The sequence below is a fragment of the Diachasma alloeum genome, unplaced genomic scaffold (assembly GCF_001412515.2).
Source record: "Diachasma alloeum isolate Michigan unplaced genomic scaffold, Dall2.0 Dall_scaffold_00880, whole genome shotgun sequence".
NCBI classification, from domain to species: domain Eukaryota; kingdom Metazoa; phylum Arthropoda; class Insecta; order Hymenoptera; family Braconidae; genus Diachasma; species Diachasma alloeum.
In genome coordinates, this window is record NW_021681001.1 from 859 (window position 1) to 72,947 (window position 72,089).

Sequence of the window (72,089 nt, forward strand, 5' to 3'; positions counted from 1 at the left end):
TGTGTATTTATATTAAATCAGACAATTAGGATTTATATGGGTGAATCGGGAAACTATGCTCATCCCAAGCTGAGCGTCGGTTATGTGAACCGACTTGTTTTTTTCAAAATATTCGTTTCATGATATATGTACTGCCTATGCAGAGTTTAGAGATATTGCCGTTTATTCGTTTTTCCAGTGAATGCCTTGGACGCACGATAACTCGATGAAAAAAAGAGATATCGACTTGAAGTACGCTGCTAGCATTTGTGATAGAGAGGGTATTTCAGATAGGGCCAATCGGCCAAACCGTTCGCGAGATATTTGACTTTTAGTGAAAATTTATTTTGCCAAATATCTCGGTAACGACTAGACGGATTTCAATTTTTCTTTTTTCAAAATACTCTTCTCAACGAGTACTATCAAGATCAATCATTATATGGATACCCATTGGTAGAAAGTTTTTGAGATATTGACGTTTTTCTGTTTTTTCGTTTTCCTCCTCCTTTTGGGACTGATAACTTGTTTTTCATGATAGTATCGTTTTTTCCATCTCGATGGATTGACACGATTCTGTACGGGATCCTTTTCTATCCATATTTCACTAACAATCAACACTTCGCTTGAAAGTTCAAAATAGACTAACGGCTTAGTTAAGAAAATCCACCTAAGACAAATTTTTGGGGAAACAGGTATGAAATTGTGTCAAAATAAGCCTGCCCTCGCCCCCGAGTTCGGGGATTTATCGGCCCCATCGGAGGGATCCTATTGTTGAGTGGTGCAACGCTGTGTCACCTGCATACCTGTGCGCACTCGGCTTCAAACCCCCATATCTTGAGTATTTTTGTAAATTCCACGAAAATTCTTTTTGTAATACATTTTTAAAAGCTTAGGGAAAAATAAAATGTAAGAAAAATAATCGATGTTTGAACCGTTTAAGGCGAATAGCCCCTTAAAATAGCTGACTCAGTGAGCCTCTATGTGAATCAATCATAATATACAGACTCTTTAATACACAGTTTCTAGATATTGCCGTTTTTTCGTTTTTCATGAAAAGCCTTGTAGGCATCATAACTTGAGAAAAAAAGAACCAGCAAGTTGAAATTTGGTATGATGCTATCTCTTATAATAATGAAAGTTTTTATTTTAGATAAGCTCAATCGGCCCAGCGGTTACTGAAATATGCAACCTTTTTGTGTAAATATATTTTGTTAAATACCTTGTAAACTACCCAACGGCATTGATATTTTCATTTTTCAAAATACTCGTTTTGACGGCTTCTATCTGGAACAATCAAAATATCTATACTCATTCATACAAAATTTTCGAGACATTGCCATTTGTGCTTCCGAATGGAAGCTTTGTAATTGTCCGATTTTCACATTCTCTAATTTTCCTTGGAAATGATGTAGAATGGTCTGAAACTTAAAAATACGAAGTTTTTACGACCATGTCTGTATGTGAATATGTCCACCGCCACCTTCCCGATGGTCAATTTTTAGAAAATTGAGTAATAAAGTGGCTAAAATAATTCAAAAAAAGTTGAAATTCTGTCAGATTATAGGACTTAATGAGGAGTAACTCTGTGCATAATTTCAACCCGATCAGTGAAGTAATTTTTGAGATAAAGCGATTCATTTTTAAATGGATTTTCACAAATATCTTTAAAATTATTGGACCGATTTAGATTTTTTTATCGTTCAAAATATTCATCTCGATATTCCCTACCTAGATCAACAAAAACATATATACCCGTCCATACAAAGTTTTTGAGATATTTCCTCTTTTCTGTTTTTCTATTAAAATCCTTTTTCGCGCGCTAACGTGTGCAAAAATCGAGATATCGACTTGAAATTTGGAGAGAATCTTGATTCTGTGATAACAAAGATTCGTATTGCGGATGGGCTCAATCCCGCGAGTAGTTTCGGAGATATTCAACTTTTTCTGAAAATGTATTATGTTGAATATCTTTAAAGCTTCGCAAACGATTACACTTTTTTTCCAAACATTCGTCTTGATGTTTACTACTGAGATTAATTAAAACATCTATACCTGTTCATACAAAGTGTTCGAGATATTCCGCTTTTTCTGTTTTTTCATCAAAATCCTTATACGCTCGCTGACGTGTGCAAAAATCGAGCTATCCATTTGTTTTTCAAAATACACGTCTCGATGTCATCTATTTATGTCAATCAAAATATATGTACCCGTTTATACAAAGTTTTGGAGATTCATTTCAATTAATCAACTTCATATAAGCGATTTTACATTTTTGGTGTTCCCTACAACAACATGAGGAAAAATTGGGCTAGGAATGTAATGTGAGACAATAGTTTCTCCTGTAAATTGAAAAAGGAAGTTGCTTTTGATCCATTCGGAAGCTTACTACCAATGGAATTGGTAGAAATAAAAAAATAAAATACAAATAACACAAAGTAACAGTCACATGCCTTTTGCAATAAATGAGCGGTCAACTGCTTGTTTTCTGTTTTTCGTAATAGAGAATTGAGTTGTTGATAACCGCTTCGTACACTTTGCTCAACGAAGGTGTCATGCTGATTGGTCGACTACTAATTGGTTCATTGAGATTCTTCCCTTTTTTATGGATAGGAATTACAATGACAGTTTTCCATTGTTCAAGAAAATAATTGTTGTTCAATGCATTATTGATTATTTTAGTTAGATAATTTATCATAATTTCTGGGACATGTTTGCTAATAATCGGGGGGATTTTATCAATTCCGCTGGAAACTTTGTTTGGCAAATATTTTAGAATTAATCTCACTGAAATTGGTGAAGTAAAATAATTTTCAAAGTTATCGATTGATTTTGCGTTTGTTGCTAAGTTTTCAGAGCTAAAGACGGTAACTATATTGTTATTTGTAATATCTATGTTCATTTCGCTAATGAAATTGTTTATTTTGTTATCAATTATTTCTTTCAATCTAGTGTTTTCATTCACGTGTTTTGGGGCGTTCACCCTTTGATAGCGAGCTCCAATAATATTAGAAATATCCAATTCATCATTAACAATGTATTCATTGATGTTGATTGGGATTTTAGTTGTCACAATGGACCTCATTGAGCAATGTGTTGTTATTGCAGTTAATTCTCGATTCCTTAATTAATGGGTTCTTTTTGGTCGAAATATGTTTTTTATACTAGGCATGAATTTTTCTGTTTCTTTATAATTAATTTTTTTAAAGATGTTTCTCCGGTATTTTTCAACTGCTACTTTGAATTCATTGTCTAACTTACTTTTGTATTTATTTATGGGTGATTTTACTAATTGAGTTTGGGGGTTTCTTTTGTTTGAGTCAGTTCTAAGACACTTATGGTAAATTGTCAGAAGATTCGATTTAGTTTTATTTAATTTTTCAATTTTTTTATTTATGTATTTCGTAATATTCCCGGATTGTTTTCCTCTAGGGATTAGTAATTCTATTGACTGGATGATATTGGGTGTATGACGTAATTTTTACCGATTTTGGAGCAAATTTATTTAATAGAAAAATATAGAGAACAACGAATTTAAACTTGGAATATTGTCCATCGTTTTCTATGACCTTTCGCTATCTCTTAGTTAACATACAAATGCCGTCGCGAAAGAAACTTGCAGGATTCTAGGCGATAAAGTCATCGACGAATTTACGCACATCGTCCCGCGTTTTGAACTGTTTATCCACTAAGGCGTGCTGCATTGACTGGAACAAGTGATAGTCGGATGGAGCCAAGTCTGGTCATTATGCCGCGTGCGGGAGAACTTCCCATCCCAAGTTCAGGAGGGTCTTCTGAGGCGCGAGCAACGTGAGGTCGAGCATTGTCATGCAGCCGTATGAGTTGCCTGATTCCTTGCCCAGTAAATGGCCTCTTCCGATTCAGTTCTTCGCTGATTGTCCAATTGTCGGCTGTAGGGTTCCGCAGTCACCCTCTGCCCAGTTTCTAGTAGTACGTAATAAAGCATACCCTTCATGTCCCACCAGATACACAGGAAAATCGTCTTTAAGTGGATGTTCTGTTTCGGCGTCGTTGTACTGGATTGCCCGGGATCACCCGTTATAATTTTCCATGAGAAGTGCTTTTTTTTTGTTGCCGGGCAGGCAGTAAAAGGCACGTGTTCATATGTTGACCTAGGTTGTGTTTGGTCAACACATGTGGGACCCAACTTCCAAGTTTGTGGATTTTTTTCATTTGGTACAAACGCTTGGAAATAGCTGTTTGGGTGACTCCTAACTGAGCTGCAAGCTCTTGTTGCGTTTGCATTAAATCTTCATCCAGTAGAGCTTGTAATTCCGCATCTTCAAACTTTCGAGACTGTCCGAGGCGCAGCTGGTTACTAATATTGAAATCACCAGTTCTAAAACGTTTGTACAACTAATTACAGGTTTCATAAGACGCAACGTCGGCACCAAGAATACTACATATTGATGTCCGTGCTTTAGAAGCATTGTTTCCTTGTTGGAATTCGTATAAAATGCAGTGCCGAATGTGCTGTTTATCAGTTGCCATGGTAAACTCTGCTATTGTGAGAGGTCATGTAACTCACGTAGACTTGTCCTTTGGTGTTCTGAAACCTTTTGTCCGGTCATTTCAAAACTACAAAAGACCGCGAAAATATTTCTATTTTAAATATAATTGTTGGATTGTGGGTGTGGACACGATAAATAGTACACGGGTTTTATTGTTAGAACACTGGTTAATTGGCTACAACACATCTCTCGTCTCGCGTCTCGCAGTAGAGTGAACTCTCACAACTTACAACCTGATGGAGAGGAGGTCCGCGCATGTGCAAGATCTAGTCTCCCCATGACGAATATATATGTCATACGCAAGGGCCTAAGCCCAGTGGGACCGGGAGCTGGCGCCACCTTTCCGACACTTCCTCCCGACTGCTTTCGCGTCCTCTCGCCATAACTGACCTCGGTCTCGCTTCAATTTAAATTCCNAGCTGGCGCCACCTTTCCGACACTTCCTCCCGACTGCTTTCGCGTCCTCTCGCCATAACTGACCTCGGTCTCGCTTCAATTTAAATTCCCTTCTTTCCTAAACAGACAACAAAACAATTATTAAATATTTACATTCATTATTTTGTCAACTTGGCGTTTGTGTAGTTCAAACGCCAGAGGTTTGGTGAATACGTCAGCCAATTGATCCCTGGAACTTATCCAGTTTACATTGATCAGATTGAGCTTGACACATTCCTTGATATGATGAGCTTTGATATCAATTATATATCTTAATTTATTTCCCCCACTCGTCTCAGCACTATACGTTACTGCCTTATCATCGCACCACAAGGTCATTGGCAACGGGGGTAGAAAAATCAATTCCAAGGAGTTGTACATCGACAACATCTCTTGACTCGCCTCACTCATCGCAACATACTCGGCTTGACACGTAGAGAGAGCCACAAAGGATCGTTTGTGCGTTCTCCAGATAATCCCATCACCAAACAGTTCAATCACATATCTACACGTGGTCAATGAGCCTTTGCAATCTGCAAAGCTAGCTTCTGAGTATGCCTGAATCTCACCTGTCTCACCTGTATATCTCAACCCTAAGTCAGTGGTTCCTCTCAAGTACCTCAGTACTCTTTTCACCATTTTCCAATCCTCATCTATTGGACTCACCTGATGTCTGCTCAGAATATTGACAGCGTAAGAAATATCAGGTCTAGTAGTCCCTGTTAGGTACAACAAGCTACCCACTACTTCTCTATAAGGACAATTCAATTTCTCATCGGCCATATTATAAAACTCACCATTAGTGTCCGACTCTCTAATTTTTTGCTCGTGGTTAGAGGCCTGTGTAGTGAGCATTGGAGTTCTTTGAGGATGTGAGTTCTCGAAACCGTATTTTGTTAGTATCTTTTTAATATATTTTTCCTGACGTATTTTTAATATACGATTCTCTCTATATCGTCTTATTGAAATGTTCAGAAACTCTTTTGGCTCACCCATTAGTGTCGTTTCAAACTCAGAACTCAGTTTAATTTTAACCTCATCTAATTTATCTTTATCGTTACTCGCCATAATTACATCATCTCCGTATAATAGTAGAATTAGAATTTTTTCCTCACTGCTCCAAGTAAACAGACACGGCTCGAGTTCACGAGGCCCACACCCAGTGCCACTTTAGTGAATTTCTCATTCCACCGTTTTAGACTTATTCGAAGTCCATAGAGAGATTTCTCTAATTTGCACACCTTGGTCTCTCGCTTCTGATCTGAGTGATGAGTCCTCTCTGGGATCTCCATGTAGATTTCCTCATCTATCTCACCATTGAGGAATGCCGTTTTCACGTCTAATTGGCAGGTGTCTCAGTTGTATTTGTTAATGGTAGCAAATACGGCCCTAAATAAGTGGATTCGCGATACCGGGGCATATGATTCTCTCAACTCGTAAACATTTCGATCTTTAAAGCCCCGTATAACCAGTCTCGCCTTGTATCGCATCTCACCGTTCGCTTCTATCTTGCGTTTAAATACCCAACTAGAGACAATTATGTTAGCCTTCTGTCCATTTTGATTACTAATCGGTCGTTCTACAGTTTTCCACACTTTATTTTTACTCATCGATTTAAGCTCTTCGTCTACTGCCAGTGTCCAACTGCTCTGATCTTTTCTTTGCATCGCGTCTTTATAGTTAATGGGATCTGAATTAATACTGGCAAGAAGAGCATCGTAGACCTCATCAGTAGACTCGTCCAGATTCAGTCCATTCTCATCTTGTGACAAACAAGCCAGAAATACTCCGGCTTTCAAGCTCGCATCGATTGGCAAATCTTCAAAGCTTGAATCCTGCACTCACTCCTCTGCAGGTTTACATACCTTAAGACTTGGGGTTTCCTTCCTTGGTCTGCCCCTCTTTTTCTTCGTCTCTCCCTCCGATTTGGACGTTTCATTCAAATCGTTAACGTGTTTTTCAAATTCTACAAACCATTTGTCATTGTTTGTCACTTCTTGAACTTCTGGGACGTTCTTAATGTCACCTTTCTTGTACCTATTACCTGTAAGGATATTTTCCCGGGTTGTTCACCCAGGAAAAATCCAAACTACTCTTTATACTGTCTCTATTGCTCAATAATCGTGCGCCAGCCGAACCTTCACGGGGGTTCGACGAAAACCGGCCTCTGAAGTAAACTCGTCCACTCAGAGGACTTTTTGGCTGGACAATGGGTTGCCTAGCTAACATCAGCGTGATACGGTAGAGTGAGCGAGGTCCACCAGGAGTATTACCACCACATCCTCACGAGCCTTTGCAAGCCGTGTATTATACCTTATGGCATAACTTTCCCCAATGAATTAAATTCATGACCTTCTGGAGAGTCTTTCGACTCTGCCAGTGTTCATTCTCCTTCCGAGTATTTCGACTCGGGGGAGTTTTCAGAGTCAAATGGAAATCAGCCGGGACTCCTCAGAGCTTGGGACGCCGAGAGGCTGATCCGACCAAAGTAGAACACCGTTACCCACTTCACAACCACCCACACTCTCGGCCACCAGTTACCGCTTCGGTCATCGCTCGTCACCGTCTCCGGGTACTCGAATGTCGGCACATGGTCGGGTCGACAGGAGGACGATCTCTGCTCCAGACCCACGGGCCCATGCTCTCGGCATTTGTTTCGCCGAGCCAGATAACGCCGGAAACAACAAAGTCATCACTTCGTGTGCCGAAATAACTCCTTTTTACAAGTGGGGGATGCAGGGGCATCCCCCTACGCTCGCCGCCAACGGTTATTCACTNGGTCGGGTCGACAGGAGGACGATCTCTGCTCCAGACCCACGGGCCCATGCTCTCGGCATTTGTTTCGCCGAGCCAGATAACGCCGGAAACAACAAAGTCATCACTTCGTGTGCCGAAATAACTCCTTTTTACAAGTGGGGGATGCAGGGGCATCCCCCTACGCTCGCCGCCAACGGTTATTCACTGAGGCGACGTGGAGTCCGAAACTCCTTATCCTGGCTTCTTCAGCCATTCCACCATCCAGCACACCGAGAGATTATTTCAACCTCTCGGTTCAAGCGCTCACATTCGACTAACTCGGAATCTTACTAAGGCCTTGCCTCCTAGTATGGATATCTCGGCGACGATAGGTTATTCCGTTACCCTATCCCCACCAATCAACCCGACGGGATCACGGAGGTACCAGTCCTATCACCTGCCCGTTGGTCCCTAGTCTACTCCGACCTAGTATATAGAAACGCCCAGTTAGACAGCCTGTACGTCGGCCCCTTTTCCCCTTGCATATGCTGGGCGAATTCTAAAGTAGCGATAGTCTAGTAACGTCTTCTAGACTTCCAGGGGTCGCGGTTCCACCCAAAACCGCTATGCCTCCAGCCTGTCATCGGTCTGTGGCTCTTCTCATCGAGTCGCGGCTCTTTCAGCCACCTTTAGATGTCGCTTCTGTCTCTCTTTAACAATTTCAGATTTCACATCTCTTTTTAAGGGGATTTCAACCCGTAACGAGAAAATCTCGTTACACACCATAGACCTGTTTTTCGTTACATCTTACGTGTCTAATTTCGTAGAACTTTCCTTCTTCTGGTTTCAGTAGTATATATCCTGTTGGAGTGTATCCAACCAGAATACCTCTCGCACTTTCTGTCCTGAATTTCGGTCCTACCTTTCTCTGTACTTTCATGTACGCGAGGCTTTCGAATCTCTTAATCTGATTCACATCAAAGTTATGTCCCGGCACAAACTCTTTCAGTGGAGTTCTCATCTCATTAGATTTATGAGGAGTTTGATTGAATGTATATGCAGCGGCAAACAGAGCCAGATCCCACATATTCTCCGGCAATTTCGCGTCGAACATGTAAGCACGCATGTTTTTCTGGATTGTCTGGTTGTATTGTTCAGCGACTCCATTGTGTTCTGGTGTATCAGGACTTGCTAGTTGTAGTTCCACGCCTAACTTTCTCAATACCTCAACTGTATGTAAGCCAATAAATTACGTACCTTGATGTGACCTAAGGTAGCATACCTTCCCATCGTAACCTAACAGATTTCTGTCACTTCTAACAAACATTTCAATGCAGTGCCCCGTTTCACTTTTAGCCTTCATCGGGTATGCCATTGCAAATGTCGATTTATCGTCTATGAACACAGATATGTACCTGTATCTCTTTGGATATGAACTCGGAGATATTGGTTCCATTATATCAGAGTGTATTATCTGCAACGGCTCTGTTGCTCGACTTCTCACCTTAGGAAATGGCAGTCTGTTAAATTTAGAAGCTAAATACACTTCACACTACATTAATGACTCATCGAAAATCACGCCTTTTAACTCTTTATTGTCCGGGAATTTAGCTAGCATAGTTTTGAGATATGCTATAGATAAATGACCGAACCTAGCATACCACAGCATGCCTTGACTATTACCCTGAATTTTATTTTTCACGACTCCAAACAGATCAAAAACCTCACCGCTCTCATCTATTTGTGCCTCGTCTACCTTACCAATCTTTCTATCCCAAATAGAATAATCAAAATTGGATTGTTCGAATTGATTTTGAATCGGCTTAAGGGTTTCTTTACTATCCGGTTTTTCATCTCGCCCGACTTCGGATTGCTCATTATTTCTCACCTCTGTAGACCCTTCTTCAATCCGTTCGTTACTCTCAGTTGGAGTTTCCATCGCCGAAACTTCATTCTGTTTGGCTGCGACATTTCGCGTCATGTGCCTTTTCACCTTTATTTCACTACCTACCATATTGTCTATAACTCGTCTAGTTGTACTTTTCTCTACTTTTCTATTGGCTGGACTGTAATTGTTTACTTCCAAATCTACTATCCAATATGGTTTCCTATACACGCTTGAGATAAATGACTCATTTGATTCTGGATTGAAGATATCTATTTTCTGGTCATCTAGATATATCGTAAGACCCATCTCTGCGAATCAAATATTACCTCACCTACTTCAAATTTCTCACCGTTTAACAATTCGATTTCTGCCTGATCTACTCCTTCCGTACTTAAATCCGCTTGTTTATTTTTATTCGCGCATTTGGTCACGCCTTTACTTTATTCGTCGAGGGACTTGAAAATTAGTTTCGAATTAGTTAAGTACTCCGTAGCACCAGAATCTTCTAGGAATTAGATAACAAATTTGTCTTTGTCGAAACAAACACCTACGTATAATGCCTGACTTTCACAAAGCTCATCATCCACTTCCATGCACTCTCCTGTCTCATTCGAATCTAACTCACCCTTCTCTTTGTAGTCTCCTCCTGAGGTTTTGCTTGATCCCTCCTTATTAGACTTTGTACTGGTCTTGGGCTTCTAGTACTTATTGTCTCCTTTGCCCTTCAGGTTATAGTATTTCCCCCTTTTAGCCTCTTTTGGATCATTAGCACCTAAACCCTCTGACCTTCTCTTCAATGACTCACCACCATTCCCAAATCCACATGTTAACTTTTGGCTTGTTGTTTGTCTCATCTGAGTTTGGGCAATCTTTAATTATGTGTCCGTAGCCTTTCCAACTGTAACATAGTTTGCCCTTACCATTGCCGGGGCACTTTCGGCCGAGGTGCTCATAGTCCCCGCACTCAAAACATCTCTCCTTAAATCCGGTGAGTTTCGCAGCTCTCACCTCAATGCTCCCCTTCCCTGACTGTTTCCTTGATGCTTCTTCCTGCATAACAACAAGTTTTAATTGCTCATAAGTTGGGGGCTGCACACCTCTAAGTTTAGCTGAGGACTGTAGGTACTGTACCATCGGTACAGACCCTATGATGGCATTATTAAACGCGTCCCTCTTTTCCTCATCGGATAAAGGGGTGGCGTCTGCTCAATTTTCGTAAGTTCGAATCGCCTCCTCGAACTTCTCACAAAACTCGACTGCTGTCATTTTTCCAATCACATACTGCATATTGGAGATTTCTTTTCTTACCGTAAATGAAGATATATTAGTTTCGTATCTTTTTATCTATTTGAGTTTATTTAGAATGACTACTGGATCTTCTAGTAATACTACTTTAGAGTGATAGTTTTTATCGATGTGATTGATCAATATGTCTCTCACCTGAAATATATGGTCATCCAAAGTCTTTTGATCTCCACTGAATTTTATGTTACTATCGAAGACATGCAGGAGTTTGTGAGATCTCACTTCTGACTTCAAATAGTGATAGAAGTGTTCAAATCTAGTGTTACTATCTAATTTGTAGTCTCTTTTAACTGATGGTCCTCTGTTAAGCATCTCCAGTTTTATGGATTCAGCAACTTCTTTAGCAGTGCTATTTTCAGTGCTTCCACCACTTTGACTCTTTTCTTCGGGCCTTAGATTTTCCCATTGTCTTTTGATAAGATTCTCAATTCTCGCTTCCAATTTTTCATCCTCATTTAAATCATGGCCATTATCTGGTCAATCTGACCCATTTCTCACCTTTTTACCAGGGTCGTCAGTTTCAGCCCTCAGCGGTCTCTCGGTCCCGTCATCCACATGGGAGAGCCTGTCGTCCCGGCAGTTCCTCATCTCGCTCATCTCTTTTATCCTTTCCTTGATGCTGCCGNCTGGAAAGAAGAAACATTTTTTTCTGGAAACCACAATTCCCATAGAAATTTTGCAAAAAATAAACAAATAAAAATCAAAGCCAAGTCAAGAAATGTCCAATGGATCATGGAATGTGCTATCAGATTATTATGGGGAGGATAACTCTGAATAGAAGGATTTTCAAAAAAATCTTCATAAAATAAAAAATTGAGTAGAGAGAGGATTCAAAGTTCTTGGCGCGGAGTTTCCCAACTCATTGTCTCGTATCAATCTGTATCTTCCGATCTGTATCTACTGAATTTTTTATTTTATGAAGATTTTTTTGAAAATCCTTCTATTCAGAGTTATCCTCCGCATAATAATCTGATATCACATTCCATGATCCATTGGACATTTCTTGACTTGGTTTTGATTTTTATTTGCTTATTTTCTGCAAAATTTCTATGGGAATTGTGGTTTCAAGAAAAAAATGTTTCTTCTTTCCAGAAACGACCCCACGAAACTTTTTCTTGGCGCAGTTTTTTTGCAAAAACATTTGTTTTTGTTTTTTTTGGGAGATTTCAGTCATTTTTCCAAAACGAGCACACGATCATTTTCGTATGAATCGAATTTATTTTTTTCTGCGCAACAGAAATTATTTTCAATCACTTCTGCTCTAAGAAAAAAAGGTATTTCTTTCCTACATTTATTTATAATTTGTGCTCTCATTCGATTTGAGAATTTCATGAGAAAATCGAACGTGCAAATTACCCGCGTAAAATAACCGCAGAAATAAACTCGCCCATATGTTATTCACGGACTGAGTTGAAAATCTAAATTAATCGAGGATAGGGGAAAATTTTTTATGCAATATACAGACCTTGTTCATCAATTTTTCATTAATTTTTACAATAAGTCGATGATGAGTCTAAAAAATGCAAATCAGTAGAATTCAAGAAGGGGAGAGAAAGAGTAATGCGCTATTCAAATTTCCCTCCTCTGCGCGTGAGTTTGGAGCGCACTGCTACGAACTTCGAAAACGAAAACTCGCACTGCTCAGAGATAATGTAAAATGCGAGAATGTGGATATGATCCCGTTGCAATGCGCGTAATTTCCTTAATATTAAGTCGAAAAAGAAAATAGTGATATCAATTGAAAGCTCGTGGCCGATTTATGTGATGTAACTAAAGCTATTTTTTTCGTAGGGTATCACGTTTTCATTTTATTCAAGAAATGTGTTTCGGTGGTAGTGGAGAGGGTAGTTGCTTCGTGTATAGATACGCGGTGCGTTCGGCCTGATGTTTTGCTCAGTCGGTCAAAACTTTTCTTGGCCGATACGCTATCTCGTATCTCGATTAGTTTGCTTATTTGGGCTTGTTTTTATTTTTGTGCATTCTCGCCTTATTTGTATTTCATATCAATTTCAAATTTGGATTTAGTTTTGCCGCCGGCCGCAGTTGCGATCCGCGCGCGCTGGCAGAGAGCCGCGTACCCCTTTTCTTTTCTACATCTCGCCATCTCATCATTCGCTCGAGCTTTGCATGTGCTGCTTAACTATAGCCACTTCTGGTCACTACCCCTACCAATGCTGCGCGCGCACCCACCACGTTAACCGACTCTATACTGTTCGCGTCCCTCACCGATTCTCCATACTTGGACGCTTCTCTCACCGATTCTCTATGTATTGGACGCGTCCCTCACCATGTTACAACTCTCCCAACTCATCCCTCAACACATGTTATTTCGACCTATTTCAATCTATTTTTATTTTAATTTTCTTCGGGATTTTCAATTTCCTAACTGCATATTTTATTTTTCTCCCGGATTTTCGTTTGATGGTTTGGCCAACGTTTGTTGTCCACCATCTTGTCTTCCAGCATCCACGTTATTCCCGCCAATCTCCCCGTGATGACGCAAACCCTGTTCATTGTCCGGGAGATACTTACCACCAGTATAGCACATTCAACTGTACTTACGCCTCTCTCCTTCTGGCTTTTCCATCTTTCCAGCCTTCCCTCGCCTTTCCTTGCCACCTCAGACCACCAGACCCTTGGCACTATGTTCCTGAGGGACACTTGACACTATGTTCGTGAGGGTATTTTTCACTATCACTTTTATTACTCGTTTCTCACTTGAGTTTTTATTTGCGCAGTGGAAGCGTGCTGCGCACATAACCTGTTAGATTGCGGGAGTGGACACAATAATTAGTACACGGGTTCTATTGTTAGAACACTGGTTTATTGGCTACAACACATCTCTCGTCTCGCGTCTCGCAGTAGAGTGAACTCTCACAAGTTACAACCTAATGGAGAGGAGATCCGCGCATCCGCAAAATCTAGTCTCCCCATAACAAATATACCGGGAGCTGGCGCCGCCTTTCCCAAAAATAATAAGTAGCTGGCGCCACCTTTCCAACAATAATTTTAAGCTCGAAGAATAAATCTGTAAAAATTAAGTCATACACCTAGAATACACCTAGGATCTGAAACAGATTCGTCGTTTTCTGGGAATGGCATGCTGGTATAGGCGATTCATACGAGAGTTTGCAACCATAGCTCAACCGCTGATACTTCTGATCAAGCAGAATCAGCCGTGGTTGTGGAATGAGGAATAGTAAGAGGCCTTCGAAGCGCTGAAACGGCACTTCGGAAACGCTGGCTTCGACTCTTGCATGTTGCGATTTCTCACTGCTGTTTACCCTACAAACGGATGCCAGCGATGTAGAACTCGATGCTATATTCACACAAGTACAGGATTCACAAGAGCAAGTGATAGCTTACGCTAGTCGCTCATTAGCAGACCCTGAAACAAGGTACACAGTGACTGAGCTGGAATGTTTAGCCGTTGTGTGGGTAACTATGAAGTTCCGCTGTTACTTGGAGGACTATCCCTTCACAGTGATAACAGACCACAGGGCCTTAAGGTGGCTTCTTAATATGAAAGACCCGGCCGGAAGCATAGGGAGATGGAACCTACGTTTGCTAGAGTATGATTATAAAATCATACACCGGAACAGCGCCCTTCCTCAGGTGCCTGACGCACTGTCATGTACACAGGAAGGAGCGAAAGAGCTACTCACAATGGCCATGGATACCGAAGACAAGTGGTATCTACGACATTGTCGAGATGTAGAGAGGATCCCAGAGAAGTACTCGATGCGGAAAATCTCTGAAGGATTCTTGTACCAGCTCAGGCAGAAAATAATTGCCTCAGTGGACAACCAGGATCTAAACGTGTCGAAATTAGTTCTCCCTCGAAAAATGAGACGTGGCGCTATACGAGAGTGCCATGATCTACCGCAGGCGGGACACCTAGGTGTTGATAGCGCCTGCTTGGCGAATCAATTTTATTGTGCCACAATATTTGAAGACGTGATGACGTACGTAAGTTCGTGCCACGAATGTCAGCGCTGCAAAGTGCAACAACAGCCTCCGGCAGGCCAGATAGGGCTTCGAGCAATGGAGAAACCATGGTCGAGAATATCAGCAGATATTATGGGTCTATTTACGCGCACTGAAGCAGAACACCAATATATTTTAGTTGTCCAAGATTTATTCACGAATACGCAACGATACGGAAAGCATTGGAAGAAATCGTCATCTACCGATGGGGAGCTCCAAGAGAATTGCTGACCGATAATTGAACCGAGTTCACAAACAAAGACTTGAAGGATTTGGCTGCTTCAACCAACATGAAGCACCGACCAACGCCGCCGTATCACCTGCAAGCGAACCTCACTGAGAGAGTGAATCGTTCGCTAAAAGTTATGATACGAGCGTACGTAGAACAGGATCACCGTGATTGGGGCCGTCACTTGGATGCATTTCGATTTGCATACCATACAGCCCAACACAGTTTACGGAAAGCTATACCGGCTTTCGTAAATCTCGGGCGAGAGGAAAGGTGAATTCGAAGTCGGTGAACTAGTTCTAGTTCGCAACCGCGAACTGTCGAATGCTGCGAAGCATCGTTCAGCGTCCTTGAACAAATCGTTCAATGGACCTTTTGTGGTGACCAAGAAACACTCCAGACACTTTTACCAGGTTTCTGACATGACATTTCGTAATACCAAAGACACCGCTATACATGAAGCCCTATAGGGAGGCTTTGGGGGACACCCCCGACTGAAGAGTCGGAAGGTGAAGATTAGTTACTCCTGGAGAGTATTGACTTGAAACGTATAGGTTTTGGATCGAAACCTCTCTTAAAAAGGGAGGTGTGTAATGAGATTTTCTCGTTACGAGTGATTATCCCCTCAAATAGAGATTTGCACTCTTAAATTTATGATTAGAGACACAGAATGAGACATCTAGCGGCGGCTGAAAGAGCCACGACTAGATGAGAAGAGCCACAGGCCGATGAAGGGCTGAAGGCATAGCGGTTTTGGGTGGAACCGCGACCCTTGGAAGTCTGGCGGACGTTACTACAATTTCGCTAATTTAGAATTCGCCCAGCTTTTATGAGGGAAAAAGGGGCCGACGTGCAGGCTGCCCAATTGGACGATTCTAAAGGCTATGTCGGGGTAGACCAGGGAGCAACGGCCAGGTGAGCGGACTGGTGACCCCGTGATCCCGTCGGGTTGATTGGTGGAGATAGGGTAACGGAATGACCTATCGTCGCCGAGATATCCAGACTAGGGGGAGAAGGCCCTAATAAAATCCCGAATGAGGGGAACGCGGACACTCAAGCGGAGGGATCGAAAGGATTTCTCCGGAGTAATTTGTGGTGTTGGCTTGAAATATGGCCAGGGACATAACTGATGGTAGCGAACGTAGGGGAATGCTCCTGCATTCCCCACAATTGGGAAAAAGGAATTATTTCGACACTCGAAGTGACAACTTTGTTGTTTCCAGCGTTATGATGTCTCGGCGTTTTCCTCTTGTCGGCCCGACCATACGTCGACGATCTAGTACTACTCAGAGACAGTGACTCGCGATGACTGAAGCAGTAACTAGTGGTCAAGAGTGTGGGTGGTCGTAAGGTGGGTAACGTAGTTCCACTTTGGTCGGATCAGCCTCTCGACGTCCCAGGCTCTGAGGAATCCCGGCTGATTCACAAATAACTCTGAAACTCTCCCGAGTAGAAATACTCGGGAGGAAAAACCATGCTGTATGAATCGAAGGATCCTCCGGAACGGGTGTGAATAAAATTGAATAAGAAAAGTAGGCCGCAAAGCTTAATACACGGCCTGAAATAGAGGCTCGTGACGATGGGATGGAAATGCTCCTGGTGGACTTCGCCCACTCTACCATGTCACGCTGATGTTAGCTGGGAAAATCATTGTCCAGCCACCAAAGTCCTTTGAGTAGACGACTCTGCCTCAGAGGCCGGTTTTCGTCGAACCTTCCGTAAAGGTTTGGCTGGCGCCCAACATACGAGCGATAGAGAAAGCAAAAAAGTAGTTTGGATCTTTCCTGGGTGAATAACCGAGGAAAATATCCTTACACCCTAAATCTCTCTATATAATAAAAAAATAAGCCCAAAAATTCAGGCGACGCTCAAAATTCAGGCGACGCTTGATCCGGCCATATATGGGGGGGGGGTGCCCATATGTAGGGGGTGCCCATATGTGGGGGGTACTTATATATATGGGATTGCCCACATAGGGGGATGCCTATATATGGTGGTCCCCATTTATGGGGGGTGCCCATATATGGGGGGGAATTATACGTATGTGGCCTCTTATGGTAAAGTATTTATAGAGCTATCGGAAAAACGCTCCCGGTCACACCCATTCGGTCACACCGGGAGCCGGGAACGAGCGCAGCTAGCGGGGTCTTCAGGGCTTCAGAGGACGTCCCCATCCCTGGAGGGTCTCAAGGGTCATAGGAGCCCTAAGGGTCATAGGGGTCATAGAGGGGCTAAGAGTTATGAGGGCCACTAGGGTCACAAATGTACTAAGGCTCTTAAGGGTCACGAAGGTCATAGCGGTGCTAAGGCTCATGAGGGTCATAGAGGGGCTAAGGGTCATAAGAGTCACGAGGGTCTCAAAGGTCACAGGGGTCATAGGGGTTCTAAATGTCATGGAGGTTGTAAGGATCACGAGGGTCATAGGAGTGCTAAGGATCACGAGGGTCATAGGAGTGCTAAGGGTCACGACGGTCATAGGAGTGCTAAGGGTCACGAGGGGCATAGAGTTAATAAGGGTCATAAGGGTCATGGGGGTTCTAAGGGGACTGCCCATATATGGGTGGATGCCTATATATAGAGGGGCACCCGTATATGGGGGGTACCCATATATAGGGGGAGTGTCCCTATATGGAGGGTGCCCATATATGGGGGGCATATATGGGATATGCCCATATAAGGGGGTGTTCATATATGGAGGGTACCTATATATATGGGCGGTGCCCATATATGAGGGGGTGCCCATATATGAGCGGTGTCCATATATGGGGGGGTGCTTATATATATGGGGTGGTGCCCATATGTAGGGGGTGCCCATATATGGGGTTGTTCTCATATACGGGGGGGTGCCCATATATGGGGGGGAATTATACGTTTGTGGCCTCTTATGGTAAAGTATGTATAGAGCTATCGGAAAAACCCCGGTCACACCCACTCGGTCACACCGGGAGGGGGGAGCGAGCAAAGCCAGCGGGGGGGGGCGAAGCCCCCCCGGGGTTGGCGAGCGGAGCGAGCAGGGGGCGTAGCCCCCGAGTGAAGTATAAAAAACAAAAGATGAAGGAATCAACTCCAACTTCGCGGTCAAGGAGAGAAATTCCGTGACACTAAGCATTGTGGCCCAACTTCATCATAGTTTTGGCGATAGAAACAATACTTTCGGTCATAGATAAATTCTGCATTAATCCAGACAACTTATTTGGACCGAAAACAAAGTATTAAAAATGGCAGATGAAGGAATCGACTTCAACTTCGAGGTCAAAAGAGGGAAATACATAGCGCTAGGCCTTGTAGCGTTACTTCATCAGAGTACTCGGAAAGACCAAATCCGTCCGGTCATAAGAAAGTCATCAATTGATTCAGACAATTTATTAAGATCCGAAAGGCAGTATTCAAAGCAAATGATGAAGGAATCAACTTCAAATTCGCGGTCAAGGAAGACATTTCATGACACTAGGCACTGTGGTGCGACCTCGTCATAGTTTTGACGATAGAAAAAATACTTTCGGTCATCGAAAAATTCTGAATCAATTTAGACAATTTATTCGGACCCTTAACAAAGTATTACCAGTGAAAAATGGGAAAATCAACTACAACTTCGAGGTCAAAAGAGGAAATTACATGACGCTAGGCATTGTGGCGTGACAGCCTCAGAGTACTGGTATGGAAAAAATACGTCCGATCATAGGAAAATTCTTAATTAATTTAGATAACTTATTTGGACCCTAAATGCAGTAATAAAAATGTAAGATGATTCCAATGAATTCGAATCTTCTGATTTTTTAAAAATTTGAAAATTCTAACTACATGCCTACTGGTATCAAACATACTCCACCCCCCCCCCCTCCCCACGTGTCCATGACACGAGGAAATAGGGGATAGTAATTATTTTTCTTTACTCACAAGTATTGTTTCATTGCTAATTGGAACCCCTCAAGGTGATTTTTGATTCTGTTGAATTTTGAAAAATTTGTTCGCCTCGGTCGAGTATATTGCAATGATGAGCAAGAATTTAAAATGGTTAGATCTCATCATTCTACCCCACCGGGATTAGCACTCGAGACTTTGCGCACTTGAGGCAACGTGCTGATAATGTTAAACATAAACCATCGGTTGCAATAGTATGAAACTATCCAGTAATGCTTGAGAAATTTTCACGTTTTTTCCGCATGTTTTCTCTACTCATTGCTGAATATATAATGAGCGAGAATGATGAAGTTTGGACTAAGTTGTTACTGTTATCCGAAATAATTGAAATCATGTGTTCTTATCAAATTAACAAATCTTTTGTGGCGTATCTACAAACACTCATCAATGAATATTTGGCAGCCCCAATTTTATAATTTCCTACTATTCTTTTCAGGCCGAAACCATTACTTTTCTCACTATCACCATGTAATTCTGCTATTTGGGCCATTAATGATCGGCAGGACCATACGATTTGAAAGTAAGCACACTTTTTTCAAACGAGTCATGCGGTCCGTCCCTAATACAATCCGCGTAACCAAAACCTTCACAGAAAATCATGAATTACTCCAATGTTTACTCAGCCAAGATTCCGACCTTCAAAATGATACTAAAATTGTCAAATCGATATACTTCCTTATTGATCGATATTCTCTGAAATTACAAAAGGCCATAATAAAAGGCTCCAAGGCAGATGGCAAATAAGAAAGTTGTGGAAAAGTAATTGTTAGAGGCACTGCTTATCAATGTGATCCAGCTGTAATAGTTGAACGAGATGAGTACTAGTGCAACGGACGAACAGGTTTAATTATCATCATATAAACGGATTCTTTAAGAATGTTCATCTTATTCTGGAAAAGACGGACAATATTTTCAATAGAGCTTTGAGAGTTTATGAACTAAAGCGTAGACATGAATACGAATACATACTATTTCAAGATATCATTAGCTATCAGCCACTCCACGTGTATAAAATTGGTACGATTAATTGCATCCGTTTGTAATCGGGAATCGTTGACTGAAATTTATTCCGTCACTTGTTATTAAGGTAATAGAGCATGGTAGGATAGGAATAAAAGATGAATATATGTGCAGTACTAACTGCGTTTTTGATTATTTCTTTACAGAGTTATGAATGTCTTCTAAATTAAGAATGTTACGAGAAAGAGGGATTCATAGTAATAATCCCCAGAGCAGATTATTTTAATTATACCATCCAACAATCCATAAAAAAAAATCTCACTGCCGTCGAGAGAATATAAGTTATCATTATCCGGAGAACCATTATAGGCAGGAAATAAATTAATTATGTAATTAAAAAAGTAATTATTAATTACTTTCAATGACAAATTTTTATTATTCGTATGTATTTTATTCCACATAGTTTATCTGGCAAGGAATTGAGATAACAGAGTATTCTATATTAGACGCATGGGCCAAGTAATTTGGGGCATCACCCTCCATGTCAATATTTACAAGAGAGAACATTATGAGGAGCAATGTAAGCTCATCAGAGACATCGAATTTGATCAACCATTGTCTAATTCTTTTGCCCTCTCCTGGCTCGCAATAATTATAGCCTGAATCTGACATTGATGATAATTGACACTTTCACAGAATGGTAGGAGCCAAAAGTCCTTCCGTGTTCTGGCTTCGAGACCGTAAAACTCAAAATCTACAATCCCTATAATCATCGGAAACGCACCAGCAATAAACAGCCCTCCACTGCGATCCCACTAATTCCAACGACTGATCGGAAAAGGAATAGAGAAGTTCCAGATTCATTGGATAAATATGGCCATGCTGAACGGGAGCTCCATTTACCATCAGAGGACACTCAGGGAAGTCAACTTACTTGTAAAAAATTCTTGAAGAACATCTAGGATGGAACGACCGAAGATGATGCAAAAATTCGGGAAGCTATGGATAGAACCTAGCCGACACAGAGAATCGAAATGAATCGCCGAACAGTATGCATACCACAGCTGTTCGATGAGTGACCAATTCTGAACCATCCCCGATATTTTCTGTTACATGCATCACGAGTGTTAGAATTTGCTAACATTGATGAAATCGTTTGAGAGAATATCAAGTATCAGAGGAATATTTATGAATTTATGAATACAGTTCAACTCTACAAACCTGAAAAGTCCACGGCTAATATTGAACAAATGATAAATACTCTGCTGGAAGCTTCAACAGCAGCCCAGTATCTTCAAGAAGATGTTTCTCATTTGGCAATTATTCCATTGATAATAGCATACTTCAAAGAGGATTTAGATTTTCTATACAAAATAGTTGTTGTGAGTAAAATAAATCGGAACAAGTGTTGATATTTTTCCATTATTTGAAATCTGACAGCAACATTTTTTTTCAGGAAGCAATGAGCAAAGAAGATCTTGAGCAGCTCATAACGAATCCAACACAAATTCTCGTTGTGAAGGGGGAATCGTTATACGATCCAATTGCATCATATACAGTCTTCATTGAACAAAGAGAATATATTTACCGAACGCATGCATTGCAAGGATTTTTAATCGTTTTCCTTGCGTACTTCGTTTTTGGAGTCAAATACCCCCATGATTTGGACACAAGTCTAGAGTTTATTCAGAAGTATATCATTCATTTATTTACGTTTGATAACATTTCAACTAATAGTTTTCAGAAACTCCATCTTTTAGGGGTACAATATGATTATTAGAAAACCTCATTCATTTTTCAAGGATATCAAAGTTCTTTGACTATTTTTTTTTCCAGTTGAAATGCTTTTCTACTTTATTCGTCGAACATCAGAGCATTCATTTCATTTGACTCTAAGTTTCCGGACATTTTAAAATGATGTTATTATTTAAATTTTGCATGTCTGAATCTGAATCACGATGTTGAACCATTAGAAAACATTTTAAATATCTGAAAAAAAATTAAAAGATCAATTTTGGGAGAAGATTGATGAAATAATCTTAAAACTGAAATTTCCGTAAACTGTAAGAATTTTCTATAGATAATTTTTAAAGATTTAATTTGCCATCATAAAAATCATTTGCTCACAATCGCAGCAAATTTATTCAGATTTGGAATTTTACCAGGAATCAATTTCATGTTTGAAATAATTGGGTCTCCAAAAGTCTAAACAATTTCAATTATTTATTTATGAACAACGAATGTTAATAAAATAATTATTCTGTGCAAAATGTAATTTGAATGACGCTGAACATTCTTGATTTTTGTCTAGGTTTTTTTACGTAATTTAATTGACAAATTTGAAGATTGAATATGGTTAAATCTAAAGGGTGGTCTGTACGAAACCGGTACGTTACTTTTTGAGCCAATTTTTTGGCGCCGATACACTTTGGCGCTAATTTTTGTTGGCGCACATAGTAATTTTGCTGCACATGAAAAAAATTCATCAACAATTGAACTACGAACGGCGATGAAAAAAAAGAATGAATTCTACGAAATTCACCAATCTAAAACACTGAAAAAAAAAATATTGTTGCCAAAAATCCATTTACTCGACAGGAGTATTAATTTTTTCAATACCGTATTTCTCCGGTCCGGTCATTCCTAGGCAATCCTCATTAGATTTCCATTATGATAATTATATGGCTCTGGAAGATGATAATGTTTGTTATAGCCTTGAGTGAACTCCAACAACAATCATCAATATTAAAAAATTCATCAAAATGGTTTCCTCTTGCAAATAAAAAATAAAGGAAAAATGAATAAATATTGGGGGAGATCATCCAAGGACATTACAACATAGTCATCATCTAGAGCAATATAATGTCATAATTGAAACCTAATTAGGCTCGCCTGGGAATGACTCGATTGGAGAAATACGATTTTGAGAAAATGAATGATTCAAGTAAATGTGTAATGGACCCGAGCGGTTGGGTTCGATTAAAGAATAGATCACACGCGGATAAATAATAGAAATAAATATCTTTATTGAGAAATGATTTTAAACGATTAATTTACCATTTATTAAATAAATAAGAACTCGGTCTGATACTGAAGGTATCAGGCGAGTAGAAAATTAAAGAAGGTAATTAAAGTGTCGTCGAATTACTGGCCAAGAGGCAACGAATTCATGAGGTTTTATATTCCTTCGTGTATTCGATTGCATCAGGTAATTATCTTCGTCGCACACCTGCGAGGCATCAGGTGACGTCTCCCGGCGCGCGCGAAGGCCAGTCGTCGGGGCGCAAAGTGCTGACGTTGCACCCCAGTTATCAACATTCGTCAAATATACGTGATTTTTCAAACAAAAATATTCAACGTTATTTTATATTTCTTCATTCCGTTTTGTTTCGAATAATATATGCCACTTTTCTGTCCTCATATTTTCCGAATCAACAGAGGAATTTCATAATATTATTTTGGGGCATAACAAATGAATATTTGGCAAAACTAATTTTTTTTCTCAGTGAATGAGTCAGCGTGATTGCTATCATGTCAATATTTACATCACTTACATAATACCCATTGATGGTTCCGATAGTTGATAGAAACCCATTATTAATATCTCTAATCGGCCGAGTATTTCAGTAGAATGGGACCACTCACTGAGAGTTCACCATGGCGGCTAAAATGAAAAAAACTACTCATGGACACAAAAACTATTTGCACAATGGTTACATGTTCACGTTTGACAAATCAAGTAAAAAAATGATCAATTCTTTTGGCGTTGCGAATTCAACAAAGATTTTAGAAAATGTGAATAAAAATCTATAGTATAGAACAAAATGTGGAACACTGAAAAATCAATCATTCGAAATAATAATAATTCTTTTCAGTAAAATATAAAAATATCCAATGTTATTGAAAAATTTGACATTTTGTTATTGATGATATAAGGCGCCAAAAAATCTATGGGGGCTCAGAAAACTGGCGCCAGAAAGTCGGCATCAAAAAATCCTTGCGCCAAAAAATCCTGTTCCAAGAAATTGAGGTTTTCGGACGATCAAAGATTAGTATAAAAACTTTTTTTATTTATTGTAGTAAACAATTTTTTATGTGTGGAAATTTCAATCGGGTTGAAAAAACGGATAAATGTGTATGGCGTCCAAGAGAACAATCACAATCTACAGGTAGAGAAATCAACTCATTTTGCATCATCAGCGATGAAGTATTCAATTGAATACTCACCCTAAAGAATATTTCATTTTTTGTGCCAGAGTATTCTTGGATATCGACATACCTGAGGGGAAAGAAAACGCATTTCTCCCATCTATCGAGCAATTGTCGGATTTCGGCTCGGAAGAAAGATGGTGTTTTTGACTGGATGAATCATCAATGCTCTGCCGGACTTCTTCAGGAGATCGAAACTGGGTATCCACCAGGTGATGTTGTAGCGCCCAGAAAAGGTGATAGTCAGAAGGCGCAAGGTCTGGAGAACACGCCGCATATGTGAGAATTTCCCAGCTCAACATGGAGATGAGTTTCAGGGTTTCTTTTGCCGTGTGTGGCCGCGCGTTGTCCTGCAGCAAAATCCCTTGCCTCGTACCACTACCAGTAAAAGGTCTCTTTTCCTCAATAGCATCACTCAATTTGAGCAGTTGGTCCTGATAACGCTTAGCAGTGACAGTTTCCCCCTGTCCGAGTATCTCATAATAGATTACACCTTTGGAAACCCACCAAATAAATAATAAATTTTTTTCCCGTGAATGTTCGGTTTTGCAATAATCGTTGACGGCTCCCCCGGATAAATCCAGGACGTTCGCCCTTAGGATTGTCATAAAATATTCACTTTTCATCCCCAGTCACAATTTTATGTAAAAAGTATTTTTGTTTGAATCTGGTCAGTGGGCACATTGCAATTTCACAGCGTCGACTTTTGTTTTCTGAGATAAGATGATGGGGCACCCAACGAGCTTCCTTTTGTGTCCTCCCAATTCTTTTTAAACGCACCGAAATAGTTGGTTGAGGCACTCCGAGAGTTGATACTCTTTGATATTCTAAGAGAATTAGAATTTAGAGAGAAAAAATGTCCGCTTCACCCAGCCGGGAATCGAACCCGGGTCTCCCAGTTACGCGCCGGGCACTCTTACCGACTAAGCTACCGGGAACTACAGAAATTCACTCTCAAATTCACCTCATACACCGCCTAACCTCCTTTAGGCATTAAAGAATTCTAAGAGAATTAGAATCAGCAAGCTCCTGTTGTGTTTGACAGTGATTTTCATTGAGTAAGTTGCCCAACTCCTCGTCCTCAAATTTTTTTGGTTGCCCAGGACGTTCCTCATCCTGGAGACCGAAATTTCCTTCCCGAAACTTTTTAAACCACTTTCTACATGTGCTATAAAATACAGCACTCCTTCCCAAGGCCGAACGAATCATTTCTTGTGCTTCTGCGGCAGTTTTTCCAAGTTGAAAGGTAAAAAGAAGGCAGTGCCTTAAGTGCTGCTTGTCGAATGACATTTTTATTCACTGTTTTTTGAGGTTGTATTAATGGGTTGGGGACAATCTATTCGGGATAGAAGCAACCTAGGGAGACATCTGGACGGAACTCATGAAGTTTGAAACTTGTTAAGGGCATGAATGACTTCGCTAGAACAGCTTTATTATCGACTATGGACGATTATCGAAATTTCAATTTTGCGGAACTTTTGCGGTAATAAATTATATTTAGCAGTAAATAAAGATACAGGCACTCAATTCAATTTAATTCATTTATTCTTTGTTTTGACAACATGGTCTTATACAAAGGTGAGTCTCATTAGTACATTGTTCATTAACGGTGATACAGTTCATAGTTTCCTATCATAGTAGTTTTTCTCCTATTTCTGTTACATTATTTTCATAGGTTACATTTTGTTCCATCGAGTAGTTATAGCAGAGATCAGTGCTGCCATTGCTTACTTATTTTGTTCAAATAAAATTGCAGAGCCCTGACTTCTTCGATTTTTTTGGCGTTTAAGGGAGTTAGTGTGGGGTTAGAATTAGTCGAGTCAAGATTGCATTTGTTATATAAAGTTTTTTTTTCTTCCGTAAAGCTAGAACAGGTTGTCCGGGCATGGTATAGGTCATTGTTCAGGGGTTCATGACAATTGGGGCAGAATGCGCTCTCTCCGAATCTTATGGTCGAGTTTTTCAGCACAATTCGGGGAGAAATGGTTGTAATAAGGCGACATTATGAGGTGGTCTGTAAAAATTGGATCGGCAATTTAAATTCCAAGTAAGGTTATTTTGTATCGTTCAAATCCAGGTACAAAAATACTGGAAGTGAAGAATCGGAAAGCCTGCGCCTGTCCTCGGTTTCTAATTTGGTCTTGTAACTGACTAGAATTTTTTCGATGTTATTGTTAAGAATTCCTCCTTCGCAGAGAGCCTTGATCCCCAGTGGAAAGTGGTTTTGTACAGTTTTATCGAGTTGTAGACACCAATTATATTTAGTTTTGATGTTTGAGATTGAAGTGAGGCTAAGCAGTTTTTTAAAACAAATTTTTGATAATCGGTTGTCATCCATCATCATTAAGTTTTCGAGCCATCTCAAAGAATGTTTAAGCACTTCGTATTCAAGAGGAACAGATCCAGTCTCCAAACGAACTGCGTATCCGGAGGTGTGGGAGGGTAGTTTGAGTAGTTTTTTATAATAATAGGTTTGTAGAGAATTAATTTCATCGTAGTGTCTCAAACCCCATACCTCCACCCCGTAGAACATCACGCTAGTTGCTAAAGACGAGAACAGGTACTCCTTAGAGTGCCAAGTATCGGAGCGAGCACGATTAAGGGTGCTGAGGACAGAGTGAATAGCCGATCGGGTGGATGTTTTAGCTCTTCTAAATTGCGGCTCAAATAGACCTGTCTTGTAGAAAGTAATCCCGTGTTATATAAACTTGTCAACGATCTCTAATGCCTCCCCCTCACATGTAAAAGTGAGGCCTTTAGGGGTTCTACCCTTATGAAAAATGAGCACTTTCGATTTGGATTTTTTCATTTTTAGTTGATTTAATTTAAAGTATTCCTATGCCATTTTTAATTTTCTTCTGAGATCTGGATCTGGGTTTTCAGCAGATAAAACCAGGTCGTCTGCGTAGGCAATACACAGGACCTCGTTTTTGTCAATAGAAAGACCCCGGCAATTATTGTCACGCATATATTATTCAAAATCTGATATGAAAAGAGAAAATAAAAGAGGGCTCAGAATTTCTTCTTGTAGCACCCCTTCAGTAATATCAACTGGGCGAGAGAGATCAAAGCCTGTACGAACGGTCAAGCGTGCCCGTTCATACAGACTTTTACAAATTCTGATGATCTTATCACTTACCCCGAGTCTACCAAGTTTCGTACACAAGATTTCATGATTTACCGAATCGAACGCTCTCTAAAAATCGATAAAGAGAGCATAAATTTTTCGTCCGGGTTGGGACAAGTGAATTTGGGAGAGAGAGGAGAGGGTGAAAATATTGTTAATGCAGCCTCGACCCTTCCTAAATCCCGATTGGAATTCAGGCAGTTTACTGCTAGATTCTGTCCAGGTGACGAGTCGACCGTTGATTATTTGCGTAAAAATCATAGCTAGGAAATTTACCAGGGATATACATCGATAATTCTCAGGGTTTTCGGGGTCTCCTTTCTTAAATATCATTGATGTATACATCATGGACCACTCCTCAGGCACCGTTTCCTGATCAAGTATTTAGTTGAAGAAATCTCTCAGATAAACTAACCAATTATCCGGGAGATATTTAAAAAATTCGTTACTAATGCCATCCGGGCCGGGTCATTTTCCACTCTTACATTTTTTCAAACTCATCAAGAGATTTCTTGATGAAAGCAAATCGGTTGATCGAGGACGGGATGATTCGAATTCGTTATTAACAAATCTGGATATTTTTTACAGGGTGGGAGAAACTCTTGGAAGAAATCGTGCCAGATATCTGGACCTATTTTGTTCATGATGTAAGGCTTTATCCTAAATTTATTGACTATGGACCAGAAATCTTGGGTGGTTCGACAAGAGCTAATGGATTTTCTTATTTCTTCCAGGATCTTCTCTTTCTTCAGCTTAATCAAATTACAATAGTCTTCTTTCGCTTTCTCGTAAATTTCAATTTCATTCAGGTTTGTAAACATGGATTTTGTACATGACTTTAGAGATTTTCTTAAGGTTTTTCTGGCCCCGGCGCATTCTTGATCATCGCATGGTTTTTTGGGGTTTATTTTTTTCACATTTGTTTCCTTTTTCATATTTAATAGCTCAGCCGCCTCCTTAATTGAGTGAATTATATTTTTATTTCACTCATCTGCGCTTTCCGTTTGGAGATCCCTAATATTGGCTGATAGCCTCATGTTTTCTATGTAGCTACCAACCATAGAATGATTCCATTTATACTTTATTTCAGGCTCCGGGGCCTAATCATGCCCGTAGGAAATGAGAGAGCTTAGAGTTATAATGATAGGGAGGTGATCCGGGCGGGTGGGTAAATCCGTGACCCGTACATCACGTACCAGATTCAGAGAGTGCCAGTTGCAAATTACAGAATCTATAACACTGGGTTTTTTGTTTTTTCCATGGAATATAAACTGACCTTGACTGTCACCTGGGAGTCGTCCATTCAAAATAATTAGTTTAGAACCAGTAATAATTCCACACAGTCGTTTTCCCCTCGTATCTACCTCTTTATCAGCTGATATTCGATGTTTATAAACACTATCAGCGTCAGTGATCAAAATGTCATCTACAGGAAAAGAGCATCCAATTCGGGAATTTAAATCGCCCATGATAAACAGAGCAGCTAAGGGGGAGTGTGATTATGCAATGTTTGCACTGTTTGCAATGTTTCTAAAGATTGGAGAGTTTTCGATTTGATTATCGCGAGAAAGGTAGCACAGAATTACATTAATATCGAGGTTCTGCGAGGTTAGTGTGACTGCTAGAATTTCGAATTCGTTCAATAATACATTATACTTATATATATTCTTATTAATGGCAAGTAGTAGGCCTCCGGGGGGGTGTCCTTTCTTTTTGTTTTCCTTCGCGTGCGAGTAGATCAGGGAATAGTCGGCTAGCCAGGCTGGAGGATCAACTAGCGGTTTGTTGAGCGAGGTCTCACAGAAATCCAAAACATCCGATGATTTAATGTAAGATGGTAATTCACAGTTGTTATTGGAAAACCCATGGATATTCCAAGCTAACAGTCGTATATTGTCATCTATCGTATTGTCGTTATTATTGGTTGCATGAGAAGCATCAGATGAAGGAGATGGGTGAGGCGATCTTACCTCGGATGGCATATTTATCGGTCGTTGCTATTTATTTGCCATCAACTTGCTATTATTCCTGGTTGAACGCGGCGTAACAGGCTGGTGTTTAGGATTGTTTGGGCGCTTGACATATTGTCAGCTGTATCAGACAAAGAACTCGTCGATTCCAAACGTAGCCTTCTTTGTCGCAGGCTCTCTCTACCTTTAGCAATATTTTTATGAAGGGGAACAGAGGGTTTCTCAATGTTGCTTGTCAGTGTAGTTTGTCCTGATAACTCTGTATGTGTGGGCTTCTTCCATCTTGGCGCGAATAGCTTGACGCGGATTGGACGGTTTTTACCGGCCAATGGCTTGTTCAAGCGGAGAGCAGAGACGATACACATGTCAGGAATATTTATTTCAGCTTCACTAATCATTGACAAAACTTTGTTCACTGTTGCGGAGGGGCTCGCAGTAACTTCAGGTACTCTGTATATTATGATGTTATAGGCGCGGCTGTCTCGCTCTAATCTATTCACTTTTTGTATGGTGACCTCCGCTCTTTTGTGTGTTTTTGACAATTGGGCCTCACGTTTCACATGTTTGTCTATTAAAAGTTTGTAATTAGCATTGGTTTCCACTTTCATTTCAGCTTGACTCTTCTTAATGTCCTTCACGTCATCACAGAGAATTTGGAGGGATTTTCTAATGGCCTCGTACGCCTCTTCCATTACAAATGGTTTCACTAATTTTATGTTAGCACAAAGGAGAAGAAATAGAAATATGGACGATGTCCAATGCAAGTGAAGAATGTTGAAGTAAAATGGAATAATGATTATCGAGGATAACTATTACTTCGGGTTTGGAACTGGTTGAGTCACAGACGGCTCGTGTTACGGGGGCGCAATCAAAACACGTCCGACCGTCAGATACACGCACTCATTGATGAGAATAATTGTATTCTGCAATTGAAAAATGATTTCGTTGAAGAATATAGCATATATGCGAAACTTATGATGAAATATATTGAGGAGAATTAAGTTCTGCACATTACTCTTTCCAATATACCAATTTTTTCGGAAAAGATCCGTTTCCAGTAAATTTGTTCCATGAACATATATTTTTTCTGCATGAATATTCAAGCCGAATGTATTTAGTGGCGAATCCATATATGAGCGATATTGGAAAGAACTGCTTTCATTTATTTATTATGGAGAATCTGACTAAATCATAAAATATCTTCTCTTGACTAATGGCTACCTTTCGATAATTCACAGAAATAATTCACCAGACGATCAGTAGAAAAATAATGTCCAATACTCCGATATACTTTCTTATCCGAAAAATTATTCATGTGAATCGCATTGATTCATCCAGGGAATGTCAGCCAATAACATGGATTTCATGGAATCTCTATTGTTAATGGTAAAGAGGAAGTTACTGGAAATAATCTATATTGGTGATAGCGAGAGAAAAAAGTGAGCCAATGTTATTTCAGAAAGAACTTGAATGATTTCTAGAATCCGGGCATATTAAGTCATATAATTCTCATGTTCCGCGAATTGTTAAACAACAATCTTCATATATAGGGGAGGGGATCCTAGTATATTGAAGGAATTTCTTCATTTCTGATTAGATTACCTTTCGCAAATGAGATTGATTTACAGGGAAGCAATGCAAAACGAAAAGCATTCAAATTTTTGTCCGTACGAATGCAAGAGCGATTGAAACTCGATTCATCCTAAAACGAAGTAGATAAAACAAAACCTTTTTTTCAGGGAGCATATATTTGCATCAGATTCATTCAGATATCGTTCTGTAACTCATAAAGTGCTTCTTGCCAAGAATGATATAATATATGATTGAACATTATCGCACCTTCTTCCCCCATCGGTAACTTATCGACATTGCATTTTCAATTTGCCGTGTATATGGGCGATGGCCTCCTAGAATTCGGAAGGGGAATCGTTAAGCCGAATCGATCCCGACTCGATTCTCTTCAACCCGGAAAAATATGGTGAATATTGTTACGTCCCAAGGTGGTGGTTTGCTGGTTCAGATGGCAGGTCCGTTGCCCGTGGAGTGCTAAAGCACTCTGCTCCACAATTGCGGGAATTTATAAATAATTATAGACAGAAACACTGATTTTATACTGGCAAACAATATTTGGTTAAATCATTTATGACTTGTTACTTATTTACAATAACAGCTTGGTAAACTCTTGATTCTGTATATAATTTGAACTAGTTAGCGCTCTCCGGTCTTCTCAGGTCCACGTAGGTTGTGGATCTGATCTACACTTAAAATTATTATAATTCTCGCCAGCTTGGATACTCTTTTCACAGGAAAGACTAGGGGACCAATCGTGACTCTGAACCTGATCGATGGGGTTGGTCTTACACCCCCACAGTCGAGCTCGCTGGCTCAGCTCCGAACTCTTGAGTGTACGGGACCCGAACAATGGGCCTGACATGTGGTACAGAGTGAGAGAGAAAATACTTGAGTTTCACTCGGGGAAAAATGATCTGTTTCCGGGAAAAGATTTTATAACTCTCACGGTTTGATGTTGAGTTTGAAATGCACATGAAAAGTCTGTGAAGACAAACAAGTATTCCAAGGGGCTTTATTTTGGGGTGGCCAAAAGTACGTTGGAGGATCTTAGCATTTATTGCCTATTTCCTGTTTACGCAAGTTTCTCAAGTCACTTTCTAAAATTCTGTTTCTTGCTTAATCCGAAAATTCGTGAGAGTATTATAACAAACTATGAATTATAAAATTAGTTAACAGAGTTTTCAAATTCTACTGCTTAATTCCAGTCGATATAGGAGTTATTTCAGTATCCAACATCGTAACTAGCACGGTACGTTACAATATTCACATTCGGCTGCCATCTGCTGAGAATCTGTTCATCCAAAACACAGTTGGTAAAATCGAATTAGCATAGATCACCGTTCGTCCTTTCAATTTTTTGCGTAAATGAACAGTTGTTATTTTCTTTCTTCATTCATCGAGAAAATCGATTCAATAAGCTGTCAGCCATGACATTTAAAGGTCAGATATTGACGTCGTTGATAATTGTTAATTTAGTTAATATTTCTGAAGACGCTTTTAGTATTTAGAATAGCTTTGTTTATTAATATCAAGAACAATACACTTTCAATCTCCGTTACAATCTCTCTCTAGCTGGGCTTCACTTATACTGAAAAATATGTGTGCAATCAACTCAATTAAGTCATGCATTCGCACGTGTGGTGGCAGCACTCCTCAGTACAAGTTGCAAATGTAACATATATCCAATACGCCTCTTTACATTTGAACTTTACCATTGTTTATAATTTTTCAAATTTATTTTAATTTTAACAATTCTCTCAATTTAGTGAACTGTGGCTTTCCCAGTGACTTAGTGAAAATATCTGCAATGTTGTTTTCAGTGTCAATTTTTATAATATCAATTTTACCTTCTTCATAATTCTCGTAAACTGAGTGATACTGAACTTCAATGTGTTTGGCTCTTTTTGACAAATTTCCACTTTTTGCAATAGCTACTACCCCTGAGTAGTCTTCATACATTTTGATTGGTTTGTCAAAAACAATTTTAAATACTTCTTCCACTAATCCTCGAATAAAAGTTACTTCTGTTAATGCATCTGATAAAGCTACATACTCCGCAGCTGTTGATGACTTAGTCACTGATTTTTGCTTGCGGGGTTTCCAGTATGTTACATTATTAAACAATCTTATAACATATCCTGAAGTAGACTTTCTGTCAATAATGTCACCTGCCCAATCTGCGTCTACTAAACAGTCCAACTTTTCAGCACTCTCTGATTTTGTATAAGTTAATTTTACATTTTTCGTGAGGTACAAATACTTTACGATTCTCATAGCATAATGAAAATCAGTTCTATCATAACAACTTTGGAAGCGACTCAGGTAATTTACGCTGAAGGCTATATCTGGCCTTGTACCAGTACTTATATACAATAATACTTGTATACAATTTTGCATTCTCTAAGGAGTATTTCTTTGCCAATGACTGAATATAATTTTCTTGACTTCAGGTCATTACTTTTCTTTCAATATCATGATTAATATCGATATCAATGTAGCTGCTCACTTTATCCATGTCTTTCATTTTGAAACGTCTTGACAATTTTAATTTTACTTCTGTGATCTTCAACAAATCTTTGCAACAAATTAAAATATCATCAACAAAAATTATAATATAAATGGGGTTCTTTTCTTTGTCATTTACGTATAAACAATAATCATGTTTGCTTCTTTTGTAATTTAATTCCTCGATACATTTATGAAAACAGTCGTACCAGGATCTTGGCCTCTCTCTCAACCCATATAATGATTTATGCAATTTATATACTTTCTCTGTACCGTCATTAAACCCTAGAGGTTGATTAACATAAACTTCAGATTTTATTTCACCATTTAAAAAAGCAGTCTCCACATCCATTTGCTCTATATTTAATGACTCTTGACAATAATAAGATAAAAGAATTTTTAGTGTTTCCATTTTAGCTACTGGTGAATAGGTACTCTCGGCTTGTTCTCTTTGCTGGAATCCTCTAACAACTAATTTTGCTTTGTACATATCTTTTGACTTTTTCTTATAAATCCACTTTACATCAATGGCTTTTTTATCTTTTGGCTTACTCACTAGACTCCATGTTTTGTTAGTTTCAATACTCTTGATTTCTCTATTCATCGCCTCTTACCATTTCTCACACTCATCGCTCTCAATCGCCTCTTGGAAATTATTTGGTAAGTTTACATCACAGCAATTTACAAAAATACAATAGTTAACAAAATTTTCATCATTATACTTTGGATTTGGTTTTCTGTTTCTTTCTGTTCTTCGTGGGGTTATCTCTGGGATGAGATTATTACAATTGTCGCTTATTGATTCTGCTGAATCATAATCAGACTCTACTTTACTATTATCCGTCACATGCTTACTGAAATTTTTATCTTCATTTACTTGCTCATTTTTAGTCAACTCTTCATCATTGTCATCAATTTTTAAACCGATGTATTTTACGTTATTATCCACAATATCAACGTGTCTCACATTCATTATTCTGTTATTTATCAAGACTCTATACCCAACTTCTGTATACCCCAATAGTACACCCATTTTTACCTTATCATCCCATTTTGAATGTCTCAATGCTTCTGGAGTTCTCACAAATACGCGACTACCATATATTCGTAAATATTTTCCATTTGGTTTTTCTCCACAAAAAATCTCATAAGGAGTTTTAACTTCCATTGTATTTGCAAGTGTTCTGTTTTTAAGATACGTCGCAGCTTTGATTATTTCAGGCCAATACATTTTATCTACTCTCGCTTCTTTTAATAAACATCTCCCTATATCCATAATAGTTCTGTTAAATCTTTCTGCCGTTCCATTTAGTTCATGTACATAAGGAGGACATGGCTCCATCTATATTCCTCTTTCTTTTACAAACTTAAAAACTTTGATTCATATATTTAGTCCCATTGTCACACCTCAGAATTTTTACTCTCTTACCAGTCTTATTTTCTACGAGATTTACATACTCTACTAAACATTCATAAACTTGTGCTTTCGATTTAATAGTAAAAACTTATGCTAATTTGCTGTAATCATCTATAAATGATACGAAGTACCTCTCACCGTTAACTCCAACAGTTGCATGTGGCCCATGTACATCAGTATGAATAATCTCTAATATTTCTTTGGCTTGTTTTCGTTCATTTTTAAAAGGTACATTGTGCATTTTGGATTCAATGCATGTTACACACTTCATTTTTTCTTGCTCTAGATTTGTAGGCATACCAGTTATCAATTCATTTTTACTCAATGTGTTTAAATATTCAAAATTTACATGACCCAAAGTTCTATGCCATCTCTCTTGTTCAGACATTTTCTCATTATTATTATTTGAACATTGACTACTGTTTATTTCTCGACTTTTATCAGGCTCTTTACAAAAACTTTTTACTCGATAAATATCATTTATTTTCTCTGCGATGCTAATCATTTCATTTCGTGCATTGTAAATTTCAGAAACATTATCATGTGAAATTATAGTGTTATTATTAGTGACTTTGGCATAGCTCATTAAATTTTGTCTCATCTCTTTAACATAAAAAACATTTTCCATATTGACTTTAAACTCTTTGTTATTGACTCTAAAAATTGTGCGAATTTTGCCAATCTTGGTGGCCTTCATGACTCTCCCATCGCCCAATTTAACATTAATAGGTTTTTTGAGAATTACACTTTGTTCGAATAGCTTATCATCGTTTACTATATGATCTGTACATCCACTGTCTAAAATCCAATCTATCTCACCACTATTTATTTGTCTAGGCTTATTAATCTCTGTCTTATTTATTTCAGTTACAAAAACATTTGAAAAATCATCTGAATTATATTGATATTCTGAATACTTTGATGTGGTGTTTACTTCACCTTGAGAATTTCCTCTGAAGTTGCCTCTGTAATGTCCTCTGTAGTTGCCTCTGTAGTTTCCTCTGTTACCACCTCTGTTACTTCCATCGTAGTTTCCTCTGTAGTGTGTATATGAACCTCGACTCGATTCGCCTCTTCCTCGTCCGTTTGAGCTCCTACAGTCTCGTTGTATATGTCCAGGCTTGCCACAACTGTAGCACGTTTGACGGTCCTGCATCTGAGTGTTGAAGGCATTTGATTTTGTAGCCTCATCTTGTTTCTTATCCTTATTTTTCTCTCTTTGTGCATTTATTTTTATTTTACTCTTCAGATACTCGGCAGCTCGCTCTCCCTCTGGTAGCACATCCATGATATCTCCAATATGACTGTACGATGATGGAAGACGTTTCAACATATAATTTAATACTTCTTGCTCTGTAACTGTTGCACCTGCATCTCTTAACCCATTTACTGCCTTTTCAAATGTATGGAAAAATTCGTCCACGTTCGAAAAATTTTGTAGTCTAATTTTCTCTAACTCGTTTCTTTGTATTATCTGTAGTGCAGTCGACTCTTTTAAATACATCTGATCAAATTTCTTTATCATTCCATATGCTGATGTAATACCCTTAAGATACTCTAGTTGCTTGTTGTTGACTGTACCATATAAATACGTTGACGCCTTTGTATCGTTCTCGTCCCATTTGTCGTGATCATCTGGATTTTCTCCTCCAATTCTTTCTTCTCGTTCAACCACTGTTTTACATTTTTTCATCTTTAAGAACATCAATAATCTCATTTTATAACTCGGATAATCAGACCCATCAAATATTGGAATCTGTACACCATCATTTTTTCCAACTGACGCCATTTTGACTGTTCGTATGACCACGTTTTCTCAGCGTCTCAGATTTAGCCAAGTTTTCAAATCTTTCAACTTTCACCAATTTTCTTCAGCCTTCTAACCACGCTCCGCTACCATGTTAATTTAGTTAATATTTCTGAAGATGCTTTTAGTATTTAGAATAGCTTTGTTTATTAATATCAGGAACAATACACTTTCAATCTCCGTTACAATCTCTCTCTAGCTTGGCTTCACTTATACTGAAAAATATGTGTGCAATCAACTCAATTAAGTCATGCATTCGCACGTGTGGTGGCAGCACTCCTCAGTACAAGTTGCAAATGTAACATATATCCAATAATAATCAATGAAGGATGAGATCAGTATATTCAAAATAAGTGTACACAAGGTCTCTTCCGGAATCACAATTGGTGAATAATTTGAGTGGCCTCGAAGTTATTTGTTATATTATCAGTTCATAGGGAACTATTTTTATCGAATCAATGTGACGAACTTTGAGTTGATTGTTAACATCATCAATAGGACCACTGTTTATGTGTAAATCGGATACCTCGATTCATTCAAAACGTGCCCATTCCCATATATTGTATACTTATATATTCTACTATATTTGAATTCTCTCAAATCATCAAGTACTCAATTCATAAATTTTCAGATAGCATATACGCATATACAAGAACTCGCTCACCCTCATATTCAGTGGAAAAAAGGCTTCAGTGTAGTTAATTATCGGGAATATCTAGTCTTCACGCGAAAATAAATTTTGAATCATAACCCCGTTGCTCAATTTATGAATAAAAGCAATAAATTATTGAACATTTTTGAGTGTTGGACTCATCCTCCTGCGACAATTCATTGTATGAAGAGAAATATTAATTACTGAACTCAATTATGGAGTATCGAACGAATACCATTTCGGTATATTCCCTCATGTGTATCGATCGCTCCAACAGATAATTTGTCACACATAATATATAACCATATGTTTTTAAAAAACATTGTTTCCAAAAAAATGGCAATATATGAAAAAATTCAATTAGTCCCTTCTCAAATCTCCGAACTAGTATTCGATAATGATATAATATATGATTGAACATTATCGCGGCTACTTCGCTCATGGGTAACTTATCAACATGGCATTTTCAATTTGCGGTGTATACGGGCGACGGCCTCCTAGAATTTGGAAGGGGAATCGTTAAGCCGAATCTATCCCGTCTCGATTGTCCTCACCCCTATTAATCACACCACAATCGGACTTGAGTGGTTTGATAGTTCACAGATGGCGCTTCAAAATGCGGTTCATTGCGGAAAATTCTTTTAATTCAAATAGGTGTTGTGATCAATTTAATTTAGGGGCCGAGAATTAATTTATACACCTAATAAATTAAGAAAAATTGAGGGTCAAACCAATAACTTCCTGACCAATTCCCATTGTTCTGTGCATCCAATATCCAATTACAAAAGAGAAAGATCCGTCAGCGTTACCAGGCTTTGTTCTTTCGTTTCTAGGCTTGAGTATTTCTTCCCTGTCCATGAACCATTTATGTAATGAACTCATTTTGAACCATGAACCATTTATCTAATGAACTCATTTTGAAAACCTATTAAACAAGTTTCAAAATGATACCTATTTTGTCCAAAGCCGACCATTTTTTATTGACTTATGAGAGTTTCAGGCGAAAATTGAATTTCCGTTTTTCACTTAAAAATTTAAATTTGGTTGCATTTTTCGATACTTCTAAGTGGATTAGACAAATATTTATACATTATTTTGAAGAGCATTTTGTATCCTTCAAAATGATGTATGATAAATCTGATTCAATTTAATTTCCATCAAGTTATTGCAGATTGTTTCCATTTTTTACGCTATGTCACACCTTAAAAATGACATTTTTTGCCAATTATCACGGCTTGAGACTTGACTAACGGGGATATATCATATGTCAGTTTGAAGGTCTTAATCGAGATCTTTAAATTGTATCCCATTTCATCTTCTCCATCCACTAGATCAATTGTCATTAGTGATAATGTATAAATTTTGGGATGTCACGTTTTGAAAATTTCCCATTTCCTTCTCTTAATAACGAGAGTTGCCTGATTTCTGTTCCAATCTGTGAAGATATTTTATACTCAAATGGAAGCACATTCAATTACCTTCAAATTGACGCCTGAATTATTTGATTATCGCCAATTTCCCTGCACTTATGGGCGTTTTTTTTGTATACACGAAAAAAACAGAAATTTATGGTTTTAACAATAAAATCGAATCAAAGCTGAATTTACAAAAATTCAGCTTTGATTCGATTTTTCTATAAGTATCGGTCAAATAAATAAAACTATTCATATGCTATTGTGAAGGGTATTTTATGTTCTTCAAAATGGTTTATGATAAATCTTATTCAATTCACTTTTTATCTTGTTATCGAAAATTGTTTACATTTTTTACGATAAATAGGTCACAACTTAAGAATGACATTTTTTATCAATTATCGACGCTTGAAACTTGACTAGCAGGCAAATATCATATGTCGAAAATGATATCCCATATTATCTATTCCATCCACTTGGTCAAATGTTACAAGTGATTATCTATCGATTTAATCATGGCACATTTTGAAAATTTCCAATTTCTTCCCCTGAAATCCCGAGAGTTTCTTGGGTTCTGTCCGAATCTGTCAATATATCTCGTACTCAGGTGGAAACACATTCCATTACGATCAAATTGATCCTGGAATTATTTAATCATAGCCACCTTTCATTAACTTATGATAGTTTTTACAAAAATAAAGTGAAACTTTATTTTTTATTGTCAAATAAAAAAAAATTCAACTTGGATTGGATTTTTCCATAACTGTCGGTTAAGCAAATGAAACTATGTATATACCGTTTTGAACTGCATTTTCTCAAGTCCTTCGAAATGGTGTATATTAACGCGTTGTAGAAAATGAGGTAGTGGGAATTGAAAAAATATGCTATATATCCATTTCGCGCAATTTAGCTCGCGCATTTAGCGCGTCCTGCCTCGTATAGAAAAATATTCATGAGGATTACCAAGCTTTATTCTTTGGTTTCTGTACTCACAATTCCTTCTTCCTCTTGCATGAACCATACAGGTAGTGTATTCATTGTAAAATATATTAATTAAGCTTCAAAATGACATCTGATTTGTCCCATTTTGTCAATTTTTCATCAACTTATGAGAGTTTTAGACGAAAATTGAATTTTCATGTTTGACTTGAAAAATAAATTTTGGTTGGATTTTTCGATCCACCTGAATGAATTAGGCGGGGATATCTATATTTTATTCGGAAGAGTATTGACTATTCTTCGAAATTGTGCAGAGTAAGTTGATTCAATGAAATTTTCATCTAGGTATATCAGATAGTTTCCACTTTTTACCTTATTTCACGTGGCGAAAATTACAGTTTTTGCCATTTACCGAAGCTGTAGATAGGACCTGTGGGGATAAATCATATGTCAATTTGAAGGTCTCGTCGACATCTTCCAATTGATACCCTATGTCATCTATTTCATCTACAAGATTAATTGTTCTACGCGATAATGTAGCGATTTTAGAATCTAATGTTTGGAAAATTTTCATAGTTTTTCTCTTAATGATGAGATTTGCTCGGTTTCTGTTCAAATCTGCGGAAATATTTTATATCAGGTGAGAATATATTAAATTATCTTGACATTTACCCAGAATTATTAGATTGAGGCTAATTTTCATGAACATATCTGAGTTTCTCATTCAAGAATTGAATTTCATAATGTTTATTGTAAATTCAGCTTCGATAATTATCGGTCAAATAAATGAAACTATTCATATGCGACTTCACAGGGTAGTTCATGTTATGGAGCCGAAAATTCATGGGAATGAGAATTTAAAAAATGACGTATATTGATCTCATGCAACCTAGTTAGAAAAAAATTATAATTTTAAAATTTCCATCCGAATAACGCGAAAACCGTTGAGATGATTTCGATCAGTATGCAATCAAAATCGAATAATTCTAATTCAATCCAATGATTCTAGGGCTCATGAAATGTCAACAAATCATGGAAATTTCACTTTAGCTTTTCGGGTTAATGACGAAAACTTTCTCCTTTGGGGTTAGGAAGTTAATAACATGTAAATGCATTGTTCGTACAAAAAAATCAAATACCATCGTTATTTGCGGTAAGATTGTTGAATTTTCAAAGAAAACTCACTTTTTCAATCATTTTCACACGTTTTACGCGAATAACTAACGAACCGCTGAGACGATCATCTTCATAAAGTAATCAGTGTGAAGTTGCATTCACACGCATCGTTTGAAACAAAATTTCAAATCGGATCATTACTCTAGAAGAAATAGTGCACTATGTGGAAAAAACATCATTTTTGATATTTTTTCATGTTTTTTGCCAGTTACAATATAATCTATATAGATGTCTGTCATGTCATATCAATCTATATATATTAATTATAGTATATGATAACCCTCGGCCAGGAAACGTAATGGTTCTCGACGCGGGGTTTGGAAGGTGGCGTTGCAACGCCTAGTTGGTCCGCACCAGGGTCTCTCAACTCCATACCAAAAATTGAAGCTAGGTAGTGGGGGGGGGGGGCAAAATAGTATGAAAATCTGCTGTTAATGTCTCTACCAGACCTTTGCGCAGACGCACCACGAATCTCTAGAAGTAAACAATTTTGGAATGGTAACCTCGAATAATTCAGGTAAACGAGGTAAACAGAGTGATAGTTTTCGGAGTGTGGAGTATGTGGGGGTAAAAAAGTAATTTTCGGAAATAATTGGGAACGATTTCACATAATGGGAAAGGGGAGTGTATAAAATAGTGCGATCAACATGTCGAGGAATGAAAACAACTCCAAGAAGTCAAAGTGCATCGTGCCAGGGTGTGAGTGTAAAACTCCTACGCACTATAATCGCATCCCGACTCGCGAGTGGGTCGCAAAAAACTGGATATTGGCAATTAAATCACCTCAGTTAAAAGATGTAAAAACTGCAGATCTGAATAAATATTTTGTGTGCTCAGCCCATTTCACAGACAGTGACTTTTCAAAAAATAGATCGAAACGAAGCCTTGAGATCCATGTTGTACCCACTAGAAATCTACCAGGGCCTTCTTCTAGCCAAGATGAAAGTGAAGATATCTATTCTATCGCGTGTACACCTTCCAGCGGTGAATCAGTACCACCCACAGTGCAAGAACCAACAGCAGTTCAGACGTCATCGCCAGTGTGAAGACCGATAGCAGTTCAGGAGCTACCGACAGTACAAGAACACCGAGTACTTCACAAATCACCAGCAGTCCAAAAACCACCGGCTGTTCAGAAACCCGCAACAGCTAGTTAATCTCCGGCAGTGCAAGGATTTATTAATCCTACGACTCACAGTGCAAAAAGAATTAATACCACCGATAGTGCAAGCTTATATTGATAAGATCACGAAAGAGAATGGAGATTTGAAAAGAAAACTTCGGAGTGAGTGTCAAAAATCACGGAGGTTCAACAACAAACTAATGGCTGCAAACAAAATTCTTCGGGAGGATCGAAATAGGCAGTGGGACAAGTTGTCTGATGCACAGAGAACCTTCATAGATTCGCCACTGAGAAATGCTGGCAGAAAAGTACAGGTATGCACTAGCATACATAGATTTTTCGACTATCGCAAAGTTTGATTCAGTTAGACTGTATATCGAACATTTATCATTTGCCATTGATAATTAATACTGAATTGGTTCTCAATATTATTACAGGGCCCAGGAGATACACGAATAAAGATAAAGCGGACTTAGCATAGCGAAGCGATCAACTTCGACTTATAACTTCCTCTCATCACATATGGTTTTGCCTGGAGCTACTACAAACGATTCAGTGCTGAAAAAAATTCTGTGTTCCACAGGACTCACAGAAGTTCTTTTGCAAAAGATGAGCCAACTTTCTGGACAATTAGGTGAAAAAGAGAGGGTTGTCACAATTATCTGGGGCGAGGTGCAATTATCGTTGCATGTGCAATACGACAAGTCCCAGGACATGATCATAGGCTTTGAAGATTGGGGTCGACGTAGGACTGCGAAATTTGCCGCTGGACAATGCCTGTGTTCTATGGATTTTGCGACTCTCTGATGAGGGAAGCAGAATTGCGAAGTTGTATTACGCAGGTGGTGACTGCTGTGGAAGGTGCAGGGTCTGATATTTTGGCCTCAATATGCGATCAATCATCCACAAACAGGGCAATCATTAAGAAATTAGTTGACGAATCCAATGCTCAATGCACGAATCAGCGTAAGTGGCTACTGCTGAATTTATTATTAGAGATTTAATACGAATTTCGAGTGATGTTTGCCCGAAGACCGAAAGTCCATGTTGCTTGTCCATGTTGCGTCGCGGACGCCAGGCGTACAGGACGCCTGGATTCCGGCGTCCGGGACGCCTCGTGTATGGGCCGCTTAAGATGCTCAAACTCCGAGAGAATTTTTTGATGGAAATATAAAAGTATTGATCAGTGTGTATCAGATTATTCGACATTGGATTTTTTATCGAGAGTAGAACTCAGGAATTGTCAAATATTTGTATATAATAGCATAAAAAATTATTCATTGCAGGGAGTACATTCTTGGTTGGTATCAGTCAAATTATTCCTATCATGGATCCATCACACATTATCAAGGGTACTCGAAATAATCTATTGACTAAATACCTGGAGAAGGATTACAATGCAAACCGAAGAAGTTCCCAGCCGAATTCAAAGAAGAGCAAGATTGGCGAAGGGACTGATATGACAACCGTAGACAGAGAAAGGAAGCTAGTTCGTTGGTCAGTGATTGAAGAGGCCTACAAAATCGACCAAATGACCAATGGGTTTGAACCTCAAATGAAGAAACTAACGTATAAACACATTTACGGCGATAGTAAAAGGAAAATGAGGGTGAAATACGCTGTCCAGGTGTTGAGTAACACAGTTGCAAAATGCATCGAGTCATTGGCTGGCAGAAGTAAGTGATTTATAACCATTTAAAATTATATTTTATCCAAAATTTGTAAAATTTTACAATAAACCGTGAATTCAGTTGAGTAATTTCCAAATTGAAGACATCAAATTGGTCGCCTCGATATGCCATCTCATTTTGTTACTTTCGATATTCAATGATATTCATATTCAATATTAAAAATCTAGTGGGAATTTAGTAGTGAACTTTTCCGTAAAGAAAAAACCGAGTTTTCAGCAAAACATTCACTGGGATTTCATTATCTTCTTCCAATTTTAACATATTTAATCGAATGCATCACCTTCGAATCAGTGGAATAGTCTTTTATCCCCTGTCTCTACTTCAATCATCAATCAATTGATAATCCGCCAATACTAAATAGATAAAATTCAGAATGTTGATATTTATCAATGAAATATATGAATTGTATATATGCATTAGGATAGGAATTTTTCCTTTGTTATTGCTTCACCTGCCCAGTTCTGTCTAGTTTAGAATAATATATGCCAATTTTTTTCTGTCCATTCAGGTCTACACGACTCACTCAGGATCTCCAATAACCACCAAATCCATCGCATCGTCATACATAATTAAACTAGCTTCATCTATATTCATTATTTATAAATCTTCGCTCGAATTCACTAATTTAATTCTTTATGTCGTGTATCAATATTTATCTAGGATAAATTGTATATATTCTATATATAAACAGAAAGAGACATTCAAATTTTCTTGGAATGATGGACAAAATAAATTAGTAAAAAATCCTAGTACATCAAGGATATTTTACGAAAATTAAACGGTTCAATAATAAGTTGATTGGTGGATAGAAAATTAATAAGAAATAGATTAACTAGAAGTGAAGAGTTGATTGTTTTTTTTTAACCTTTCCCTCTTCCCCGAAACATCCTTGTGGCTGCGGATAAAAATCCTCATAATATTGTCTGTATAAATATGACAATATTAATCCTCAGTATAACAAACATGCCAAGTATTTAACATCTCACGTAAGAAAACTTATTCGAGAAAAACTTTGCGGAACCAGAGAAGAAATCGAGTGGATTCCTATTGAATTCTTATTGAAAATTCCATTAGTTGTTCGTAAATTCTATAGAACAGTTCCTCAACTTTTCTGCAATTTTTTTCAGAATACAAAATGTAAATGAGAAGAAATGCTTTTATAATAAGAACTATCGTACAATAAAAATTTGTAGAATTCTATCTTTCCGTTTTTTTCTATTGGGACATCTGTTAAAAATCTGGTGAGTTATTGTTGATTCCCAGGATGGCGCGGAAGGGATGAGTGTAGATTGGGTTATTATTTAACAAATAACACCGGTGATTAAGGCCTGAGCCGAGTCAAATCATTTAGGAATAATTTAAAGTTGACTGTACACACACAAATAAATTAACTGTTTTCCCCTATAGAAAAATCCGTGACCGTGACGCTGGTTCTTTTGCGGGTTTTCACGCTCATTCCGTTCTCCCTGTTTGATGGACCCTATATATTTTATCTCTATTCGAAAACTTATTAAATAAGCTTCAAATTGACACGTGAATCATTTGATTCTGATTATTTTTCATTAAGTTATGACACTTTTAGGCAGAAATTGTATTCTCGTGTTTTACTTGAAAAGTGAACTTCGGCTGGATTTTTCTCTTTTTAAGTCAAATAAAAAAAAACGATATAACATTTTGAAGCACATCATTCGTTTTTCAAATTGTGATGTGTTGGATACGATTCGGTTGAATTTTCATGAAGTTATTGAACATTGTTTTTCTTCTGAACGTAATGTGACACTCTAAAATTCGGTCTTTTCATCGATTATCGGACCTTTGAACTCGACTAATGTGGCTTTATTATATATCAATTTAAAGATCTCGTTGAGATGTAAACGAGATCTTTAAAATGGCCTCTCATTTTTTTTCATTCTATCCACTTGATGATCAGTTATGGGTGATTATGTGTCGAATTTCACATGTCACAAATTTAAAATTTGTTATTTTTTCAATGTTTTGTCCTGATTTACAGTTCTCTGGCTCAATTACTAGCTGAAATATTATATTGGATGTGAAGGTAATTAAATAACCTTCAAATTGAGAGGTGAATCGTTCAATTTCAACCATTTTTAACAGAGTTATGAGGGTTTTTTCAGCAAAAATGGATTTTTTCATGTTTATTCAAAAAATCAACTTTGATTGGATTTTTCCATTCTTTCGACTCAAATCAACAAAATATCGCTATATCACCTGGAAGAGCATTATTCCTTCTTCAAATAGTGATATACTGAATACGATTTTGGTTGAATTTTCATGAAGTTATTGAGCATTGTTTCTCTTTTGAACGACATGTCACATCATAAAATTCGCCTNAATTCTATCTTTCCGTTTTTTTCTATTGGGACATCTGTTAAAAATCTGGTGAGTTATTGTTGATTCCCAGGATGGCGCGGAAGGGATGAGTGTAGATTGGGTTATTATTTAACAAATAACACCGGTGATTAAGGCCTGAGCCGAGTCAAATCATTTAGGAATAATTTAAAGTTGACTGTACACACACAAATAAATTAACTGTTTTCCCCTATAGAAAAATCCGTGACCGTGACGCTGGTTCTTTTGCGGGTTTTCACGCTCATTCCGTTCTCCCTGTTTGATGGACCCTATATATTTTATCTCTATTCGAAAACTTATTAAATAAGCTTCAAATTGACACGTGAATCATTTGATTCTGATTATTTTTCATTAAGTTATGACACTTTTAGGCAGAAATTGTATTCTCGTGTTTTACTTGAAAAGTGAACTTCGGCTGGATTTTTCTCTTTTTAAGTCAAATAAAAAAAAACGATATAACATTTTGAAGCACATCATTCGTTTTTCAAATTGTGATGTGTTGGATACGATTCGGTTGAATTTTCATGAAGTTATTGAACATTGTTTTTCTTCTGAACGTAATGTGACACTCTAAAATTCGGTCTTTTCATCGATTATCGGACCTTTGAACTCGACTAATGTGGCTTTATTATATATCAATTTAAAGATCTCGTTGAGATGTAAACGAGATCTTTAAAATGGCCTCTCATTTTTTTTCATTCTATCCACTTGATGATCAGTTATGGGTGATTATGTGTCGAATTTCACATGTCACAAATTTAAAATTTGTTATTTTTTCAATGTTTTGTCCTGATTTACAGTTCTCTGGCTCAATTACTAGCTGAAATATTATATTGGATGTGAAGGTAATTAAATAACCTTCAAATTGAGAGGTGAATCGTTCAATTTCAACCATTTTTAACAGAGTTATGAGGGTTTTTTCAGCAAAAATGGATTTTTTCATGTTTATTCAAAAAATCAACTTTGATTGGATTTTTCCATTCTTTCGACTCAAATCAACAAAATATCGCTATATCACCTGGAAGAGCATTATTCCTTCTTCAAATAGTGATATACTGAATACGATTTTGGTTGAATTTTCATGAAGTTATTGAGCATTGTTTCTCTTTTGAACGACATGTCACATCATAAAATTCGCCTTTTTTATCGATTATCGGACCTTTGGACTTGACTAATGAGGCTTTATCATACACCATTTTGAAGATCGCAACGAGATCTTCAGAAGGCCGCCTCATTTTTCTCATTCTATCTACTTGATCAATTGTTATGGGGGATTATATGCCGAATTTCGCATGTGACAAATTGAAAATTTGCCATTTTTTAGTGTTTCCCCCTGAATTATTGTTCTTTGGCTCCATCATTATTTGAACTTTCATATCAGTTGTGGAGGATATCAAATTACCTTGAAATTGAGAGGTGAATTGTTCAATTGCGACCATTTTTCACCGAGTTATGAGAGTTTTTGGCAGAAATTGATTTTTTTATGGTTTATTCGAAAAATCAACTTTGACTGGATTTTTCCATTCTTTCCAGTCAAAGCAATCAAAATGTTAATAGATCATCTGGCAGGAGATTATTTGTTCTTCAAATTGTGATGTATTAAATACGATTTGGCTGAATTCTCATGAAGTTATTGGACATTGTTTCCCTTTTGAACGTCATGTCACATCCTAAAATTTGCTGTTTTCATCAATTATCGGACCTTTGGGCATAACAAATGAAGTTTTATCATGCACCATTTTGAAGATCTTAACGATTTCTTGAAAAATGACGCCCCGTTCTTGTCATTCCATCCATTTAATCAATTGTTATGGGTGATGATGTGTCGAATTTCGCATGTCACAAAATGGAAATTTCCTATTTTTGGATTTATTACCAGCGGTAATCTCATATCCGTTGTGAAGCTTATTCGATAAGCTTGCAATTAAGAGGTAAAACGTCCGATTACGATCGCTCCTCACAGAATCATGGGAGGTCTAACAAAAAATTCGATTTTTATATGTTTCTGTAAAAATTGAACTTTTGTTGGATCTACCTATATTTTCAAGGCAAATAAATGCAAATATCAAAGCTACTGATATTTCATTTGGTCCATTTATTTCGATCATTAGAATTTCGATTTCATTAGTATATTGGTGAAGTGGTCAACAGAGTGAAATGGTTTTCATGGAATTTAACTGAAGTTGGTGCCTTCAAGAAGCATTCAAGGTTAATTGTGAAATCGAAGATGATCACTTATTCATTGGATTATGTTCTGAATCAGACGGGTAATTGATTGATCAACAGCATAGATTGATATTGAAAAGATTGACGAGATTTTGGTCCATAATATATGCCTAGAAACGGTTTGTTATATCATATTTATCATATTTGAAAAAGGCTGTGGTAAGTAGAATTTCATCCTATAGCACTTTTTTAATTTTGAACGATCCCCTATAGAAAAATCCGTGTCCGCAACCGAGGGTCACCCATTGATTTTTGCTTCAATTCGCGGCTTCCTCTTCGACGTAGCATATATATGGTATACTCATTCACAAATTGACTCCTGATTCATCCAAATCCGACCATTTTTCATTGACTTACAAGAGTTTTAGGCAAAAAATGAATTTTTATAGTTTACTTGAAAAATTAACTATGGACGGATTTTTTGGTACTTCTAAGTAGACTAGACGAGAATATTCATACATTATTTTCTCAAATTTTCATCGAGTTATTGCAGATTGTTTCCATTTTGTCCGTTATGTCACACCTCAAAAATGACAGTTGTTACTATTTATCGAGGCCTTAGACATGACCAACGGGGATTTATCATATGTCACTTTGGAGATTTCATCGAGATTTTTAAATTCATATACTATATTATCTACCCTATCACCTAGGTTAATTGCTGTAAGCGATAATGTAGCGATTTTAACATGACACGTTTTAAAAATGTCCATGTTTTTCCTTGGAATGGCCAAATTCACTCGATTTGAGTTGGAATCTGTGAAGATATTTCATAATTATGTGAAAATATGTTGAATTACCCAGGAATTGACTTGTGATTTATTCAATTATCTTCATTTTTTATTCACTTATGAGGGTTTTATAGGCAAAAAATTCAATTGTTATGGTTGACCCTAAAAATTGAGTTTGGTTGGGGTTTTCGGTACTTCCAAGCGGACTAGACGCGAATATTCATCCACTACTTTGAAGCGCATTTTATGTTCTTCAAAATGATGAATCATTTAATCCAATTTTCATTGAAATATTGCAGATTATTTCCATTTTTTCCGTTATGTCACACCTCAAAAATGACAGTTTTTACTATTTATCGAATCTTTAAACTTGACCAACGGGGATTTATCATATGTCAATTTGAAGGTCTCATCGAGATCTTCAAATTGATACCCTATATTATCTGCTCCATCACATAAATCAATTGTTATAAGCGATAATGTAGCGATTTTAACATGTCACACTCTGAAAATTCCGTGTTTTTCCTCTTAAATCGCAAGATTTGCTTGGTTTGTGTTGAAATCTATGAAGATATCTCATCCTTGGGTCAAAATATATCAAATTATCATGGAATTGATCCTCGATTTATCCAATTATCTCCATTTTTCATCAACTTTTGAGAATTTTTACACGAAAATTGAGATTTTTTAGGTTTACTCCAAAAATTCACTTTGGTTGGGGATTTTGGTACTTCTATGTGAACCGGATGGGAATATCCATATATAATGTAGAAGGGCATTTTATGTTCTTTAAAATGGTGTATGATAAATGTCATTTACTCCAATTTTCATTGTGTTGTTGCAGATTATTTCCATTTTTCACGTTATGTCACACCTTAAAAATGAGAGTTTTTACCATTTATCGAGACCTAAGGTCTCGATAAATGGCCTAAAGGCCTAATGGAGGTTAGACGGTGTATGAGGTGAATTTGAGAGTGAATTTCTATGGTTCCCGGTAGCTTAGTCGGTAAGAGTGCCCGGCGCGTATCTGGGAGACCCGGGTTCGATTACGGGCTGAGTGAAACGGAAATTTTTTCTCTCTAAATTCCAATTTTCTTGGAATTCTTTAATGCCTAAAGGAGNTATGGTTGACCCTAAAAATTGAGTTTGGTTGGGGTTTTCGGTACTTCCAAGCGGACTAGACGCGAATATTCATCCACTACTTTGAAGCGCATTTTATGTTCTTCAAAATGATGAATCATTTAATCCAATTTTCATTGAAATATTGCAGATTATTTCCATTTTTTCCGTTATGTCACACCTCAAAAATGACAGTTTTTACTATTTATCGAATCTTTAAACTTGACCAACGGGGATTTATCATATGTCAATTTGAAGGTCTCATCGAGATCTTCAAATTGATACCCTATATTATCTGCTCCATCACATAAATCAATTGTTATAAGCGATAATGTAGCGATTTTAACATGTCACACTCTGAAAATTCCGTGTTTTTCCTCTTAAATCGCAAGATTTGCTTGGTTTGTGTTGAAATCTATGAAGATATCTCATCCTTGGGTCAAAATATATCAAATTATCATGGAATTGATCCTCGATTTATCCAATTATCTCCATTTTTCATCAACTTTTGAGAATTTTTACACGAAAATTGAGATTTTTTAGGTTTACTCCAAAAATTCACTTTGGTTGGGGATTTTGGTACTTCTATGTGAACCGGATGGGAATATCCATATATAATGTAGAAGGGCATTTTATGTTCTTTAAAATGGTGTATGATAAATGTCATTTACTCCAATTTTCATTGTGTTGTTGCAGATTATTTCCATTTTTCACGTTATGTCACACCTTAAAAATGAGAGTTTTTACCATTTATCGAGACCTAAGGTCTCGATAAATGGCCTAAAGGCCTAATGGAGGTTAGACGGTGTATGAGGTGAATTTGAGAGTGAATTTCTATGGTTCCCGGTAGCTTAGTCGGTAAGAGTGCCCGGCGCGTATCTGGGAGACCCGGGTTCGATTACGGGCTGAGTGAAACGGAAATTTTTTCTCTCTAAATTCCAATTTTCTTGGAATTCTTTAATGCCTAAAGGAGTGTAATGTCCAAAATTTTGTACTAGGAATTTAAGACTAGAATAAATTTTATGTAAGATTATAATTATAAGTTATATTATAATTTCAGGCAATTAAGAACCAAATCCACAATTATAAATTAAACTGAGCGCATTTTATCACCTGGACTCAATTAAAAATTCCAAAGACACCAGAATCGAGTTCAAAAGTGATGAAATGGCACACTCAGCATGCCCCAATTACCCAATACTAAGATTCGCACGCGCAGGAACGATTGAAAACCGATTCATTGATACCCCAAAACCCGAATGAACCACTTCCCCATAAAAATCAAAAGAGTGGGAAAAGTCATACGACATTTTCCACCAACTAAAAATGGACTCGTTGGAGCCCATGTGAGAAGTGACCCCAAAATTCATATAAAATCGTCAGAAAAACCAAAATTAAGCAGTCTAGAAGCAGCGATGGAGCAGTAACAATTCTGGTGAAAATAGTTCATTTAATCGGTCCGGTTTTTCAATCCTTCCTTCGATTATACGGGATAGTACTGAATTAATAGTAAGTTACGAACAATTGAAATTATCCGGTAATAAAATTTCTTTAACCGAGAGTGGTGACTTTTCTGGCAAATAAGGAATTCGTTTCTTGTGACGCGTTGTGGACAGTCTCAACCAAACTCTTAAAATGTTCAAATTCAACTGCCAAAAATTCATTAAAATATCAACGAGTAGAAGAAAGTGTTTCCGTGAAAGTATCCATAATAGCCTTTAGCGCGACTAATTGTTGGTGAGGAAATAACGGATTTAGCCAGGGATCTACAAACACATCGAATAATTAATAAATAACAGACCGAATTGTGAGTAACAAAAATTTGTAAACCTAACTTTCAATCCTTCAGATCATTGCAGGGATAGGAATTTTAGCTACATAGATTTCTGTAAAATCACGCTTATGTTTTTGTAAACCGAATAGTTATACAAAATATATTACTAAATTCAAACTTGATTCCCAGTACAACGCCAAATTTCTTGATTAGAAATTAGTCTCAACTCAAGCCCTATCCCTAAATCGAACCCTTTTTCCCTTATATTTAAAAAAAAGCTAAGAGTATAAAACCTTGCGTCGTCCAATAATTATAAAATCTAATAATTGTAGCTTTGATTTTAATGTGACAATTAAAACATGTCCATTCGACGCTAAAATCTTTCTCCGGACATAACAGCTAAAATTTCATGGCGCAGTCGGTAGGACACGCCTAAATTTCCAATACTCTTATCTTTTAAATATTCTGAAATTTTTGAAACCCATTCTAGTCAATTTAATTCAATCCTAATCAATTCAAATTTTAGCTTTGGGAAACCCTTCTTAAATTTAAAATATTAGACTTTTCTTTTTGGAAAATTCAAATTCTCTTTGAAATAATTATAAGCAAAATTTTGTTTTCTGTTCCCAATTTTATTGGAAAAATCACATAGAATCTTAATCCAAATTAACTAAATCCCAAATTTAAAATTATTTAAATTATCAACTAAATAAATTATCTTCACACAATGGCGAATCCGTCCTTCATTAATATCAGTTACTCCGGAGACTCGGGTGACGCTGATCAAACCGTGTCCAGTTACGAAGAATATGCCAAAGCCCGAGACATTGCAAACAGCATTCCCATATTCTACGGTACAAATGAGCACTGCTTACTAGACGAATTTGAGTACGCGTTGAGATCAAATCTTGCTTCCATTCCTAAAGCAGACGGAAAGAAAGAAGAATATATTAGACAAATACTCAAACGCCTTTTACTCCCAGCAAAATTCGTAGTGGCAAACAAACCCCTCTTTTCTGCAGAAACTATACTTACTCACCTAATCAAGAGATTTAGAGGTCAATACGACTTAACGTATTATGTGAATAGAATACGCAGGCTGTTGAAAATTAAAAATGAACCCCTGGAATCGTTCTTGGAGCGATTGGCAGCACTGGTCCAGTTCGGTCTGGGTACGATTTCTGGGGAAAATGAAGCTGAAAAACAAGTCCTCGAAAAACACCTCCAGACAGAGGCCATTATACGGTTTAAAGAATACGCCCCTGCAAGCGTGAAGGAAAGTATTAGGCGCAATAACCTAAGTAAAATCTCAGAGATCCTTACACAACTAGAAACAGACGAATTCCGGGATACAGTCAAAGTACCAGCGTTGGAGATTGCTGATAACGGACACTACAGGTACATCACGGAATACCCCTCGATTCCAATTCATTCAGGGAGCTCTCTACCGCCCGAACTGTACGGGGAACAAATGCCATCTCAGCCGAGATACCAATACCAACAAAATCGGTCGTACAGTCAGCCAGATAATCAGTCAAATACCCCGACACCATCGTCAAGCTACGGTCACCGAAACTACGGACCCTTCACGAGATCTAGTCACCGCTCTCCTAAATGAATATCTGCCATCCAACCGGAACAGACAAGGCAACGGGTACAGACAAACACCACCTCGACCACCGGGGCCACCTCCATCTATACCAGGACACACAGCTCATCCTGGTGACCCCCCTTCGCGCAGCTTCAACTCCGTCATCCCCTACGGTCAAAGTCCGAACGACGAGAATGAATCTGACTATGAGGAACCAACGGAAGCTGCGGAAACCCCTACCAGGGATCAGATTCTAGCCCTCGCTAACATCTTGTCAGCCAACCAACGTCCTCATGCAGCCCCATTCAAACCTAAACAGAACCCTTCTGATATGGACGAGATCAAACGTATGCTGCAGCAGACCACAGCCTCACTCCAACAGCTTGCGATGAGTTTGAATAACCTGCAGACTCAGAATCGTCCATCGTCAGACTCCAGACCACTCTCTAGGCCTCCCTCAAGGGAACGAGAAGGGAGAAATACCCTGCGGAGTCCTACGACAACTCAGCAGAACAGAGCCAGCCCATCCACAGATGGAACCATTCCAAAGGAGACTTTAAACGAGATTGTTGCTCGCCAATTGAGTGCAATGACGAGCGGCCAAAACCAGCACTCACTCCACACAATGTCGAGCATGCATCCCAGACGGTAAAACCCATACTGTGTAGAGTTACCAGGGGTCCTCAGATCATCTTTCGAGGACCAAATGTCATCTCCCCAGGTGTGAAAGCATTAATCGATACCGGAGCTTCCATAAACCTGATATCGTTCCAGTCATTGGTAGAAAACGCCCTCATCGATACCACAGAAACAATCGAAATCGTTGGGTTGTCCAATCACGTCCTGAACTCCCTCGGAGTAGTTCGCCTCGCAGTGCATCCTGAAGTTCAAATAAAATTCCACGTGATTCCTCACCAGCCAGGCGGATATGGAGCCATTATCGGGGATGAAATGCTGAACGAGTTGAAAGCTCACATCTCCTTCAACACAAACAACATTAGCTTCAACATCGCCCCATTGAACCCTATACATTTCTGCCTCCCCAATTGATCAACAAGAGGAAAACCTCGCCGGATTGCACTTAGCGGGGGCGGCCCAAGGAGAAACCTAAAGGTGAAGAACCTCATCGGAAATCGACATCGATTTCTCATCGACACCGGAACTGACATCAATCTTATTGAGAGGAGAGTCATCAAACCCGACGTAAGAATTGAACCTCCTAAGATACCCTATCGACTCGGAGTAACGGAGAATGCATTGCCAACATGCGGTTTAGTTCACCTAAAAATCGTTGGCTCTCTCGTAACATTCCACATCGCAGATCATAAACTACCCGTCGAAGGAAGCGGATTACTTAGATTAGAATTCCTAATTCGAGAAAAGGTGGATATACGGTATCATCAACGGAAATTCACCACTCTCAAGAGGCCTAACCTACCGGTGAATTGGTATAATTACGAGAAATTCCATGAGTCAAGCGTCATCCCTCCAAGAGCAAGAATGGCCATCCAAATCTCTATCCAGAATACCGAATTATCGGTCGGGTATTTACCAAAGATCTCCACAAAACCAGGCGTCTATCTAGGCGAGAGTGTGGTCAGCATTAGACAGGGAAAAGCCTGTCTCTTCGCCATTGACACCACCGAAGAACCAATTCACCTCCACATACCACCCCAGAAGGTAGAGGAAATCGACGAACTCCTAGAAAGAACCGAAATATTAGGAAAACCTCAAGAAAACTTCACCTGGTGTAATATGAGAATTGCCCCAGAGAAAAATATAGGTCTGTAACCTCGCACATCGCACGTAATAGAGGCTTTACCCGATCAGGAGCTTAAACCCGTCGAACGCAAAGAAGTGATTGAACTAGTAAAAGAGTTCAATGACATATTCCACCTTCCGGGAGACAAGCTTGCAAAGCTAAGAATTTCCAGTGCGAGATCAGAACCATCGATGATAAACCTATCCATAAGCGGCAATACAAGTACCCTCCTCAACATCAGGAGGAGATAAATTGACAAATAGACAACTTACTGGAACAAGAAATCATCGGGCACTCAGAATCACCATACAACTCACCCCTCTGGATTGTGCCAAAGAAAGCCGACTCTAAGGGAAAGAAGCGATGGAGAATGGTGATCAATTTCCGACATCTAAATCAGAAAACGATCGGAGATTCCTATCCGTTACCCAACATATCGGAAATTCTCTCACAACTAGGCGGAGCTAAGTACTTCTGTGTGATTGACCTAGCCAGTGGATTCCACCAAATCGCGATGGATGAAACAGACGCTGAAAAAACTGCCTTTACCAGTCCCAGCGGACACTACGAGTACATGAGGATGCCTTTTGGATTGCAAAATTCACCCCCAATCTTCCAGCGGATGATGGATGCGACGCTAACCGGCCTGAAAGTGACAGAACTCTACGTCTACCTAGATGATGTAGTTGTTTACTCCAGAATACTGGGTGAACACGTCACTCGTCTCAGCAAATTCTTCAACTGCCTGCGGAAAAACGGACTGACTCTCCAGCCGGATAAACGCAAATTTTTCATGAAGGAGGTAGCCTATCTGGGACACATAATCGATGACCAAGGTATTCATCCGGATCCAGCAAAAATAAAGGCATTAACAGAGATGCCCCTTCCCACAAGCCAACATGGAATAAGGAGATTCTTAGGCTTCAGTAACTATTATCGACGATTTGTGAAGGACTACACAGAAATTGCACAGCTTCTAAATGATCTCCTCAAGAAAAACGTAAGATTTAAATGGAGCAAAGAACAAGAACAACCATTCAAATCCCTCAAGGAAGCCATCACCGAGGACTCTCTACTGTTTCATCCTGACATGAACGAATCATTTATCGTTCATGTTTCCAGTACCCAAAAGGGCATTGGAGCCATCCTGAGCCAAAAAGATGATGAAGGAGACGAACACCCGATCCTGTACGCATCGAGAGCACTTCGAGATGCTGAAACAAGATATACTTCAGTTGAATTGGACTGCCTAGCAGCTGTCTACGCCTTAAACTAGTTCAAACCCTACATCTATGGAGTACCCTTCACCATTATTACGAACAGCCCAGCCCAGAACTGGCTCAGAGATTCCAGCAACCCTACTACGAGGCAAGTTAAGTGGAAAACCTACTTGAATGATTTCACGTTTGAGGTAGAAATCGAGGAAACACTTTCTATAATCGAAGCTGAAACTCGAATAGAAGAAAAGGATGAAAAATCAAATCCCACACCACGTCCACCATTGGACATGGAACGAATGGAACGAAACCTGGAAAAATTCTACGAGTATATGGAGAAAATCTCGGAAAGGGATGAGGAAATATTCCAGGAACCCCTAGAGCCACTGCTAGACCAGTTGCTACCACTCTACAAAATGAGAAAAACCGGTCTGGGTCCAGAATTTAAAGAAAACTTGAATGAATCCTGTCAAGAATTTGAGAAGAAGATGGCTGAGTTGCAAAACCAGTCCAAACCCCTAATCAACTCAACCGAGGAAATCTCAGAATTGGCGAGCTCCATCGACCAAAATCCCGAAAAAACAGAGAAGGAAGAAACACCTCAATTCAGACATTCTGTGATATCGCAGCCAAAGGTCACACGAGAATCCCTACTGCCGACACCAAGAGCTATAAAGTCACCTATGCNCAAGAATTTGAGAAGAAGATGGCTGAGTTGCAAAACCAGTCCAAACCCCTAATCAACTCAACCGAGGAAATCTCAGAATTGGCGAGCTCCATCGACCAAAATCCCGAAAAAACAGAGAAGGAAGAAACACCTCAATTCAGACATTCTGTGATATCGCAGCCAAAGGTCACACGAGAATCCCTACTGCCGACACCAAGGGCTATAAAGTCACCTATGCCAGGATCTTCTCCGGAAAAGAAAAATTCTTCAACAGACCTAACCCCAAGAGAACTGTTCCCACGCACCGAAGAAATCCATCCATCAACGTACTCCCGAGAAGCAGAAATTCCCCAAGCAAACGAAATTGCACAACCGCCATCAGCACAGCTACCGGGAGTGTCTTTGAATCCATACCCCGAATTCCTCACGCCTGACCTTCCCACGAGCGGAGAGCACGGTTTCATACAAACCCAACGAGAAATATCTCAGAACAAACCAAATGAGGAAACTATGGACGACAAGATCACTATACCGCAAATTGAATATCAGCCTGCGAGCAATATCAAAGAAACCCGAGATGGACTAACATTTACCAGGGGAAACATTGCTCATTTCCTCGCAGCAGATGGAGAGATCAAAAAGCAAAACACCAAACTTTTAAGAGACCTCAATCTGATAGACCTGGAGGAAATATGTAAGCTCAATCCAAAACTAGGTCAAATCATCGTCACGAAGTGCGGAAAATTTCGAACATTTACCCGCATTGCGAAGCAATGGCACTTCGAAAAAGTAAACAATCGGATACTAAAACTCTGCCTGAAAAATCTCAAAACCGCCATGGGAAAATACAAAATCACTGAAATAAAAATAGCATCTCAGGGCGACGAAATAGACGACAATATCAGAATACGAATAAAAAAAATAAAAAAAAATAAAAAATTCTAAGAGAATTTGAATTTAGAGAGAAAAAATTTCCGCTTCACCCAGCCGGGAATCGAACCCGGGTCTCCCAGATACGCGCCGGGCACTCTTACCGACTAAGCTACCGGGAACCACAGAAATTCACTCTCAAATTCACCTCAAACACCGCCTAACCTCCTTTAGGCATTAAAGAATTCTAAGAGAATTAGAATTTAGAGAGAAAAAATTTCCGCTTCACCCAGCCGGGAATCGAACCCGGGTCTCCCAGATACGCGCCGGGCACTCTTACCGACTAAGCTACCGGGAACCACAGAAATTCACTCTCAAATTCACCTCAAACACCGCCTAACCTCCTTTAGGCATTAAAGAATTCTAAGAGAATTAGAATTTAGAGAATTTTCTTCCTGGAGAAAGAATTTCAATTCCATCCAGCTACTGTAACTCTATGCCATGGTGGAATCCGGATGCCTCCAGTAGCCCTAAGACCTGAAATAATTAAGGAATGCCATGCAACTCTCCCCGGAGGTCACAAAGGGATTGTGAAAACCTTCAACCGAGTAAGAGAAAGGTTCTACTGGCCCGGGATGGAACAAGAAATGGAGAGATTTATCAAACTCTGCCGAACCTGTCAACTAGAGAAGATTCGAAGGGTGAAATTGCGACAGCCCATGCTCATCACCGAAACACCTAGCGAATGCTTCGAGAGAATCTCTATCGACACCGTAGGCCCCCTCCCAGCTACACGTATGGGTCACTGCCATATTCANCACAAAGGGATTGTGAAAACCTTCAACCGAGTAAGAGAAAGGTTCTACTGGCCCGGGATGGAACAAGAAATGGAGAGATTTATCAAACTCTGCCGAACCTGTCAACTAGAGAAGATTCGAAGGGTGAAATTGCGACAGCCCATGCTCATCACCGAAACACCTAGCGAATGCTTCGAGAGAATCTCTATCGACACCGTAGGCCCCCTCCCAGCTACACGTATGGGTCACTGCCATATTCAGACAATACAGGATAACTTCTCCAAGCATTGCACCGCTGTACCACTTAAGGATATCAAGGCTCACACTATCGCTCATGCACTAGCAACCAAATATGTAGCCCTGTACGGATGCCCCAAGATAATCCTCTCAGATAAAGGGACCAGCTTCCTCAGCAAATTGTTCAATCAACTGGGAAAGGTCCTGAGATTCCACCATATAACGACATCTGGATACAGACCTGAGTCAAATGGAGCCCTTGAGAGAAATCATCACGTACTAGCCGAATATCTGAAGACCTTTACCGACGAATTCACCGACTGGAATGAGCGACTCCCCTTCGGCATACTATCGTACAACACCACGGTACATAGCTCAACAAATTTCACACCATTCGAAGTCCTGTATAGAAAAAGGGCAGTTCTCCTCTCCAATGTCACCGACGAAGATGAGCCAATTCATACCTACAACGATTACATGGTAGATCTAACTAACAAATTGGAGAAAATTCACCATCTCGCATTCGACCACCTAGAAAAGGCCAAACTACATTCCAAAATAGGGCAATTCGTCTACGTCGAGAAGAAACCCAAGATCGGAAAATTGGATTAGGCCTACACAGGACCCTACGAGATTGACGACATCACAGAAAAAGGAAACGTGTACCTAGAAAGTGAAGACGGACACCACTTCATGAAACACCCAAATAAGCTGAAACCTTGCGCAGAATGAGTCAATACCGATTCCAATGCTGCCAAACAAACCATCCCGACCCTACAAACCACCAAAAGCAAAACCATTCCAGGGACATGAGTGCCGATGGATCAGGACGCACGCCAGATTACGTCGATGGCTCCTGCTCCTTCAACGGCTCAATCGATGCCAAAGCAGGAATAGGAGTGTGGTTTGCGGACAACCACCCCCTCAACACCTGTAAAACTCTGCAAGGCACACGGGCCACCAATATCACCGCCGAAACAGCGGCAGCCATCGCAGCATGCCAAATATGTAGTCGCCACGACATTTCAAGAATAAGAATAATCACCGATTCCAAATACCTCATCAGCTGCATGACTGAACACATAAAGAAATGGAAATCAAATGGCTGGCTAAATGCTAAGTCCGAACCCATCGTCAATCAAACACTCCTAAAACAGCTTGATGAACTCACTCAGAAAATCGACATCCAATTTGAATATACCCCAGGACACCAGGGAGTATACGGGAACGAAAAAGCGGATGAACTGGCAAAAATAGGATCAGAAATAATACCCACCGAACCTAACTAGACCAAAGCCGAAACCACTCCAAAAAAAAAAAAACAAAAACAAAAATTGTCCAACTTACAGAACACAATACCATAAGAGCTATCATCATCATATGGACCACCGTTTGGGTAACCAAGGCCCAAACGGATTTAACACCCGATCAAAACCAATCTATAGACCACAACCGCGGACTCTACTATGAGAAAATAGACCAAATCAGAACGATCAACAGAAAATGGCGACTGATGCTCACCGTAGACATGCACAGCCTCCTAGGATACCCACTGCCTGGGATGGAAACCATAGAAAAATATCAAACCGAATGCAACACACAACAGGGGAAGCAAACCTGCGATAGAGTACTAGGCATACCCATCATGAAAGAGAACAATATGACACTCCAAACAATACAAAAACATCTGGAAAAAATCTGGAAAAGTCCAGAACAGAACTCCAAAAGACGATATAGTAGATCCCCTTTACTAGGATTCGTGGGCACCATATCAAGATCCCTCTTCGGCACCATGGACTACAATGATCAAGAACACATCACCAAAGAAATTGATCGACTCTATCAAGACCAACAACAAATCACCCATTTAATCGGAAATTGGACTCACATCATTCAAGCCGAAATAAACGCCATGAAAAAGGAACACGAACTGAACCACGAGAAAATTATAAAGGTTACAGACAGAATAAACATCATAGCTTCCAACACCAACCTACTGTCTGACAAGCTGACCCAAGTAGAATACATCGCTAGCCTCGACGAAACAGCTATAGAAATACAACATGCCGTCGGAAAGTATCTAGAAAGGACCCACAGCATCCTCCATGCCAGAGAAGACGCAAAACACGGAAAATTAAACCCCATCCTAATAAATAACAAAAAATTAGACAAGGCCATAGAGGAAATTGGAAAAGTCATCACCGACAGCATCTTTCCAACATCTCCGGAAAAGACAGATTTGACCATCCTAAGCCAAATCAGTGACATGCACACCGATTTTAACAACGGCTCCTTCCTCATAATCCTCGACATCCCACTACTAAGCAGAGATCTAATGGAACTCTACAAAATAATCCCCTGCAAAGTTCCCAAGAGAATCCGCGGGAACAGAACAATCACAGCATACGTAGAACCACAAAACGAATACATCGCAACCTCAAAATTCACCAACAAAAACAGCCAAATGAACCGAGAACATGTGCAAACCTGTATTCCACTGGAGAACTGCCTAGCTTGCCCCAGAAACCTCCCCCTGAAGAAACCCAATANGTTCCCGGTAGCTTAGTCGGTAAGAGTGCCCGGCGCGTATCTGGGAGACCCGGGTTCGATTCCCGGCTGGGTGAAGCGGAAATTTTTTCTCTCTAAATTCTAATTCTCTTAGAATTCTTTAATGCCTAAAGGAGGTTAGGCGGTGTATGAGGTGAATTTGAGAGTGAATTTCTGTGGTTCCCGGTAGCTTAGTCGGTAAGAGTGCCCGGCGCGTATCTGGGAGACTCGGGTTCGATTCCCGGCTGGGTGAAACGGAACTTTTTTCTTTCTAAATTCTAATTCTCTTAGAATTCTTTAATGCCTAAAGGAGGTTAGGCGGTGTTTGAGGTGAATTTGAGAGTGAATTTCTGTGGTTCCCGGTAGCTTAGTCGGTAAGAGTGCCCGGCGCGTATCTGGGAGACCCGGGTTCGATTCCCGGCTGGGTGAGACGGAAATTTTTTCTCTCTAAATTCCAATTCTCTTAGAATTTAGAGTGAATTTCTGTGGTTCCCGGTAGCTTAGTCCGTAAGAGTGCCCGGCGCGTAGCTGGGAGACCCGGGTTCGATTCCCGGCTGAGTTAAGCGGAAATTTTTTCTCTCTAAATTCTAATTCTCTTAGAGTTCTTCAATGCCTAAAGGAGGTTAGGCGGTGTTTGAGGTGAATTTGAGAGTGAATTTCTGTAGTTCCCGGTAGCTTAGTCGGTAAGAGTGCCCTGCGCGAATCTGGGAGACCCGGGTTCGATTCCCGGCTGGGTTAAGCGGAAATTCTAATTCTCTTAGAGTTTTTTTTTTCCTCCTTAGACTTGACCAACGGGGATTTATCATATGTCAATTTGAAGGTCTCATCGAGATCGAGGAAGCAGCTCGCGGATTGAGATTGTGCAATGATATTTTTGATTCGATTAATGGCTCTTCTGATGTGAAACCTGACACTCCACCCCTACGAACCCCGATTACAGCGAATAGTCCCCACCATGAATTTTGCACAAAAGCTATACGTGAACTGAAAATGATGCGCTTTGTTGATCCCATCTCCCTTTCCAATCCCAATCAACCATTCTATCCAATTTCCAGCTGGATAATGACTCTGGAAGAATTTCAAAATTTGTGGAAAGAACTGCAGGCTAGGGGCTTCACTGAACTTCAAGGGAAATTCATCAACCAAAACACACTCGAAAATTCTTTTGGAGCCACGCGATCTTTCAGTAATTGCAACAATTCTCCTTCATGCTGGCAGTTTGGCCCCACATACAAAGCCTTACTTATTAGTAAATTAACTGATGAGAAGAGAGTTGGATCAAATAGGGAGAAAACGAATGGTGGCCTTCTATTTACGCTGGAAAATTTAATATCTGAAGGCAGTGAAGTCAATAAATCTCCAGGACCCAGCATTATCATGAAGAAAGAATATGATAATGTTTTCCCTCTCCCAGAATCTAGTCTGGATCCAGCTAAAAGAGATGATCAAGTTCACAACATTATCACTGTCATTTCAATTAATAAAATTGTGGAAGAACTTGGAAAAAATTCAGTCCTGCCAGATTTCTGGTACAAATGTCAAAATTGTGCAGTGCGTCGCCTCCGCCCACAAGCTAATAAAAAGTCGGATCTGGATATAATTTATGAGAAAATACTTAAATGTGTTCATGTGACTATGCCTCTTGTTTGTCATCAGAGGAAAATTTCACAAGTCCTATTGGAGAGAGTAACCAGATAGATTGATGACCCGTGGGCTTTCTGTATACTGCACAGGGTAACTCTTCACCTAGAGCTTCTAAAGCTCATTATCATCCAGTTTTTGAGTGACTGGTGCACCATGATTAATCGACACTTAACCGGCAAAGTTAATCAACTCAGAACACAGTCAAAGTTTCGAGAAGTCGTTCGGAGATGTGAAAAAACCCTGAAGCGTCCGAAAAAAAAGACCAACAAGTAGTCTATCTCAGTGCGCACACGAGAAAAAATTCCTATCAAAATCAAGTACATTCATCACAAAGTTCTGTTGGATATCTATGGAACTCATAGTGAAAACTATTTATTCAATTCGATCGGATTTTCGATGAAATTTTTTCGTGCGTGTGTGCACAAGTTATTCTTCTTTCCTTTGTTGTGAATTGGTGAAATGACATGGGTTTCAACACAATATAATTCTCATTTCTTGGCACGATTGAAATTATTCTACGTACTAATTGTATAGTCCCCATATCATTATACAGAAAAAATCCGTAAAACTAATGTTTCCATCCCTATTAAGCTCAAATATAAGAAATAAAATTTCGCCCTGAAACTGAATTACTCTCTCTCATTTCACCTCATCGCTATCCATTTAGTCAATAAGATGGCTCTATGCAATTAAGGCGTCGTCAATATCTCATGGATTTACATAAATAGGAGGATACTAATTAAAAACCGTTGGACTAGAGATCTTTTTTGAATAGATCGCGGTAACATAATCGTCGCGTAGCAAACTATTGCGACGGAGGTCGATTCACTTCCTTCGTCCATATTCGGACAATCTCGGCCGGGTGGCTGAGGCGTCGTTATACGAATCGTCTTTTGTTTTTCACACGTAGTACATTTCGTCCAGAGCTCAGCCGTTTTTGTCCAATTATTTTCATTCTTGGCTTGAATTTCCTGTCTTTTCCGACTACAAATTTCTCCCAGAAGCGTGACATTGAAATTCTAGAATAAACAGGTAAAATGTTTTGTTGCCTTTGATCGATTCTTGGCTGTAAGAATTACGTTATTATTGCGGTAAAACAATAATGGACCGATTCTCGATAATTATTTCCTATTTTTTCCGCATCACAATGAACAGCTTCTAATATTCTTTCTAAACTAATCTGGAATGATTTATATTCACGCATGATATTTTTCATTCTAGATAGAATTAGCAGCTCCGTCATTGTGAGTTATTTGTGGATCATCTAGAACACATAAACATGATGACATGTCTTACTCTTGATATTCGGTTGAATTAGTTTTAGAATTTTTTCCTTCGTTGTTAAGCTTATTTATATTATCGACAAAAAAAATACGAAAATGATAACGGAATGTATACTGTGAATAAATTTCGGCTTTTTGCTTCCGAATGGCAGCTTTGTAATCGTTGATTTCGACGCTCTTCTAATTTTGCCTGGAAATGATGTAGAATGTCATAAAACGTGAAGATATGATGTTTTTAGAAAATGTGTGTATGTATGTCCGAAAGTATGTGGTCATTTTTCGGGAAATTTTTATAAATTACACCAAAAACAAGCAGGGGTTTGAGCCCATTCGACAGAAGACATGTGACCGTTACTTTTTGCTTCATTAGTCCTTTTTTTCATTTCTACCAATTCCATTGGCAGTACGCTTCCGAATGAATCCATAGCAATTCTCTGTCCTTGTGACAGGTATACAACCGTAACCACATGCTACAGGGTGTCTGCAGGAAGATATTCAATTTTTTTATGTAAAAGATTTATACAAAAAATTGAATATCTCCAAAACCACTTCATCGATTGTACCCATCCAAAATACCAAACTTCAGTATTGTAAGAGGTATAATCATACCAAAATTTTAACTGCCTATCCCCATTTTTCATAAAGTTATCGGGTGTACAAGACTTGAAAAAAAAACAAAAACGCGAATATCTCGGAAACTTTGTATGAATGGGCATATATATTTTGATTGATTTAGATAGTGGCCACCAAGACTAACATTTTGAAAAGAAAAAAATTGAAATGCGTCCAGTAGTTCATGAGATATTTGAAGAAATATATTTACAGAAAAAGGTTGAATATCTCAAAAGCCGCTGGGCCGATTGCGCCCATGTACTACACCAACCTCGAATGTTATAAAAGCTAGACGCGTACGAAATTTCAACTCGCTATCTCCATTTTTATTAAGTTATCGTGTAAACAAGATTTCTCATGAAACAAGACGGTTATTGATCGGTGACTTTAATATTGATGTATTTCATGAGAATAGTTCCGTTGAAAAATATTTGAATACCCATGATTTCGAAAGGGGCATACCACGATTAACATCCATGACGAATTTTAATACTCAAATTGACATAATATTCGTGAACAAGATGATGAGATATCTGTCCGGAGTCTACGAAACATATTTTTCTGATTATAAACCGATTTTTATTGGACTCTATGATGTAAATGATGTATTAAATGTGATTAACCAACAACATGTTAGTTCAACAAATCCATCGAATATTACAAAGAGCAGTTATATATCCCCGACCAAAAAATTGAACGAAAAAACGAAAACTCAACCTAGAATTGTTTCAGAAGTAATACTTCTAACAAAAAAGAAATTCAAGATCGCGTGTGATGATGTATTCCATTTACAGTATACTTGTGGCTTCGACAGTATCATACCACTATTAACGTCAGCCTATGAAACTTATTCGATTTTCACAAATTTCATCGACATTTCACTAAGGAATGACTTGAGCTTCATTAAACAATTTCACCTTGACAATGGTGGCAATTATATTTATGAAAGGAGATTGAACATTTTTTTGGAACACAGAGAATTTTTTCTTGATATCAAAAGTTCAGATGAAAATCATATCGTCTTGAATGCAGCCACGAAAGTAGTAAATTTATGCACAAAAATATTTCAATCGGTATCAAGTTATACAACCCATATCAATTGTCCTGCATGTGGCAGTATAACTATTAGTGAAACCATGATCAAAATAAACATCGATGCAATGTTCCAATACACTTACAAGGATTTTTTATCTGTTTTACTTGCAACTTTCCAAACTATCGAATATAAAGTTCCAGAATGTGAAATGCAAGTTCATGCATATTTTCATCAATTTGTTGAATTTCATGAACACCTTTTCATCGAATGTCCTTCGTATTATAATTTGCTAGTGCCACTGCAAACTTTCCCTGAGGTTTTGAATGTGAGTCATTCAACATATTCTTTAGCTGGAATAGTTAATTTCATAAACCCAACAATCATCACTCCGTCAGCAATTGGCCATTACAATGCATATGTTTTTAAAGAAAATAAATGGATGAAATTTGACGATCTACGCTCTGAGGCAATTGCTGGGCTCCATAATACAGAAAATGTTTGTCCACATTTATGCATTTATATACGGGTAAATGATTAATCACTGTACCTCAATATTTACGAATATTCAACCAACCAAATCTGTATCCTGAGTCCGCCGACAGATTAAGGCGGATTTCAACAATAGTCGGACGCCTCTCTTCTCAATCGATCAGGACCGAACCGACTTGAGAACGTCTGTATGAATGTCTGTGACAACTGAGGCCCCTTTTTTGCTATGTACCAAAGCCACTGTTGTCCTGAATGAATCTTAGCGTCCCCCTCTGATGCTGTGTGGGGACACTGAAGAAGAAAAAACGTTGTGCCGATTCTAATGTCGCTTTTTTGAGTAATCAGACATCGCCACGGATGATACGTTGAGAACAAAGACGTCCGACTGCACATGAGAGTTTCAATTTTGAATGACAATTCGGGGTATCAATACACCACACAAAAATAGAAGCGCACGCAATATACAGAGTGTCGTACTACTGCATGCACATAGCATGTGCCCGCACATGCGCATAGCATGTGCCCGCACATGCACATAGCATGTGCATGCAGTAGTGGGACACCCTGTAATGAGAAGTACAATATGGTGAGGTCGGGCAGTAAATTGAGGGCTAAATGTGATGACGGTCATAATGGTGGGTCAATTCAAGAACTTTAATGATTCGCACGTGAAAAAACAACGAAGGTCTGAGGATAGGAGTACAATAAAAGTCACCCAATAGAAGGGTCACAAAAGTCTAAAGGTAGAAGGGTGATAAAACTCATATAATATAAGGATCACAAGGGTCGCGAAATGAAACATTCACAAGGGCCACACAATGGAATGGTGTCAAGGGTCGCCTAATATAAGTGTCACAGAACGTAAGGGTCGTAAGACTGGTAAAATCAAAGAGTCACAAAGGTCACAAAATCCTCTGTCTCCGCCACAATTATGGCTTTCGAATATTCATCAAATATTAGATTATATGGAGTAAAAAAACATGGATTTGTATTATATGACTTTTGAAGTCATGCAGAGATGGAAAACATTGATAAAATAACGATTTGTGATTTTTCAGAAAAAATGCGTTTCGGATGAATTACTCTATGCCAGGATGTACTGAATCGATTGACACAAAATTTTATACATGAATGTGGGCCAATCATGCAAACTAGTAACCAGAATCTCAGATGTTTAGTCCATGTTTGACGCGTATTGTAGAGCCGACATTGGATTTTAATTTAAAAAACTAGACAAACGCTGATATTTCGAAAACTTTTTATGGGAGGATATGCATATTTTGATTGATAGATAGATTCTTGATAGAAGATACCATGACGAATATTTTGAATAAAAAAGTCAATCGGACCAGTGGTTTCGGAGATATTGAGCATTATAGTTTTCCACCAAAAGTTAAATATCTCCTAAACTACTTATCAGATTCAGCTCATCCACAATCCCATCCGGTAATACCATAAAGACTACAATCGTACCAAATTTCAACTTTCTATCTTAATTTTTCGGGGCGCTATCGTGCGTACAACGATTTTTTGAAATGAAAAATGCCAGTTATTACCAAACTGTCGATAGTTACATAGCAATATTATCATTTGATCCAATAGATATTATCACAAAGAAGATTTTGGCGTCAAAAAAATTCAAATCGGTCATGTAGTTTTTGAGATATTGAGGAACAAAAATTTTTGAGAAATTGGTGTATCTCAGAAACTACTGGGCCTTTTGAGCTGAAACTACGCCCAGAAATGCTCCAAAGTAATACCAATTATGTGACAAAATTTCAGATTTTTAGCTTCAACTGTAGTCCTTTATTTGTCGTGATTTATAAAATTTTTCGAAAAAATCGACTCACGCTTTCGGACACACATACATACATGGTCTTCAAATTTTGTATTTCCACGTTTCAGACCATTCTACAGCATTTCCAAGCAAAATTAGCGAATCGAAAAATCGACCGATTACAATGCTTCCATTCGGAAGCAAAAGGACTAAAGTTCAAGCTAGAAATCTGAAATTTTGTAATTTAATTGGTATTACTTTGGAGCATTTTGGGGCACAGTTTTAGCTCAATCGGTGCAGTAGTTTTCGAGATATAGCAATTTCTCAAAAATCTGTTTTCCTCAATATCTCAAAAAGTTCATGACCGAATTGAATTTCTTTTACGTCAAAATATTCCTTGTGATAATATCTATCGAATCAAATCGAAATACGCGATAGCGTATCGGCCAAGAAAAGTTTTGACCAACTGAGCAAAAGATCAGGCCGAACGCACCGCGTATCTATACACGAAGCAACTACCCCCTCCACTACCTCCGAAACACATTTATTGAATAAAATGAAAACGTGATAACCTACGAAAAAAATTGCCTTAGTTACATCACATAAATCGGCCACGAGCTTTCCATTGATATCACTATTTTCTTTTTCGACTTAATATTAAGGAATTTACGCTCGTAGCAACGGGATCATATCCACATTCTCGCATTTCACATTATCTCTGAGCAGTGTGAGATTTCGTTTTCGAAGTTGGTAGCAGTGCGCTCCAACCTCACGCGCAGAGGAGGGAGATTTGAATAGCGCATTACTCTTTCTCTCTCCTTCTTGAATTCTACTGATTTGCATTTTTTAGACTCATCATCGACTTATTGTAAAAATTAATGAAAAATTGATGAACAAGGTCATATAGCGCTGTATATTGCATAGAAATTTTTTCCCTATCTTCGATTAATTTAGATTTTCAACTCAGTCCGTGAATAACATGTGGGTGAGTTTATTTCTGAGGTTATTTTACGCGGGTAATTTGCACGTTGGATTTTCTCATGAAATTCTCGAATCGAATCGGAGCATGAATTATAAATAAATGTAGGAACGAAATACCTTTTTTTCTTCGAGCAGAAGTGATTGAAAATAGTTTCTGTTGCGCGGAAAAAAATCAATTCGATTCATACGAAAATGATCGTGTGCTTGTTTTGGAAAAATGACGGAAATCTCCCAAAAAAACAAAAACAAATGTTGTTGCAAAAAAACTGCGCCAAGAAAAAGTTTTGTGGGGTCGTTTCTGAAAAGAAGAAACATTTTTTTCTGGAAACCACAAGTCCCATAGCAATTTTGCAAAAAATAAACAAATAAAAATCAAAGCCAAGTCAAGAAATGTCCAATGGATCATGGAATGTGCTACCAGATTATTACGGGGAGGATAACTCTGAATAGAAGGATTTTCAAAAAAATCTTCATAAAATAAAAAATTCAAGAGAGACATGATTCAAAGTTCTTGGCAAGGAGATTTCCAACTCATTGTCTCGTATCAATCTGTATTAGGATTTCTCATTTTATGAAGATTTTTGAATTTCGCTTTTCCTAAATCTGCATCTGATAGTTCATCAAAAAAGAAAGAGATGAGAATTTTTTCCGATTTTTAAAAACGTTCTGTGAGGTCCCGCAAGCAATTGCAAGTATTACAAAATTATCTGACCTACTGACAGTTGAGAGTCGTAATGTTTGGTGAAAAGTCAAATGGCTTTATAACGGTCGTTTGTCAGGTAGCAAAGTCGTCGGGCCCGAGCAGTGGCCATTTTCCACGTAATACACTACAGGTCTGCCTTCGCCCATTCAGTTTACTGAATTTCCTCCTCTCTCTCTTTCTCGCACGTTAGGCATTTTCTTCTAGCATTCGAATATTTCACGTAAATTTAATATTTTTCTCTATTTTTCTTTCGACTCTAATATGACTCTTTTTAACTTCCGCCGCGGGGACTCACCGCCGTGTTATTTAGACTTCAGAGTTGCCGGATTCACTCTACACTGCCCGGGCGCGTTTTGCGAGTTTACGGCAACGTCGCGTAAGGGGCAATATTATTTAACATGGGAAAAAATAGTTCATCTGTTGGAAATAATTTGTTTTTGTCACAAATTTTGGGAATCATGTTGTTTTGAACCTACTATAATTTTTTAGACACTTCAATTGACATAGTCAATTTTTGTTCAATTTTTCCGGTCAGCCAGTCAATGGCAATTAAAGAAAAACGACGCGCGGCGGCGTTTCCCTCATGACCAATCGAGGGTTAAGGATCTGTCGTGGAAGTGAAGCGAGCAACGTACTCTCGTACTTACGCATGCCGGGAATGCTCGTCGGCGTGATTATTGGAAAACTGGTTGGACGTAGAGAACATTTTCTTGAATAAAAATACTCGTCCATTTAAGATGGATCATATCAGTTTCTTAATATTTCCCTCTATTTCCAATAATTAACGGGGTAATTACGGTTGAATGTTGAATGAGAGTCGTCTAAACATTTCGTCTCAAGTATAGTTTTTATGGGAACATTTCCACAAATCAGTGGAAACGATTTTACAATACTATGCCTCCAAAATATTTAGGAAATTTTTCTGGGAATGGCAAGGCAATAACTGCATGTCATTTACTTCAGCGTTACACTGACGTACATTACCTGAAGAGCCTTAATCCCTAACTTGAGAGCAATTTATCATCAGAAAAGGCAAATTTTCGGCTCGTTCCTCGTATTTTTCAAACGGGGGCGGGAGGGAGGGCTTTAAATAGTATGTCTTTAATGTAATAAGACAGGCTTTGACAATGTTCTTGTCTAGACTNGGAAAAAATAGTTCATCTGTTGGAAATAATTTGTTTTTGTCACAAATTTCGGGAATCATGTTGTTTTGAATCTACTATAATTTTTTAGACACTTCAATTGACATAGTCAATTTTTGTTCAATTTTTCCGGTCAGCCAGTCAATGGCAATTAAAGAAAAACGACGCGCGGCGGCGTTTCCCTCATGAGGTGACCAATCGAGGGTTAAGGATCTGTCGTGGAAGTGAAGCGAGCAACGTACTCTCGCACTTATGCACGCCGAGAATGCTCGTCGGCGTGATTATTGGAACTGGTTGGACGTAGAGAACATTTTCTTGAATAAAAATACTCGTCCATTTAAGATGGATCATATCAGTTTCTTAATATTTCCCTCTATTTCCAATAATTAACGGGGTAATTACGGTTGAATGTTGAATGAGAGTCGTCTAAACATTTCGTCTCAAGTATAGTTTTTAAGGGAACATTTCCACAAATCAGTGGAAACGATTTTACAATACTATGCCTCCAAAATATTGAGGAAATTTTTCTGGGAATGGCAAGGCAATAACTGCATGTCATTTACTTCAGCGTTACACTGACGTACATTACCTGAAGAGCCTTAATCCCTAACTTGAGAGCAATTTATCATCAGAAAAGGCAAATTTTCGGCTCGTTCCTCGTATTTTTCAAACGGGGGCGGGAGGGAGGGCTTTAAATAGTATGTCTTTAATGTAATAAGACAGGCTTTGACAATGTTCTTGTCTAGACTGGAAATCAGTTGAAGAAAGACTTCCGAACAGTCGACATCAGAAAAATTGCTACGTTAATATTCTCTCTGCAGTGATCAGTGACAGAAAATACTTACCGATATGCCGGAAACACGACAGATCACCGATATCCCATTAGTGGGTAATGCATGTCCGGAGATTTGTGGGAACCAATTGCCGTCCAACAAACAAGTTCTT

General features: G+C 38.6%; 3 protein-coding genes and 1 pseudogene across 3 annotated transcripts; 3 read left to right on the forward strand and 1 right to left on the reverse strand.

The window, feature by feature from the left end:
• Positions 1 to 6,040: 6,040 nt before the first annotated feature.
• LOC107045161 lies at positions 6,041 to 11,460 on the reverse strand. The gene is made up of 9 exons (XM_015267321.1): positions 11,371 to 11,460; positions 11,008 to 11,322; positions 10,373 to 10,617; positions 9,332 to 9,745; positions 8,937 to 9,199; positions 8,568 to 8,870; positions 6,805 to 6,987; positions 6,439 to 6,705; positions 6,041 to 6,282 (listed from the first exon to the last, which is right to left on the reverse strand). Exons 1-9 carry the CDS (start codon positions 11,458 to 11,460, stop codon positions 6,041 to 6,043), a joined length of 2,322 nt encoding a protein of 773 aa, XP_015122807.1.
• Positions 11,461 to 20,733: 9,273 nt separating this feature from the next.
• Positions 20,734 to 24,377, forward strand: LOC107045167. Its single transcript, XM_015267327.1, has 3 exons — positions 20,734 to 21,351; positions 21,426 to 21,661; positions 24,226 to 24,377. The coding sequence occupies exons 1-3, from the start codon at positions 21,166 to 21,168 to the stop codon at positions 24,326 to 24,328; spliced, it is 525 nt and encodes a 174-aa protein (XP_015122813.1). The 5' UTR covers positions 20,734 to 21,165; the 3' UTR covers positions 24,329 to 24,377.
• An 18,274-nt stretch (positions 24,378 to 42,651) lies between these two features.
• On the forward strand, positions 42,652 to 44,367 carry LOC107045168. Its single transcript, XM_015267328.1, has 3 exons — positions 42,652 to 42,844; positions 43,165 to 43,554; positions 44,078 to 44,367. The coding sequence occupies exons 1-3, from the start codon at positions 42,652 to 42,654 to the stop codon at positions 44,140 to 44,142; spliced, it is 648 nt and encodes a 215-aa protein (XP_015122814.1). The 3' UTR covers positions 44,143 to 44,367.
• A 15,372-nt stretch (positions 44,368 to 59,739) lies between these two features.
• Positions 59,740 to 60,219, forward strand: LOC114841576 (annotated as a pseudogene).
• Positions 60,220 to 72,089: the final 11,870 nt, after the last annotated feature.

Coding starts and splice junctions, on each gene's coding strand:
- LOC107045168 (XM_015267328.1), top strand. CDS start 42,652: ATGCCTGTGTTCTATGGATTTTGCGACTCTCTGATGAGGGAAGCAGAA. Junction 42,845..43,164: donor TGCTCAATGCACGAATCAGC/GTAAGTGGCTAC, acceptor TATTCATTGCAG/GGAGTACATTCTTGGTTGGT. Junction 43,555..44,077: donor CGAGTCATTGGCTGGCAGAA/GTAAGTGATTTA, acceptor CTGTCCATTCAG/GTCTACACGACTCACTCAGG.
- LOC107045161 (XM_015267321.1), bottom strand. CDS start 11,460: ATGAGGAACTGCCGGGACGACAGGCTCTCCCATGTGGATGACGGGACC. Junction 8,871..8,936: donor CTACCTTAGGTCACATCAAG/GTACGTAATTTA, acceptor AACTACAACTAG/CAAGTCCTGATACACCAGAA. Junction 6,706..6,804: donor AACCCCAAGTCTTAAGGTAT/GTAAACCTGCAG, acceptor GTTTGTCACAAG/ATGAGAATGGACTGAATCTG.
- LOC107045167 (XM_015267327.1), top strand. CDS start 21,166: ATGAATACAGTTCAACTCTACAAACCTGAAAAGTCCACGGCTAATATT. Junction 21,352..21,425: donor TTCTATACAAAATAGTTGTT/GTGAGTAAAATA, acceptor ATTTTTTTTCAG/GAAGCAATGAGCAAAGAAGA. Junction 21,662..24,225: donor AGTCTAGAGTTTATTCAGAA/GTATATCATTCA, acceptor TTTTTGTGCCAG/AGTATTCTTGGATATCGACA.